Here is a 72,089-nt window from a genome sequence, read left to right as displayed (position 1 = left end):
CAAAACGGAGGATAATATCACCCCTAAAATACTCTCTCTCTTTCTCTTTCTCTCTGTCTTCCGGTATGTCAGTGTGTGTTTTCGTATGACACACATTCAAGACGTTGAAGATGCCATCCAAGCGAGCACCGAAAGCTCCTGTCACCTATGTTTGAAAATATATTAAATATTGGAGATACAGTTTCACTCCTACTCAGTTTTTATTTTGTTGTGGCGGCCGTAAGAAAGGCTGCGGAAGATACTTTCGTCTTTTGAATCCAATGAAGTTTGCAAATATCTAGCTGTGTTCCGAGAAACGACGTGGCTGTATCGTCTCAGACCAGGTGAACAAAGTGCTCGAAAGTATTGAAAACTCGAACAAGTGATTTGACGGAGCACAAAAGAAACTGTCGCTTGGGACATATCGACAAATCGGCAGTAGCGGAACATGTTTTTAAGGATGGAGATCACGAAATAAAATTTAATAAGACAAGCGTGCTAGCGAGGACGTCGCATTATTATACACGTATGTATAGAGAGGCAATTGAAATCCACAAACATCAATACAATTTTAATCGTAAAGAAGAAGGATTAAAATTGGATAGGATATGGCGGTCGACGTTGCATCAATCACGTCACAATCGATTGCTTGCAATCGAGAGAACAGACGATAGCCAGAGATAGCTGCACATCGATGCCACGTGACGTGCGGTGGCGCCCTCTACGATCTCCATATAAGCGGCGGCCCCAGCTCCTAGCAGCCAGTCGTTGACTCACCTCGGAAGATGTTCTCCATAGTCGAGAACGATACGTCAGGGAGAAGAAGTTTTACAGATCGACCACGGCAACTTAGCCCGGAAGTGTTTACTGATGATGTTGAACTGCATTTAGACGGTCAGGGAATGTTCTACATTGGCTCTTCATCCTATAGATCTTATCGCTCGAATATAACAGTGGCAATAGGAAGAGATCTTAATTCACTAAGTGGTTGACAACGCCTCGGAAGAGCATAGTGGGTTGCTACAGGTGCTGTAGGAGAGGATGCCCAACAGGCCTCGTACTTAAGTCGGCGTACATCACGTACTTTCGAGACAGCTTCGCAGGAAAGGTGCATGCACTCTTTTATGATGTTCTCTGACGCGCCAGCAAGAAATGGTCAGAGCTACTGCTCTTGTCAGAACGTACTACCGGATGTAAACATACAGTAAAGTGAGGATATTAACACCAATGACTGAGGGAACAACCGGGGAACGTAGTGTTATACGAATCTTGAGATTCAGTATATACCAGTGACCCTCTGAAATACTGTTCTGTAAAGGAAACAGTTGGTATCTTCAAAGAGAAATGTTCAGCACGTAAACTATGGCTGTCCATTCGTTATGTCAAACATCTGCCGGATACGAATTACACTTGTAAACTGCTCCCACATAACTCAGAAGTCATTCTGAACAGAGAACACATTTGCACGATTTTCCGTTCATGCTGGAGTATTTAAGGCGTTCCTGTTTCCACCTGAAACGCTTACGAACTGTTTATCTTCATTTTCTCTGTATCCCTCGGTAACAGTACCACTAAAATGAGCATCTGCTTTGTGTCAACTGGCTTCGAAAAGTCAAACTATTTGGCGTAAATTCTTTCAATTATAGTAAGTATATTGTCAGCATTAAGGGTCGGGTTACGCTAGCTTATAATAAGCTGAATAGTTTACTAGAACAGCGTCCATACTATAGACCCAAAAGGCGTGCAACGAGTTCATCACTATCTCTACTCTGCGACAGCGGCCTCCCCTTGCTGTTATATTCTTAACTGTTACCTGTAATGCATGAATAGAAGAATCATATATATGAAACCAGATTAAAGAAAAATTACATTATAATGTACATTGGAACATTGCAAATTTGGGAAACCGATGGTCTATACCAAAGCTCGTGAGGAAAACTATAATTTCTTTTCAGTTATATTTTCAGCTAAAGGTATGGATTAAGTTTTGATCCCCACTGAACGTAGATGCCACGAATAAATACAAAAGCGTGTGGAAAGTAGCTACCAAGGTATATTAATCAGATACAAGCTTGTTCGCTGAGCCGTGCGAACTGTGTCAGCTGAAGTAAAGTTATATAAAACGAGTGTTATTCTTGGAAGAACATAAACGAAGTGGTTATAGATTTGGCAAATACTTTTGCAGCTCATAGACTTGTAGGCAAGATAGTTGCAGCACAAAGCTTCGAAATCTGTACATGCTCACGAAGTTCTTAACAGCATTAACACCGAACGAGGTGACGCTATCGTTAACACAGTGGACTCGCATTCGGGAGGACGGCGGCTTAAGCCTGCGTCCAGAAATCTTGATTTAGGTTTTCCGACATTTCCCTAAATCGCTTCAGGCAAATGCCGGGATGGTTCCTTTGAATGGGCACGGCCAACTTCCTTCTCCATCCTTCCCTGATCCAATGGGACCGATGACCTCGCAGTTTGGTCTCCTCTCCCAAATCAACCAACCAACCAACCGAGTAACCGCGGAATATATCATGAATTATAACGCTCATAAAACTCACAAGTGCCTATGGGGGATAACTTCAGATCAAACTTCACTACCTTGGCGTAAAGTACAGCCTGAAATAATGCGTTACAGAAATTAACACACAGGAGGTGTACACTATCTGATCGAAGGTATCCGGATACTCTTACGTTATGCGGAATTAACCACTGGATTTCACAAGAGGCGGACCTGCAAGTGTAAGAGAAAGTAGGGAAGTAGTTTATCTGTGGGCAACATTGCCTAAAGTTCAAGTTTCTACCACTATTCAGCACTGCAATCGCGGCTCTCAGTCGTTAACAGTGCCAGAAAATTAAAAATCCAAGATTGCGCTAAGGGATATTTAAAAATGCAAAACATCGCTGGTGGTAAATTAAAAAAAAAGGACGATGGTGGGAATTTAAAAAATGAAAAAGATGCGAAATTTTAAAAAATCTGAAATTCAAAAATTCCTAGATGGAGGAACTAAGACAGTTGCAGATAGCAAGCCCTCCCCCCCCCCTCCCTCTTCACCAGTCAGAGGATAGTATTTTATCTGTCATTAAAATGAAACAGCGAGCCCCAGCCCAGTATTTTAGCAGTCATTAAAGTGAAACAGCCAATCACAATGTGGTCTTTAACAGTAGTCTTGGCTGTGCTCGAAAGTGTCCGAGCTATTGAATTTGCTGCACTATATTAAAAGGTATTTATACCACATATTATGTAAATGGTGTAACCATAGTATTTCCACATCTTAAATATGTCACCAAAACACACACACACACACACAATATGTTTATGTCAAGTGTTATAATGGTATCTCCATGAGTAAAGTATGTAAATGGTGTTGGCATTTTGATCTGAGGACATATTATTGGTACTTCATAGAACGAACTGTCCTCACCCAACGTTTACCAAGTTGTTCAGTAACGTTTCACGTCAGGAAGCACGAATTTACGGGAGGGGAAAATGGTAATGAATCATGTTCTACACTAAAGAAATATATTCGACTACATTAATCGGCAGTTATTGCTTCTTATCGTAAATGATTTAGGCCTGCCTGAGGTTATGTACAAAAACAGTCATCGAGGGAGGCTGTAATATTTACCGATCGTAACTATGATGTCAGGGCTCCCTAAAAAGGTGTACAGACGATATTTTCTATAATCAACTACTAAATAATACCAAATGTCTAATTGTAATGCATCAAAATACGATATGTAAAAAAAAAAAAAAAAAAAAATATATATATATATATATATATATATATCTACAGAGAAACGAATTGAGCAAGCACCACTATGAAATAGTAAAAGGTATTCTAACAAGATCTTTATTGCATACATCACTTAAACTACTTTCTCAATATTCAGGGAGGCCCCTCACAATACAAAATGTTTACATACAACATGGCCAAAGACTGTGGTGGATGGTTCAAATGGCTCTGAGCACTATGGGACTTAACATCTGAGGTTATCAGTCGCCTAGAACTTAGAACTACTTAAACCTAACTATCCTAAGGACATCACATACATCCATGCCCGAGGCAGGATTCGAACCTTCGACCGTAGTGGTCGCGCGGTTCCAGACTGAAGCGCCTAGAACCGCTTGGCCACAGCGGCCGGCGACTGTGGTGGAACAAGATACAGATGAAACATGGCGGCAATGGCGGAAGAATTATGAGACATCGATATCTCAACAATACAATCATTGCACCAAAATAAAATTATTTATGAAAATAAGCAGAAATTTAGGAAACAAAAATAGATGCGCGCACTCACGCACGCACGCACGCATGGCCCACAAACACATACGCACACACACACACACACACACACACACACACACACACACACACACATATATATATATATATATATATATATATATATATATATATATATAGTTTTCCTGTGGTAATGCCCAAATAAAGTTACAGGTATCTGACCACATACGAAAGTTCCAACTTTGCTCCAAAATAAAATTATATTATTTCTCAAAACATCTATTGTTTCATGCACAAAACATGTACGGCACCAGCTTCATAGCTTAAATGTTGTATGAGATTAAAAAAAGTGGCTTGCATTTTTGCACTACAGATAAAACTTCTACCATAAGCAGCACTTGCTGACGATCGAAGTTTGGTACATGCCACAGTCTGCAAGCTTAATGGACCCTCAAATTAAATACTTCCATATATAAATTGTCTGTATTATTTATCAAAATACACAACTTGCTTATTGACACTACTGAAATACATTACAGGTTAACTGATGAGCAAAAGTCGATCTTTATACCACATATTAAATATGCATAAAAATCCATTCTGTAACATCTTGTGTATTTGAATTTTCCACCAGAGTCATCTCGCATTTTTTAATTTCCGTCTAGCATCAACATGGATTTTTGAATTTCGTGCTATGCGCCACATTGTATTTTCTTAGTTTCTCACCGGCAGCAATGACTCAAGTGCCGTGACAGCAGCGCTGACATGTGGCAGAAAATTGAACTATGGGCCAGGTTGTCCAAAGATGTACTACACAAGGAGTATTGTTTTCTCCATGGAGGTAAGAATAAGGGGAGATGGCGCTACGTATCCCAGCCGTACTACGTTTTGAAGCCATGTGGGCATGGCTCACTGCCATGACACTCTGACCAAAACATTGCCAGTGTGCTATAGCGCTGCGTGTATTACAGTCGCTAATTGCACCATATACGCATGTAACGTCATCAGATTGGTTGTTTCAAAGTTTTTGTTTAAAATAAAATCTCGTAAAGGCGAAATTCCGCGTTTCTTCTGATTAAAAATAGTTTTTAATGTAATATTACGAATAGCTAGCCTTCAATGTAAACGATACAATTTTGTTAATTCAGTAATAAACGTGTATCACAAACTAAATAATAGAAACTGAAAACTAAGTTAGCTATACCCTCCCTCCAAAGCCCCATAAATACATCTTGTTTGTAATACGTACTGGGACATTTCAGTTACGTTACACTACTGGGAAACACTGTTCATTACCACCAATATTTACTGAAATACGGTATATAGAATGGCAAATCTACACAGTGTCCTGTTTAGGCCTATACTTTACGCCAGTTAATGTAGTGTTAGCTTTTAATTTGGTACGTGATGAAGACAAAGTGAGTTACTCAACACTTCGATTATCGACGATACGTACGTATTATGCTGAAACGTGAACTTAAAAACTAAGAATTTAATTCTTTGAATTAACATACCTTTTGCAAATGTTTTGGGTGTGTAGGGAAAACTGATGGTACAGCATTTCCTCGGAGTCTTACTGTTGAAAGGGTAGTTCGGTCTATGTCCTCTTCTCGGAAAGCTGAGAACATATAGTGCTCTATTTAGACGCACGCCAATTCTTCCTCCTCACGGCATTCTCCCACAGAGCTTTCCGACTTTTATTTTTAGGAAATCTAAAATCATACAGGAGAAAAACACGCTATAGTACAAGTACCGATGTAGCACACGTTCATTCACAATGAAGTTGTAAAATCACACTTAACGAGACAACTTACACATGAAATGTTATTCCCTTCGATTTCGCATCACAATCAGATCGATTCGTACATCCGAACACCACACAAGTCACCATAATAGCGCAAAATCCTTCCAAAAGCGAGCGACAAGCCTATGCACACAAGCTTACAACAGCAATGGTTTGGTCGGATTGAGATGGCTACCCTCGGCTTCACATAGCTTCACAGCGGTGACGTCACGGCGTCTCCCTCTATTCTTACCTCCATGGTTTTCTCAGTAGAGCTGCAGTAGCAGCAGAATGAGCCAATCAGGAAGATCGGTGACTTCGAGCGCGGACTAGTCATTGGATGTCACCTGAGTAACAAATCCATCAGGGAGCTTTCAATCCTTCTAAAGCTGCCCAAGTCGACTTTTGGTGATGTAAATTTGAAGTGGAAACTCGATGGAACAAACGTGCTTAAACTAAGAGCAGGCCGACCGCGTGTACTGATGAACAGGAACAGACTAACAGGGATGGTTGTAAAACGTCACGTGAAATCAACGCCCCCGACAGAGTTCAAGCTGTCATGGAGACACACGCCATACTAAGGTCCACAGTGCGGATACTTTGGATCATATAGTGCACATGACATAAAGTGGCATGAAACTGAAATACGTAAATTAGTCAGAAATCACGTCAAATGATTTCACTGTGACACCAGTACAAAATTAGATGATCTCTAAGAGTGTCGATAACCATTTGTCCGCCCATGTAGAGCTGACTGCTTGCTGCCTCTTTGCGATTGACTTGCTCGAAATTTCTCCACAAGTTAGGAGCCTGCGGGTTCTGTTCAAACCTCTATTAGGAGCGGAAGTCCCGTGACGTCATGTCACATGACTCACATAGAAAAATGTTTCTACCCTGTCGTTTGGTGTGTAAGGTGTCAGGCAAATCCAACACCTTCCATGAAAACCCTGACATGATAAGCAAATCCAGTAGTATGTCACATAGCTCCGAATAAATCGTGACATTAAATTAACCAAAGTAATACGAGTAACGAGTGAGCAAATGGAATACCACAGACTGACACAAGAATGCCTAAATGCATGTCATACCTTCCCACCGTGAGACAGACGCAGTTCCGAGGGGAGAAACGAGAACAGAAGCCGAGAGCAGAACCGTGTTAAGCTAGAAGGCCCACCGATAAGGGACGGACACCCACGAGCCAGCTAACCACCAGGACCACCCCTCCCCCCAGCCCATGTTAAAAGCTAGAGCCCTCCAGAAGATCAGTATAGATTTTACGATAACACTAAAAGGGCCACACCAGCCGCAAGTCTTAGCGTGAAACTTTTTCGCGTCTTTGTTATGTTGCAAACCTAAAAAACATCGCCCCACCACGAAAAGTAACCGCTAGGACCACCCCCCAGCCCATTTTAAAAGCTAGAGCCCTCCAGAAGAACAGTATAGATCTTACGATAACACAAATAGGGCCACACCAGTCGCAAGTTTTAGCGTGAGATTTTCTCGCGTCTCTGTTACGTTGCAAACGTTAAAAACATTGTCCCACCAAGAAAAGTAACCGCCAGGACTACCCCCCCCCCAGCCCATGTTAAAAGATAGAGCCCTCCAGAACAACAGTATAGATCTTACGATAACACTAAAAGGGCCACACCAGCTGCAAGTTTTAGCGTGAGACTTTTTCGCGTCTCCGTTACGTTGCAAACTTTAAAAACATTGCCCCACCACGAAAAGTATAACGTTTCTCATTGGATAGACAGAATTTTTGTAGGCGGAGCTTAAGGCTAATATTGAGATCCTGATTGGTCAGATGAAAACACAGCCAGACAGTTTTTTTTTAAACCAACTTTGGTAAATTGTAGTAAGGAGAAGTTAGGAGGGAGTTGCTTCGGAGACGGCAAGCTGTATGGAGCTGCGCTCGCCACCGCCCCCTGACGGACACCGACAAGGTAATGAACGCACTTGATGCCGCATTTTTAAGCACATAAGGCTTCACTCAGAACTGCAGAAGTCTCATCTGTTACATCCCCTTTTTACGTAATACTAGGGTCGATCGTCAATTGAAGCTCATGGTATTCACATTTGCTACGTAAGTTAAAATCTGAAACGCGATGATTTTTCTGTTATATATTTATTGAGAAGCTACATCAGCCACTGTAATTTACGACAAGTTAGATAAGTAATTAAAGATAATTGAGGGTCACTGTAGACCATTTTGATAGTTTTCTCTTTTGTGAGCAGGGAGTGCAGTGGAGCTGATGCTGAAATCATTAAGTATTAGGTTATATCATCGCTAGTCTCACTGAACTCTTCTGAACTGTACATGTAATGTGTGGTTTGGCGTCTCCTTACCAGCAACAGGTCCCAGGTTCAAACTAGTCAATTCCCTAAAAAAAAAAAAAAAAAAAAAAAAAAAACGCTCAGAGCGTCGTTGAGCGAAAGTGTTAGGGAGACACGACTTAGAACAAACAGAAACCACGCAAAATGTTAGAGAATGGCGACCCTGCCAGGATGGTAAAATACCATGATTGAAGGTCGACCACATGCCTAACTAGGTCAGAAAAATATCCGGTTGAAAAATTTTTGTAACAATGTTTTCTTCTTAAAGTTATACATAGTCGAAAACAGTAGCTGCAGCGATAGATAGTAAGAAGGTATTCAATAGAATGTGAGACATTCTAGCAGAGACAATAGCATAATTAAGTTATGAATTTTAATATTGTTAGAATTAAGTTTTCTCTCTAATGCAAGCGCACAGTTGGCGGATACATCGTTGTCATGTTGGTTCTGTCCCCAACAAGTAAGTGAATGGATTGCCAAGTCATGTGTGCAAAAAGTTTATGAAACGCGTGAGATCGTATGAGCGCATGTTCACGCGAAGTAGGGCGCGTGAATTGCTTTTAAAACAGAAAATAAGGGATTCGGAAAGATTAGCAATGGCACATCGAGACCTTGACCGAATTGAGGTAGAGACCCAACATGAAGATGGACAGAGAGTAGAGGACAGTACAACAGATGATGTAGTATCGCGAGAAATAGGACAGATAACGCACCATAACGAGGAAAATGTACGCGAAGGCACAGAAAACCTAGGTCAGCATACGACAGGAGCAGGAAAGTAGAGAGACAGCCGATGAGGATTCTAACTTGCGTCTTGAATACGTAGAACCCATAGTACAAGTAATCAGAGCTCCCTCACCACAGAGTACAAGGAATGCGAGCAGAAACGTATCACCGCACAGTTCAATGCAATCGGTTGCAAACCAACAACTGGGCGAAAACACAGAGCGTAGGACGTCGGAAGAAAACGCAATAGGACCCACCAATCTGGCAGAATTATTACAATTAATACGGAAACCATGACAAGACAAAATAAAGAAATTGCGAACCAAATTCAAATTCAGAATGCAGAAACGACGAAACAAATTGCAGAAACCACGAGACAAATGCGTGAGATTAAAGAACAAAACAAAAAAAAAACAAAAAATCAGTTACACCTAAGTCATATTGAAGACGAGGCAAAAGAATCACGAGAAGTGATAGGAAACTTAGTAACAGGTCACAATCAATTGAGAACAGACATTGACAAGGTACAAGCGGACGTACTAACATTGCGTTATGACACTCAGGACGAGATCAAAACATTTCGTAACAACACCCAGGGAGAAGTCAAGAAACTAGAGAAACAGATAAACGTAATTACTAGACAAGCAGCAGGTACAGCACGTGAAATTGTTGAAAACAGTTTGTTACACAAACGTATCACAAAAGCAGCGCTGAAAAGATATGATAACCGCATAGTCAAAATAGAAGCGCAAACGAAGCGAATATTTCAGAAATTGCGAACAGAGTTGTTGCAAACTATCGAAGAGCGTAGTGAACAGGATCGAACAAGCACTGAGTCTGCAACCACATCCGTATCTGTAACAGCACATGAAAAACAAGCAATTAACGAAGATATCATGCATTTTAGATTCCAATCACAGGCGGAAAATAACATACGTGAAATCAGACAGCCTGCACCGCAACAAACACGTTTCGAAATTCTTGATGAACAAACGGCACCACAAACACATGCGGAACCACAAATGTATGTTTCAAGACAGTTTGGATCATGCAATGAAGCAGCAAGGTTGGCCAGACAAGATACCGAACCAATACCTGACAATGGAAAGCCAGGTCGCGAAGAGTACAGTGCAATGCATTCAGCTACACGTTCACAAACGATGGAAGAAAATTATTGCGTACCGCTCCAACGATACTACGCAAGGGTAGGCGAAAGTTACAGTGGACAATATCCAATGGATCTACCACAACCGGAAAGAACGACGGGAGAAATGATCAGAAACAAAAGTGGCGAAGAATCGCGAATTACATATGGAACTATGACGAAGTACGACAACGATCATTTCCTCACAGTCAGAAAATTTCAGCACTTTCGAGAAGGAAATTCATTACGTCCACGAACTTTTATTGATCAATTCCGAGTAGGATTACCAGAACACTGGACGCTAGCACACAATTAGACTTTATATGTGCACACAGGTCAGGAACAGTCGCAGAAACCATGCAGAATGTTGCAGCGACATGCCGATCGTACGAAGATTTCAGAGAGAAGTTTCTCTCACGATATTGGTCCAGCGAAGCACAGAACAGAGTGAAGTACGAATTATTACAGAACCCATATTTTGAAAATTCAGGAGAGAAGAGTCCCGGTGAAATTTTTCGAATTAATGGCAAAGAAAAATCAATGCTTAGATGTACCATACAGTGACGGAGAGTTGATTAAATTATGCGCGATGAAGTTACCATTGAAATACCAGCAATCATTAGTAGATCGCGGAGGCAATGACGTTGAAGCATTTAAAGGTACTCTAAGGGAACTAGAGTTCATATTTTCGGAAGATGACGCAAGAAAAAGACGAAGCGCACGTGAAAACGAAAGCAAAAAGCAGTGGAATCCACAAGACACCGTACGAAGAAACAATCATTACGAACCACGTGATAACTTCGCACCAAGAAACGACAATAGATTTCAACAAAGAACCGGTTATGGATTTAGAAGAGAATATGGCAGTAACTATAATTCACCCAGGAACGGCAACAACTATTACAGAGGCAAAAATAACGACAACTGGAACGGGTACTGCAGAACCAATAGACCGACAAATTATCAACAAAGAAACCAATATCAACAAGCTTCTATCTAGAAGAGGTGGAGGTAAGACCACCAAACCCCGATAAACGTTCGAATTGACAGCTAAGCACCCACGCCAAAGAGAATGACGCACCAACCCAGGACAATTGCAGCACCTTAAAGAGAGAAGTAAATACCTTACCACGAGAAGAGAAGAAGGAAGAAACAAATCCGCAGGGACCAGATGAAAACGAAGACAGGAAAATAACAATATCGTGTTGGGACGAAATTAATTGGGAGAATACTGACGAGGAAGATGAATTACCAGAGGCATGCACAACGAATGTAGGAGGAAAGGACAAAGTAATGAGTATTGGAGAGCTATTTGAGATGGAAACCAGGGAAAGCGAATTCAATGAGGATAATGCGCAGTCGACAGAAGTTGAAAATAAGTTACCAGTGGGCACACAACCCAACTTATATAATGAAGGAAGTTATGAAGCGATAATTAGAGCATTTAGATGCGATTATGTGGAAGTAGCGACGAAGAAAGAGAAGATAGACGAGGATAAGGAAAAAGTAGAAGATGTTGAAGAAAGCGTAAATGAAGGAAGAAATAGAGAAGAGGAAATAAAAGAGAGAGAAGTAGCAGTCGAAGCTTATCCTACAGAAAGTTTGAATTCACAAGGGAAATTCCTGAAAAGACTCATGTGTGATTCAGTGGAGGATTCGTTGATGCAAGAAGAAGAAGAACAGAACCAACCCTTTTAAATTCAACCAATTGTGAAGGCCATGGTAAAGCATATCCCAGTCCATATTGTAATTGATAACGGAAGTGAACTGACTGCGATCTCAGAAAATTTATTCGTGCAGTGTAATGCCAATGAGGAATTGCCAGTTCTGAAAACAAGTCAGATTAAAGTAAGAGGTCCTATTAGAAACAATGCTGCGGAAGTTACGAGACAAACAAGGTTAACTCTTTCGTGTCAAGGTCAAAAGATCGAAGCCAACTTCGTGATTATACCTAAACTAACTGTAGATTTGATTATAGGTGCAGATTTTTTAAATGAGAGACGAACGATAATAGATGTGGGGAAAGGTAGCGTAACATTCGGGAATGTCACACTTCTCTTTGAGCAAAAGCTAAAATTAGAAGAAATACCAGTTATAAACAAACAATTAAGAATGATGCGAGATAAAGAGGATGAAAAATTAGAATGGAATGGACAAAAGGGGGAATCGCCTCAACTCATGTTAGAAGTCCATAAAGAAATCGACGAAAAATTGCAAGAAGTTCAAGGTATTTCGTAACTCAGTAAAAGAGAATTAGAGGGTATTTTACGAGATAAAGCAGAGGTATTTTTTTATCTAAGACTGACAGTATTAATCACTTTCAGTACAAGTTTGAAGTAGAACAGCAGAAACCATTTAGAGTGCCACCCTATACAATCCCATTAAGCTACAGGAATAAAGTATTCCAGGAGATATCTAAAATGTTAGATGATGATATTATTGAACCAGCTACCTCCACATATAACAGCCCGCTCCATATTGAACAAAAACGAGATGGGAGCATCAGGTTAGTGCTTGATTCCAGACAGATCAACACAATCATAATCACTGAGACAGATCGCCCAGAAAAATTAGAGGAATTGATACAAACTTCTACGGTGCTAAGATATTTTCATCAATTGATTTATGGAGTAGTTTCTGGCAAATAGAATTGGCCCCAGAATGTAGAAAATTTACAGCATTTATCGTATTCGGTAGATGTTACCAATTTAAACGATTGCCATTTGGTTTAAACATATCATCAGCAGCGTTTATTAGGGGATTTAATACTATACTCAGTCCTGAAATTTTACAAAAAATTACCTGTTATGTTGATAATGTGATTATAGCAGAACCCTTTTGGGAACATCACAACGACACATTAAATCAGTTTTTACAGATCATGAAAGAGCATGGGGTCACAGTAAATATAACAAAATCCAAAGTTGGAAGGCGAGAGGTCAAATTTCTAGGACACATATTTTCAGAGAAAGGGGTAATGCCCGACCCAGAAAAACTAACGGCAATCAAAGAATTCTGCACTCCATATAACAAGAAAACTCTCAGAGGACTTCTAGGTCTCACCGGATTCTATAAAAAAATTATTTGGATCGACTCTCTCGCAACACCACGCCTATGTGCATTGACTGGGGAAAACACGCCATGGGTATGGGATCAACAAGCCAATGAAGAATTTTTAAAAGTGAAAAACGCACTAACAACAGTACCGATTTTAGCAAATCCTTATCTAACACAAAATTTTTGTATGGCCACTGATAGCGCGAAAACAGGTTTAGGAGTTGTTTTATTCCAAGAATACGAACAGGCAGGGCTAAGATCATATAGAACAATTGCATTTGCCAGTCGTGTACTCACAAAAAGCGAGAAAAACTATTCAGTCACGGAGCTGGAAGCATTGGCCATTGTATGGGGCTTCCAACGTATTCGATACTTCATATTCGGAAGAAAAACAAAAGTATACACTGACCACAAAGCATTAGAATTTCTGTTATCCGCCAAACTAACTCATGGGAGGTTAGCCAGATGGATGTTAATACTACAAGAATTTGACTTCACTACTACACACATACCGGGACCAGCAAATGTATTAGCAGATGCTTTATCACGATGTCCACAGGGTGGATCCAATAACATAGGTTTGGAAGCAGCAGAAGACCAGTTTACAATGTACTATATGAAACAAGTACCTTTCGAAAACTACATTACGACAGCATTGAAAAACATAGGCAAAGAACGGAACAAGGATCCCGAAATACTAGGAATCAAACACAAGTGGAGAAGTAAAGATAATCCAGACATTCGACAGCACTATCTCGTAAAAAACAATGCTTTATTTTTTGGACGAAATGTTGCAACGAATGAATGGTTAATTTACATCCCAGATGAACTAATTAATAAGTACATATGGTATACACATTTAAGTAATGGCCAATTTGGACCAAAGAAATGCTTTTTAAAAGTAAAACAAACAAGCCATTTTCCTAATATGGACAGACGAATTAGAACAATATTAGTCAAATGCAAAAAATGTATGAGGGCTAAACACGTCACTTTCCAAACCAAACCACCTATGTTTCCAATAATCCCTAAAAAATTAAAACAAATAGCTGCAACAGATTTGATGGGGCCCCTCCCATGCACAAAAAATGGATATATTTTCATATTTGTCGTTTTGGAACTTACTTCTAAATATGTTACCTTGACACCATTAAAACGGGCAACAGGTCTTGCTATAAGTAAAGCATTTAGACAAGATTTTCTCAGACAAGTAGGTCGCGTGGAACGAATAATTTCGGATAATGGCCCACAATACAAATCAGTGCAATGGCAGAACACATTAAAACAACACAAAATGAAACCCATCTACATATCTAAGTACAAACCTAGCATAAATCTAGCAGAACGATCTATGAAGGACATAGGCACTTTATGCCGATTATATACAGGTGTAAGTAGGCTGTTTATGTTTTCTTTATGTAAGTAGACTGTTTATGTTTTCTTTATGTAAGTAGGCTGTTTATGTTTTCTTATTGCCAACGTTACGTAGCGCTCTATATGAAAATCACTGGCTGTGCTGTGTGCAGTCTGTGGCTAGTTTGCATTGTTGTCTGCCATTGTAGTGTTGGGCAGCGGCAGCTGGATGTGAACAGCACGTACCGTTGCGCAGTTGGAGGTGAGCCGCCAGCAGTGGTGGATGTGGGGAGAGAGATGGCGGAGTTTTGAAATTTGTCATGAACTGCTATATATATTATGACTATTAAGGTAAATACATTGTTTGTTCTCTATTAAAATCTTTCATTTGCTAACTATCCCTATCAGTAGTTAGTGCCTTCTGTAGTTTGAATCTTTTATTTAGCTGGCAATAGTAGTGCTCGCTGTATTGCAGTAGTTCGAGTAATGAAGATTTTTGTGAGGTAAGTGATTTGTGAAAGGTATAGTTCAATGTTAGTCAGGGCCATTCTTTTGTAGGGATTTTTGAAAGTCATATTGCGTTGCGCCTAAAATATTGTGTGTCAATTTAAGCACAGTCTTGTATAAATTTTTCAAAGGGGACGTTTTATATGTCGACCCTTAGCCTAGGATACCTCACTGGAATCTTCTGATTTTTTCTTGTAGTTTGTGTATTTAGTGTAGCTTTTGTTTATTGCTAGCGTGTAATTATAGAGAGAATTTTCTTGGTAGTTGTGGTTTTTCATTGTTGCACAGTAAAATAGTTGTGGCATGCATGTAGATTTGCACAAAGTATTTAGCAGCTGCAATTAACTAGATATTACTTTCAGTGCTATGTTAATGTGGTCTCTTATTTTTGCTCTTCAAATTGCGCTTTTCTGTGTTATCGTGTGAAATATTGTCACAATAATGGCGTGTGAAAAACGTAACACTAGGCTCCAAAGTAAACTGAGAAATAATAGTGACGACGAGCGTAGCTTATCAGCACCACTGTGTAGTGAATTAACAGACATTCCAAGTAGTAATTTGGTAATTGTGCATAGGGAAATGGAGCGGACGGCAAATAATGGTGTAGACAGTGAAACAGGTTGTGAACAGGGAAGCATTATCGATCGATCGGTCGGCAACAGCTCGCCTCAGGAATCCGAAATGACAGGACACAATTTTACAAATACTGTAGATTCAGGTTTTGCGTCCTCACCGTTTTCTCAAATAAGTCAAGACACATTTTCAGCTTGTCAAAATGTGAATGTTGCCGGTGCAAATGTACTGCCGAAAAGCGTAGAGGAACAGATTCCAGACACTAATGCATTGTTATTACAACAAATGGAACTAAATCAGAGACAAACACAGCAAAAGCTTCAAAAGTTAGACACAATGGAACAAAATCAGAGACAAACACAGAAAAAGCTCCAAAAGTTAGTTACAATGGAACAAAATCAGAGACAAACACAGTAAAAGCTTCAAAAGTTAGACACAATGGAACAAAATCTTCCGAAGTTAGACACCACACTTGAACAAACACGTGAAGATTTAACTACTGAGTTACATAACATTGAATCGAAATGTCAAAAAGTCTGTAATGACGTAAAAACACAAATTTGTGAGCATTTTCAACCTATTTTTTCGCGGCATGAAAATGCATTACAGAATCACGAACCAGCCATAAAAGAACTGCAAACCATTGTTCATGAAAATCATGAGACCTTGTGGGCTAAAACTGACTCAGTTGCATCTACCGAATCGGTTACGCAACTTGCAAAACTCAGGAAAACTTAAAGGACACAGTAGATTCGATTTCAACACAAATGGACACTCTGAAGCTTGGTTCAGAAAAACACACTGAGGAAATGTGTTCACTATCGGAGAAAGTAGCCGAACTTTCGGATCAGGTCACTAACTCATCTACGAAGGTAGATGATAATCTGAATGACACAAAACCGGTAGTCTTTAATGACACAGAAGAGTGCGAACAAATTAGGAAACTTAAACAAATTCTGAATCAAATTAATACGCAACACCAAAGAGAAATACGGGAAGTACAAGATCAACTGACACAGGTAATACAAGAATTATGTATTTCAGAGGACACTCGCGCTCCAATACGGGAAGAGGGACATAGAAATACGGAACAGCCACAAAATAATAACACAGGGCACTTCGGAAATTATGAAAGAAATTGACAAGGTACACCGAATTTTGAGATGGCACCGCCGAAACGACGTAACAATGACCGACATGCGACTCGCCGACATGATGATTTTGATTATAAGCTGTTCATTACTACACGTAAATTCAAAACGTTTAAGAATTCTGCCAACGACATTCATCCACAAGCGTGGCTCCATCAATTCTCTCATTGTTTCCCTCCCAACTGGTCATTGGAGCACAGGTTAGAATTTATGTGTGGCTACTTGGAGAATGAACCAGCTGTAAGAATGCGATCGGTCATTCACGATTGTCACAGTGAAGGAGAATTTTATCATGCCTTCCTCTCAGCGTATTGGTCTCAAGCTACACAATACCGAGTAAAACATAGCATCATAATGATGAAACATTTCGAACAATCTGAATTTTCCAGTCTTGTGAAATATTTTGAAGACATGTTGCACAAGAATCAGTACCTGTCAAACCCATACAGCCCTTCAGAACTCACCCGCATTTGCTTAATGAAATTGCCTGAACATTTAAGAAATATTATTTTGGCAGGGCGTTGCAAAGACGACATTGAAGCTTTTCAGGGACTCTTACAAGAATTAGAAACTGACACAGACAGTCGCGGGATGCGAAAACGGGAAAACAATCACTACAGAGCACATCCGTCACAATTCCGTGACGACAGAAACAATAACAGGACACAACAAGTCTATTCTTACAACGCAAATCGTGACCAAAACAGACACCACCCATATGACAACCACTGGCAGAGTAATAGTTACAGAGAAAAATCGCATTTCCGTAGTAATGAATATGACAGAGACAATCATAGAAACAGACAATATGGCAACCAGAACTATTATTATCACGGGAGACAGAATAACTTCAGACGTAACGGTCCACCATGCAGTGATAATTCAGGGAGAAATTCTCCACCACTTAACCGACAAGAAAGAAGCTACAGGAACTACCGACATGACGACAGACGATATAATTGTAACGACAGTCTTGAAGTGCATCAGAACTGGCGAGATTCAAACAGAGCAGGGTATTCTCGTCACGGTGAATTTGTAGAAATTAGGTCTCCAAATACCAATAACGACGCGCGCCAACAAAGGAACAGACAATGACTCGCACCGCAGGCTGCCGCGTGCGCCGGCTGGCTCAGAGAAAAATAACATAGACGCTAACCTTGAGAAATATTCCAGTATTCTTTACCGACGTATACCACATGATAATTGCGTTAAAGTTGAAACTCTGCATACTAGGAAGAGCAAAGGGCTACACCACATTTCACATGTAAAACCATTTATTGGGAGATAATCTGCTTTTTAACTTAGTCTTTGCTATAAATTTTTCACTTCTCGTTACTAGTACTCTTTTTCAATCTTAGAAACTGTTAACATGCAACTATGTTTTAAAGTTAACTATCCAGTCAAGAACCAAGAGAACTTATTTAAACAGAAATTACGAATGCATTGTTATTGTGAACAGACGACACAGTGTTATTTGTACATTCTTGCTTGTTAGTTGCACGATTACGCAACGACTATAAGGCTCACATACTTAGAACATTTACCAGTACTGCTAATGAGATTTTAATGCAACATTTTGGTGTACTTAAAAATACATTCTGAATTAAAGTACTTTCTGAGAGATACCAGATGACACAGTGGTTAGTTTATGTGACAGCTACACGATTATATCACGACGCTACTAATGTGTGACACAATTTACATTGTTGCTTTTGTGGAGTATCTGTTTTATATCTGCACAGTTTTTCTGTATTATTCTGGAAAGTAAAACATGTTTTAGTAGTAACTTTTGTGGTGTAGCTACAAGGAGACAGCCTTTTCTGTAGCACAACAATACCTTACTGTACAGTACTTTCTTCATCACGGCAATAAGCGTAATAAGTAAGATATCTATACGCAAAGCATTTCACTTTTGTTTATCATGAGGGAAGTACATTGACTTCTGCAGAACTTAGCTTTCGGAGGACGATAACTACGACACTTCCACAGAGATTATCTTACAACAAGACGCACAGTTCGACGCTACAGTACACGTATTTGAGTGATTAATTTTATACTTAAAACATTTATTTTTAAAGATTTTTGAATTACAAAGAAAGTTTTCCGTGATACATTTCATTCCACTGCTGTAATCTGTAACACCTGAGGGTATAATTACATTAATCCTCAGGGGGGTACACACTTACTTTGTGTACCATGTGTTTGGCAAGCACAAGGAGCTCTAGCTAATATGGTATTTGCTTATACAACTTTACACATCGGTACCATATTTCTCTAACACATAATTACACAGCTATCTTATCATTTAACTGAGAGAGACAAACTTTTTTACTACGGCAGTGACAGATGTTTATGTAATTACACGGTTGGATAACTTCACACTTATGAAATTGTATTTTGTCTGTACTTTGTGAACTGTTCATATTTTTTCAGAACCATTGTGATATTATGAGAGCTTTGAATGATATATTTGGTATGGGATCATGATTTTAAAGTACGTTTGAGGCAGATGACACTTTTGACATGAGCAGAGAATTTTTTTTAATTATTGGAGGAAGCTACGACGATTTTGAGATTTGACTGAGGTGTTATGATGTTATTTTTACGACGACGACGTGTATTATGCTGTTGAGGTATGTTTATGATCAATAAGCCGATGTTATATGAGTAATTTGATTATGCTACATATTTATTAAGATGAAATATTGAAGAAGTGTCGACGAATATGGATATGTGTAGTAAGGTAAGGAATAAGGAGTAGTGGTTAGGGACTCTGGTTTGTGAAAAAGGTTGTTGGAAACCGAAAATCGTACTTTAAGAGTTATGAAATGTATGTAAATGCGTGAATGTATCAGAATGCCGGCGAAAATTTTTTGGACACTGTTATATCAATAGGATTTGGTTTCTACAGATTTGCAACGCAAATTCTCGACCCGTGAAATTTTGTGTATGAGACTGTCACTGTAGTGGAAACTGCTGTCATAAATATTTCCGTAAGAAAGATAAGTGACCACCTGCACGTAATGCATCATGGGCACCCAGCTGAGAGGTAGTCGTCTGACAAAAGAAAGCCATTAGGTGGAGAAAAAAAAAGAGGCCATTAACCTCGCTGTTGACATTCCTTTGTAGAAAGCATCGCTAATACGACACACTCATTACTTGAAAACATATGATTACTCCTACTTTGTGCTACTTACTGAAATGCTTATGAATTGATGGGAAATATTTGTACGTCTGCACACCTGATTATGACAAGTGTTTTTCTGTGAGAATTGAGAGAATTTCTACTAACTTATGAAATACCTCATGACTACGGAATGATGTTCTTATGCTTTACTTTGTACATAGTTGCTTATTTCATTTGATATCTAGTTTCCAGCTGTGTTGCAGCATTGGTTTTATAAAATAAAATAAAATGCATTTGCTAATGTGAACACTTTCTGTCAACAGATCTATCAAATAATAATTTTGTGATCCACATTCTTCAAAAAAGGAGCACTTGGAAAGGAAAGAACAATAAAAAGGGACTAGTAACAGTAACTGCATACATAATTTTCTTTTCAAGTACATGGTAATATTTTTTTTTTATGATAAGTTGTTGTGGTGCACCACTTTAATTACATAGACATTAAGATGTGAATAGACATTTCCCTTTTCTCCATTGTTGTTTTTACTGTAATATTTTTTCTGCTTGAGCTATGTCATGTTTAGGTATAAGTTACTGCTGTTTGCCAGGCATAGTGTTACTGAATTTGACTTTGTGTTACTCTGCTAAGCCAGTTTACTACTGATTTATTTTTCTTGTTTGCTGCTCATTGCCTTATCTTAGTTGTAATATTGTTGCTTCACCAATTTCCATTTTTTTGTCATTGCTGTTTGTATTAATTGTTTTGTGCTGCTGCATTGCCTCGTCCCGTAGTTTATGCATCTGAGCTCAGTAGATTCAAGTTAGCTTAAGAGGGGGTAGACTATATAATGATGAATTGGAAGAAATGCATTGAGAAGCTATAAGAAAATGGTGTGGCCAAAAACAAGAATTTTGAAAGAGGATATGAATAAAAAAAAGTAGGGTTTAGGGACAACAGGTTTAGGTAGGATTTTCTTGGAAATAAATGATGAGGTAAGAAATATGTGAAATAAATACAGAAAGCATGCTTGGATAGGATTTTTTGGTGGAAACAAAGGATGAAATAAGAGGAAAGATGTATGGAATGAAGTTTTGGGGTGGACTGCAGTACCAAATGTTACACTGAAAACAAACCCTGTCCTTTCCTTTTGTGTTATCCCACTATGTGTTTGTGTATCCTTGTGTGTTTGTTTTCTTCCTGTCTCTGTGTAGTTTCATAGAATTTTTTCTTCTTCTAATACTAAGCTACATTCACTATGATGAGGAATACTGTTATCCTCAAATATAATCGGCATTAATAATATGTTATTTACCTTGTAAATATGCTTAGACATTATTTATTCTGTTTTGTTTTAATGCTCATGTGTAAAGTTGATGTTTCAAAAATTATTCTGATCTTTTATGTATGTACTTATGTCATAATTCCTGTAACACTGATGTATATGTCATTTTGATACTTTTGTAAAGCCTGTACTACAAATGTTATCTGTATTGTTATGCTTTTAATGATGTATTTTGTACCTTTGTTATTGTATTCTTATGTTATAAAATTGTAATTGACAGCAGTTCATCAAATTAAGTAACTTGTAAGTTCCATTTCACTGCACGCGTTTCTGTTGGTCAAACTATATGGACAATATGTGAGAAGTAGGGACTGTTAGTGTTTGCATGTGTGTTAATAAGGAATTTTTGAAAGTCAGATTGCGTTGCGCTAAAAATATTGTGTGTCAGTTTAAGCACAGTCTTGTATAATTTGTTCTAAGGGGACGTTTCACAGGCAAAAGACACAACACTTGGGATGTATACCTTAAAGATTTTCAAGAAGTAATAAATGAAATGCCACATAGCACTACACTACTACCTCCAGTTACTGTACTTAAACATATTGAACCCCAAAACATAACCAGAGAAATTGTTAGATTTCCTATTGTACCACACAGACAGCACAAACAAGTCATAGCAACAGCACTCTCCAACATCAGAAAGGCAGCTATTAAAAGAAAAGAAAGAGGAGATAGAACAGCAATTAAAAGAACATTCTCAGTATGCCAGAAAGTATTTGTAAAAACACATCATCTCTCCAGCAATCTGAAACACAAAATACATAAGTTTTACACTGCATAAAAGGACCTGTCATAATTAGCTGGATTACTCATGATAATGCTGAGAAACTAATGAACCCAAAAACAGGCAAAACCTTAGGACTTCACCATGTGAGCCATATCAAAAAGTTTGAAGATTAATTTTATTACTGGTAAATAATCAGCACAATATTTCAAGATTATGTTGCAGATAAGATCGTCAGGAGAAAGAAGAATGAAGAGAGAGGAAGGTGGGAAAAAGAAAGTAGTTTCAATAAAAACAAAAACAAAAATAACACAAATAGTACCATAGATTGAGGTGAAGGGATAAAACGTAGACAGTCTAACAGCATGAAATACTAAAATGCTATACACCACGACACTACACAAAAATAAAAAACGAATTTTAGGATTCTTGTAGAAGTTAAGACTCAAAATATCTTAGAACTGTAACATGGAATGGGTGCCGAAATTTGTAAAGCTTTTTAAGAAGGTGTTAGGCAATGTAGGTACTAGACATATGTTAGATGATTATAAGTAAAACTTTTTGTAAGAACCATTGTAAAAACTCCAGCAAATACCAGATGTAACGACCCACAAGTTGCAACGTGAGAAGTATCAAGAAAGAAAAGGACGTAATTAGCAAGACACGATTCCTACAAGGCAGAAGCGTCGAGAGAAGGGAAAGGACAGCGAGACCAACAGAGGGCCCTTGTATCTGATGTGGGCAGTAAATCTGCCCACTAAGCGGAACCCTGCTGTGACAGAACACAGAAGGTCAAGAGGGTCTTGGGACGCCCCAGCTCAGCGGAGCGAGCAAAAAATGGCCCGACGAGAAGACCGCTTGGGCAAGCCACCAATGGCAAAAAAAAAAAAAGTGTAAAAGTCACAATACTGCTATTAAACAGCACGCTGATGCACGAAACTGAAGAAAACTTCCACAAAGTAAAAATGACACGCCCAAACAATTTATCAATCTGTTACTAAGAGGAGAACTTCAAAGCGACTAGTTATCAATATATATTTCCATATCCTGCCCAGAGAAGAACCAAGAATCAAGAAAGAAGCAGAGAAAAAGCAGGAAGAACAGAAGTCGAAGATTCGCAAGATTGAGACCAAGAAAGAAGATGGGTGAAGAATAGCCAACATACCTTCCCAAATCCCTATCCTATTGTAAACTAGTCATACGCGAAGTATTACTACAAAAAACAACCGCTTTCAGTGACACATAACGATGACTTTCACGCATACAAAGCCAGTAAACAACGAGATTTTGCACTCACAGCTCCATTCCATTATGGAACCTCCACAACAGCAACACACACTTGCAAAGCCAACAAGGAACGATGAATGAAACTGTACATCAAATACTTGCCCACATCCATCTCGCTCAAATCCATCACCTTCATGCAAAAGCATTCACCAACCTCATGCTTAGGAACCGCATGACTGTTACAGTTGCAGGTTCGAATCCTGCCTCGGGATGGATGTGTGTGATGTCCTTAGGTTAGTCAGCTTTAAGTAGTTCTAAGTTCTAGGGGACTGATAACCTCAGCAGTTAAGTTCCATAGTACTCAGAGCCAACCTCATGCTTAAACATTCATAGGATTGTGTGAATGTGTGAAATCAAATTATGTGATGTAGGAATTGTGCAAAAGAAACGTGTGAAAAACTGAATAAGTTAAGCACACCAGACAGCTAATAAACTACAAAATAACAGTCATTGACTATGGACTTAAGTAAAAAATAGACTATCGATAAAAATAAGTCATTAGTTCTGAAATGGACAGTGTATAAAGAACAAAAGTAACGCATAATAAACACTAAAACTATATGCCACTTATTTTCTCATCATAAAAATAAAAGAATAACTATATTTTACTTATTTTCTCCTTATAAAAACAAAGAATAAAAAATTATATTGTTGGGTGTTTTCTCTTTTTTTTTAACATTTGTACCATTTCTTAGGATAATATCTCAATATTTGTGTATGTGTATTTCTTTGTCAAAGCAATTCTTGGAAATAATTCTTATTTGTTAGTGTAACAATGTTGAAATGAGTCTCTAGAAACAAAAACATTTTACTTGTACATGATATTTAGAAAATGTGTTAGGAATAGATTTTACTTAATTACTACATTTATAAAAAAAAATCTAAGAAAATCAATGTGAAAGACTCCTCACTTTCGATAACAAACTTCTTAAAAAACAAACTTCACACTTACATAAAGAAAGAAAATAATTAAAAAATAATAATTATAATGGAATAAAAATATTCTTCTCTTGTCAATATAAACATATTTTTGAGAATATTGTGGAAGAACATAAATATATAAATTAGTAATACAAACTAGCATAGAACCAGAATAATGTGGCTGAACAGTAGGCAACAAAATTGAGATAAAGGAATAATTTTTGACTGACTTAGACAACAATTCAATCATTGCCTAAATTCAGTGCAAAAATTAAGTTCGAAGGGTGGTGATATGTAAGGTGTCAGGCAAATCCAACACCTTCCATGAAAACCCTGACATGATAAGCAAATCCAGTAGTATGTCACATAGCTCCGAATAAATCGTGGCATTAAATTAACCAAAGTAATACGAGTCACAAGTGAGCAAATGGAATACCACAGACTAACACAAGAATGCCTAAATGCATGTCATACCTTCCCACAGTGAGACAGACGCAGTTCCGAGGGGAGAACAGAAGCCGAGAGCAGAACCGTGTTAAGCTAGAAGGCCTTACGATAAGGGACGAACACCCACGTCACCAGCTAACAACCAGGACCACCCCCCAGCCCATGTTAAAAGCTAGAGCCCTCCAGAAGAACAGTATAGATCTTACGATAACACTAAAAGGGTCACACCAGCTGCAAGTTTTAGTGTGAGACTTTTTCGCCTATTTGTTACGCTGCAAACCTAAAAAACACTGCTCCACCACGAAAAGTAACCGCTAGGACCACCCCCCAGTCCATGTTAAAAGCTAGAGCCCTCCTGAAGAACAGTATAGATCTTACGATAACACAAAAACGGCCACACCAGCCGCAAGTTTAAGCGTGAGACTTTTTCGCGTCTCTGTTACGTTGCAAACGTTAAAAACATTGCCCCACCACGAAAAGTATAACGTTTCTCATTGGATAGACAGAATTTTTGTAGGTGGAGCTTAAGGCTAATATTGAGATCCTGATTGGTCAGATGAAAACACAGCCAGACAGTTTTTTTTAAACCAACTTTGGTAAATTGTAGTAAGGAGAAGTTAGGAGGGAGTTGCTTCGGAGACGGCAAGCTGTATGGAGCTGCGCCCGCCACCGCCCCCTGACGAACACCGACAAGGTAATGAACGCACGTGATGTCACATTTTTGAGCACATAAGGCTTCACTCAGAACTGCAGAAGTCTCATCTGTTACATCCCCTTTTTACATAATACTAGTGTCGATCGTCAATTGAAGCTCATGGTATTCACATTTGCTACGTAAGTTAAAATCTGAAACGCGATGATTTTTCTGTTATATAATTATTGAGAAGCGACATCAGCCACTGTAATTTACGACAAGTTAGAGAAGTAATTAAAGATACTTGAGGGTCACTGTAGACCATTTTGATAGTTTTCTCTTTTGTGAAACTTAATTTAAACCTAGATTATAGATGTGATATGGCATAGGTCATCCTTTGATCCATTTTAGAACTTGGAATCCCATTCAGGGAATATTCGATCACATTTTTGTTGAACGCAGTTGGTTTTTATCATCCTGTATTAAAACATTTCCTTTTATCAATAGTGCAATTTATAAACAATGTTTTGTGAGTAGAATAAAATTTCCAATGGTAAAGTTAACAGCTTTTTCGATGTTATTTTACCAGCTAATTAAAAATAGGAAAGCCTTGAACCCCTTCCACTAAATTTAGTTAGTATTAATATTCTTTTACAGGGAGTGCAGTGGAGCTGATGCTGAAATCATTAAGTATTTGGTTATATCATCGCTAGTCTCACTGAACTCTTCTGAACTGTACATGTCATGTGTGGTCTGGCGTCTCCTTACCAGCAACAGGTCCCAGGTTCAAACTAGTCAATCCCCTAAAAAACACGCTCAGAGCGTCGTTGCGCGAAAGTGGTAGGGAGACACGACTTAGAACAAACAGAAACCACGCAGAATGTTAGAGGTGATGTGATACAAATCTTTTGTGTGTGTGTGTGATTATGAATATTGATGAGTGATATCATTATGACACCTGTCCCTGTGTGAGACTGAGTACTGCCTGGTGATATTGCGGGAACGTGACCAAGTAAGAAAAGTAACAGTGTAAGCAGAGCAGAGACGAAAGGGTAATCAGTCCAGCGACGATACGGGCTCCAATGTTGACCTCCACTGACATCACTTTGACAAAGACCAGATTTTTATACCCCTGCACATCGGAACGAACGTCTCGGAAATAACGAGTCTTGTCGGCTGTTGGCACAATCGTGGCAGGCGTTAATGACGCCCTCTTGTGGTGTTTTTACATCATTAATGTGGATTGCACACACCAAAGATTTCAGGTTTCGCCACAAACCAAAATCCAGTGGATTAAGACCGAAGGAGTGACCTGGTCACTGTACTGGACCTCTCAGACAATAGACCAGGCTCTGGACGTACGCTGGCCGGCGTGGCCGAGCGGTTGTAGGCGCTTCAGTCTGGAACCGTGAGACCACTACAGTCGCAGGTTCGAATCCTGCCTCGGGCATGGATGTGTGTGATGTCCGTAGGTTAGTTAGGTTTAAGTAGTTCTAAGTTCTAGGGGACTGATGACCTCAGATGTTAAGCCCCATAGTGCTCAGAGCCATTTGAACCAATCTGGACGTACGCGTATTACAGACGCAGATCAAGATCGACGCATTTTGTGAGCAGCAGTAGTCAACTAAATATCATCCAGATACGGAATCCGGGCACTTGTTGCTCATCAGAGACATTGGGAACCGTTTGTTTGTAGCAAGGTTGAGATCACGTGTTGATTCTGTCCTGGCAGCCATCAAGGTGGGGCTACTCTGGCGTCGTTAAGGCGGCGACTAGAGGATAAATTTAGTGGTGAGAGTAGATTCTGTCGGTATGAGAACAATGGACACAGTGTAGACCTGGTAACCCATCAGTTACAAATCGCGGTGACATTTGGTGCTTCTGCGGGGTCAAGTAACCAGTTCCCGCTCCCCCCAAGTACAACAAAGAGTGTAAATCGGGAATACCACTAAGTTAAGCTAATACTATCGCCCAAAAAGTATATACTTTTCTGAAGCCCACCATCTCAGTCTGAGATGGAACGAAAGATTAAAATAACAGAAATAGTTGTTATTCCCATGCTACAGCCGGCCGGTGTGTTTGAGCGGTTCTAGGCGCTTCAGTCTGGAACAACGCGACCGCTACGGTCGCAGGTTCTAATCCTGCTTCGGGCATGGATGTGTGTGATGTCCTTAGGTTAGTTAGGTTTAAGTAGTTCTAAGTTCTAGGGGACTGATGACCTAAGATGTTAAGTCCCACAGTGCTCAGAGCCATTTGAACCATTTGAACCCATGCTACAATTTCTTCGACAGGAAAGTGATCTGCTTCTTCTGCAGGACAGTGTACGCCCACATACCACTGAAGCTATGCAACGTATTCTTCGTGGTGTACAACAGCTGCCTTGGGAAGCAAGATCAGCAGATTTCTCGCCAATTTACACTTATCGTACGTACATGATGACGTGGGGACTTACTCGTCCTCCAGAGCCTGCAAGAACAACTGCCAAATTGCAACAAATAGTACGCAATGTTTGGAACAATCTACTGTAGGATCTTATATGTCACCTTTGTGATGGTTGCATGCGAGAAGACGCGCCTGCGTTGTAGCCAGATAGGGGACACTGTGCTCTGATACGACTGTTTTAGTACCATTTACTATAGCGTGTTTGTTTCATTTGGTGTGAATTAGTTATCCTATACAGCTACATTAAAGAACTACTGGTCACTGGGGGCCGAACCGCAAAATAACCCTGGGTTCGGTGTGGATCGGAGGTGAAGTGGGTGTGCTGCAGTGGCCTGTTGTGGGGTTGTGAACCACTGAGGGCTACGGCGGGGACGAGGCCACTCCGTCGTTTTTAGGTCCCCGGTTCAATACATACGTACATACACAGACACACACACACACACACACAAGGTTTTCCATGGGTTTCAAGTCCGGGCTACGTGCAAGCCGGGGCAAGACATCGACATCTTTATCTTCAAACCAGTTTCTGGTTCTAGCAGACACACACACTGATACATTATCGTGTTCAAACATTAGCTTTCGTCCCATAGGTATTCATACATTCTAACCAGTTCTGTCTCTAGTATCCCAGTGGCCATTTTACAGTTCCTTCTAGTATTCAGCCAAACAATGCGTGACTTATCTTTAGCACAGAACGCTGCTCAAATAATAACACTTCCACCATCAGAGTTTCTGCTCATTTTTACCTGCTGCTCTCTTCTGTGATCATGCCAATAATATTGAAATCCACCCTGCCCATCTAGATTAAACTTCTTCTCGCCACTGAAGAGTATCCCATTCTGCAGTCCATGACATATTGTTTCAGCAAACTCTAAACCAGCCAGTTCATGTTTGGGTGTTACAGCAGGATTCTGCAGTCGTTTCTTGTATGCAGCTGTAAATAAGCAACAACATCTGAAGAAAAATAGTTTGTGGCCCTCGCTTTGGGCAGAAATAGCCCTTTCTACGCCTCAGATAATTTCCTACTTTTCCCGTATTTTCCCTTCTGTCGACATGTCGTGCGCTCAGAATACGAAGTTATCAATCACTATACTTGAATAGTTCAACTTCCTGTCTGTTTGAAGATTAGTGAGTCCCATTTCCTTGTCATTACCAATTCTTGCTTTTTGATCACATGATAACTGTTTTCCGTGTGGCGTTTCACGATTGTAATTTATATACCCAACACGCACGGTCACTAATGGTGTCTGTTTTCTGTCTTCAGGAAAGGCATGTAGGCACGCACTAACACCGCAGCGAGCCGACTGCCTTCATACTGAGTTCCACCTTTTACCACCTGAATCGTTGATGTCTTGTTTATACTGTACTACTGGCATCAAATGCGACACCATTTGACAGCATTTGTCGGTCTACTGTATTTAATACTATTGCACATACACTGTGCCCAAGTATTCCAACCAAAAATGTTAATTTTCTCGCAAATAGCCATGACTTTACTGTTTTTTCCACTACTGTATATACCTTGGATTACGTTTATTGTACTCGAAATACTGTCGTCAATTATATACAACATCTTACTTTTAAAGTAATTTAAATAAGTGGCCTAAAATACATTTGCTTCCTCATTTATCGATACTAGGAGATTGTCTGACAAAAATCACTATAGCAGCTACAAATGTTTTTCAACCCAGGCAATATTAGTAAAGTGCACCGAAGCCCCAAAGAAACTGGTATAGGCATGTGTATTCAAATACAGAGATATGTAAACAGGCAGAATACGGCGCTGCGGTCGGCAATGCCTATATAAGGCAACAAGTGTGTGGCGCAGTTGTTACATCGGTTACAGCTGCTGCAATTGCAGGTTATCAAACTTTAAGTGAGCTTGAAAGTGGCGTTATTGTCGGCGCACAAGCGGTGGGACACAGTATCTCCGAGGTAGCGATGAAGTGGGGATTTTCCCGTACGCCCATTTCACGAGTGTACCGTGAATATCAGGAATCCGGTGTAACATCAAATCTCCGTCATCGCTGCAGCCGAAAAAAGATCCTGCAAGAACGGGAGCAACGCGACTGAAGAGAATTGTTCAGCGTGACAGAAGTGCAACCCTTCCAAAAATTGGTGCAAATTTCAATGCTGAGCTATCAACAACTCTAAACGTGCGAACCATTCAACGAAACATCATCGATATGGGCTTTCGGAGGCGAAGGCCAACTTGTGTACCCTTGATGAGTGCTCGACATAAAGCTTTACGCCTCGCCTGCGCTCATCAACAAAAAATGGCTCTGAGCACTATGGGACTTAACTTCTGAGGTCATCAGTCCCCTAGAACTTAGAACTACTTAAACCTAACTAACCTAAGGACATCACACACATCCATGCCCGAGGCAGGATTCGAACCTGCGACCGTAGCGGTCACGCGGTTCCAGACTGTAGCGCCTAGAACCGATCGGCCACCCCGGCCGACGTGCTGATCAATACCGTCATTGGACTGTTAATGACTGGAAACATGTTACATGGTCGGACGAGTCTCGTTTCAAATTTTATAGAGCGGATGGACGTGTACGGGTATGGATACAACACATGAATGCATGGACCCTGCATGTCAGCAGAGGACTCTTCAGGCTGGTGGAGACTGTGTAATGGTGTGGGGCGTGTGCAGTTGGAGTGAAATGGGACCCCAGACACGTCTAGATACGACTCTGACACGTGACACGTAAATATGCATCCTGTCTCATCACCTGCATCCATTTATGTCCATTGTGCATTCCGTCGGACTTGGGCAATTCCAGAAGGACAATACGACCCCCCCTCCCCCCCACCACCACCACTTACACACACACACACACACACACACACACACACACACACACACACACAGACGTCCAGAATTGCTACAGAGTGGCTCCAGGAGTACTCTTCTGAGTTTAAGCACTTCCGCTGGCAACCAAACTCCACAGACAAGAACATTATTGAGCACATGTGGGATGCCTTGCAACATTTTCTTCAGAAGAGATCTCCACTCCTCGTACTCTGACGGATTTATGGACAGCTCTATAGGATTTATGGTGTCAGCTTCCTCTAGCGGCTCTTCAGACATTAGTTGAGTCCATGCCACGTCGTGTTGTGGCATTTCTGCGTGCTCGCGGGGGTCCTACAAGGTATTAGGCGGGTATATCAGATTTTTTGGCTCTGCAGTGTAAATGAAAATTCGCCTTTATCCTGTGAAACAAGGTTATAGAATGTTTTTTTCTTTCTCCTGAATAATTTATCAAACGTGAGTTGTGCTCTTTTAGGAGTACGCGATTCTGTCGTGAGCTGCCACCTTGCAGAGTGAGCAGCAGCGCAGATGAGGGGGGCGCGCGCTATGTGTGCCGGTGGCGGCGGCGGTGGGCGCCCGCTGCCCGCTGCCCGCTGCCCGCTGCCCGCTGGCTGCCGGGCCGGCTGATTTATCTGCTGCTCCACTGCTCTGCTCCACATCCCGCGGGCCCACGCAGCGCAGCGCCGGCGCAGCCGCGGCCCGCAAGCCTTCCGCCGGCCCCGGCACATCCAGCTGCAACTGCTCGCTGCGGCTGGACTCTACCGCTCTCCAAAGGTCCCACGCCGCTCCCGCACTATCCTGTTAGAATCGCTCGTACCGTGTCATAAACACTATTGGATAGAGCCCACGCAGCATACAGTGGCCGATGCGCAGTGACCAAGTTTCGTCCAAACTGCTGGGCGAGTTCATTCGTTTGTCCAGAAGGGGCGGTCGACAGTATTTGTCGCCTTTCGGCCGGACGGTGGTGACAGACTCGATACGCACGCCCTGCAATATTTCTCAAACGATTTTACGGAAACTACTCGGTAAAAAAATTCACTTTTGCGTTTCTTATAACTTTATATGTCAGATTCATCATGATTTGACCATCATTTCGTTAATGGTCATACTTTTGTGATATTTACAACGAAGTAAGACACTACGAGAAATTCGAAAAAGTATGGCCGGCCGTTGTGAATGTGCCGATCTAGGCGCTTCAGCCCAGAACCGCGCTGCTGCTACGGTCGCAGGTCCGAATCCTGCCTCGGGCATGGATGTGTGTGGTGTGATGTCTGTAGGTTAGTTAGGTTTAAGTAGTTCTAAGTTCTAGGGGACTGACGACCTCAGATGTTAAGTCCCATAGCGGTTGGAGCCATTTGAAAAAGTATGTAATGAAAAACAGGGGCCGCTATGAGTTTGCATTTGGTACATATTACAAAATATGTTGCTACGTATGACACTTAGCTAAGATATCGACGATTCTTTTTTTTTTTTTTTTTTTTTTTTTTATAAGACTGAGGTGGACGTCGCAATCTGTTACCAATCTCGAGAAAACTCATTTGATGTAGCACACTCAATTGCGATCGCACCTCGCCAACGATTAATACCAGAGTCAAATATTCACAACATTCCCCACATTTCATAATCTATTTGAGATATCGAATAGAGATTATGGCAAATGATACCACACAGAGAGGAGAGGACTGTGCCATGTGTTTATCATACAAAAATTCATTATTTTTCGTGTTATTCCACTAACTACAGACCTTGTTAATGAAAGAATTTAATTTTTAAGGGCCATCGATAGCTGGCGAAAGAAGAAATATTATGGGTTTGAGAACAACACGTTTATTTTATACCGAGGAAGTGGCTTTTCATAAGCTACTGACCTTACATTTCCTCAGTTCCTCAATTAATAAACTCAAAATACCAATGTTTCAGAATTCTCTCGCAGTTGGGTCTGGACGACACGTTAATGAGGCGACATTTTGTAAACTCCGCTGTGTTTTGGGAAAAGAAGCAAATTTAACATGGCAACCCGAAATTCGCCATTCATGATGCTTCTCTGAAAGTTACAAATGCTTAACAAGCCAAGCGAGAATAAAGCACTGCTTTTTTAGCGGAATTCTATTTAGAAACTATCCAAAGCAGAGGTGACAGATCTTTTTGATTGGTCGCCATGCAAGTACAGGCGTGGAGAGGCTCTTCTTAATGTTCATAAAAAGTATGAGCTTCAGTTTAGAACGGCACCTTCCCTCCAGCACTTCGGCATTACTCGTACCCCCCCCCCCCCGCCCAGCACTACCGCTCCGCTGACTGTGCATCTACCCGCCGGTATTTTGTACAGACTCTTAACTACACAACTTGAAAAATTAGTAATCAAAAGGATGAGCGACGCACCACAAAGGAATTAATTGAATTGGACGGAAATCCCAAGATGTTATATGCACGTACAGAGAAAAAACATTACAATTGTAGAAAAATTGTACTATTCATTCAAGAAAAAGAGCTTCACAAATTGAGGCAGTCAGTAATGCGTAGGGCCATCTCTGGTCCTTATTCAAGTAGTTATTCGGGTTGACATTGATTGACAGAGTTTTACGTTATCCTTCTGACCGATATCGCACCAAATTCTGTCCAATTGGCGCGTTATACTGTCAAAATCCCGAGCTAGTTGGAGAACCCTGCCTATAATTCTTCAAATGTTCTCAGCTGGGGAGACAATCGGCAACCTTGCTGGCCAAAGTAGGGTTTGGCAAGCATCAAGACAAGCAGCAGAAACTCTCACCGTGTGTGAGCAGGCATGTAATGTAATATAAGCCCAAGATGGCTTGCCTTGTAGGGCAACAAAATGGGACGTAGAATATTGTCGACGTATCGCTGTAGTGTGAGGCTGGTGCGGATGACGACCAAAAGGGCTACTGGTGAGAAATGATGTGGCACCCCAGACCATCACTTTCGCATAGCGGACAACAGTCAGATTGGTATCCCACCGCTGTCCGTGAAGTCTGCAAACTCGTCTTCGACCTGAAATCTTATTGACTGGAGTAGAACCCTCTGCAGTGATGAATCCTGCTTCTAAATGCGACCTAATGACCAGCGAAGACGTTCTCCAGACGCCCTGGACAGCAGTGGGATACCAACCTTCTTGTCGCCCGCCACAAGGCCTAACAACCAATAATGGTTTGCGGTGCTATTCCTTTTTATAACAGGACTACTGTGGTCGTCATCCGTGGCACCCTTACACCACAGCGGTAGCTCGACGGTGTTTTGCGCTCCGTATTGTTGCCCTTCATGGCGACCTACGCTGCACTTACATTTCACCAAGATAATGCACGTTCGCTCACAGCAAAATTTTGTATTGCATGACTTTGCGCTTGGCCAGAAAGGTCACCGGATTCTTCCCCAACTGAGAATATCTGGAGCATCATGGACAGTGCCCTCCAACCACTTCTGGATTTTGAGGCTCTATCTCGCCGACTGCAGAGCATTTGGCAAGATATCTCTCAGGAGGTATCCAACAATTCTATCAATCAATGCCAACCCGAATAAGTGCTTGCATAGGAACCAGAGGTAAACCATCGCGTTACTGATTGCTGTGTTTGTGAATCTCCTTCTTTTGAATAAATCTTTCAGTTTTTTCTGAAACTAATAATTTTTTTTTCTGTATATGCACATCACATTTATTGATTTCCGTCGCATTCGAATAATTCCTTCGCGGTGCGCCTTTTCTTCTCCTTACAGTTTACTTATATAATGGCTTTAAGATAAGAAGGGAAGCATTAGCAAATCATCAAGCATAATAATAGACCACAAGAGCACCCAATGACAAATCCAAAATAACGGGGCTGAAACGTATGTTAACCAAAGCACGGTAACCAGCTCGAGCTCGGGCCCATAATCCGGATGGTTGGCCGATTCAGTACAGATTCTAAAACATGTACCCAGAAAATACATTAGATTTACGTAACCAAAATAGCACACGTGTTTGGCGGCAGACAACTGGGTCCGTTTGACCGACAAATACTTGTTAACAGAGTAGAATTTAATAACTACAGAAGTTACAAAACACATATGGGCCTTTTAGTCTTAAGCGACAACAAAAAATATTAACGGCAACTGGACGTAGGAAATACTAGCACCAGTCATGCAGGTAAAGATCAATGTAATCAGACAATAAAAAAATTTTAAAATTCTGAAACCTAGAAAACGCATGTACCAGTAGCGCAAATAAGTATCAAGATTAAGAAAGAGTAAAAAAAAATTATAGGTACCTAATACAGAACACATGCAGCAGCAGCGCAGGGAAAAATAAGTCTTTCACAAACAGAACAAGACAAAATTGAATCGAATAAATGTTTAACGCAGCCACGTCCTTCTTAACTCGCTGCTGACCCACGGTAAGAGCTTAGGCCAAAACAACGGCCTGTAGTAGAATCCAAATCGGTTTACGGCAAGAACATCAAACGAAGTTCAATAGCAATCCACATAGGTCTTTATTAACTGCAGCAGGCACTTAACCACACACAAGAAAGTGCTCACCGTCATTCTTGTGATAGGCGTAGGAGAATTAACGACGATGTATGTAGCCACGTCCACCAGCCAAGGTAGCAGAAAACAAGCCTAATCAAACTCTATAATATGGCCTATTACCATAAAAGCAAAAAGAGGGGGGGGGGAGGGGGTGGGCGACTCTCCACTGGAGTAAACATCCACTGGAGTAAACATCCACCATCCAAACGCGGCAAGCGGACCTACACAGCTAGCGAGCTCTGACCACAGTCCAGAATTACCCTTTCCCAGACAGTCAATACCAGCAGACAGAGCTGCTCGTGCTCGTAACACCCGCTCGAAGCGCCCCGAGCGCGTCATCTCAAGAGAAGCCAGAGAAACGATAGCTACGTAACGAAACCCAAAGACGTTCCACAACCGAAGATATGTATCAATATCAAAGAGGACACGGCTCATTCATAAGTACGACGAGAAAGAGAGTCCACGAGTTTCTTCAGGTGCACCATGTCCACCTCAAGTCACTTACTGATACTGCATTCCATCATGCTACCAGGATCCAGGAATGTTGGTATCTACATTTAACTGGTTGCTCCAAATAATCTCAGATATTTTCTGTGGAATTAAGAACGGGTGATTGGGGAAGGGGGGGGGGGGCAATCAAAGTGGGAGAACATACTGATGAGCCGAAATATTATGGCCACTGTCCACCCCGAGGTTGAATGCCTCCTGGTGCTGTTGCAGGCACGTGACGCAGCAAGGAAAGAATATAAGAGGAAAAGAGGCGAATGGGCAGTCATTATAGAGAAGATGCGGGTAGCAAATGCGGAAATCCACTAATGTAGGCGGTTTTGGCAAACGGCACATTGATCTGGTGCTGCGACTGCAAACGAGTATCTCCGAAACGGCGAAGCTGGTCGCCTGTTGGGTACTATTTTCGTGAGCACCTACAAAAAGTGGCTGAAGGATGGTGAAGTAATGAGGAGGCCGTATGGTACTGGACGTCTCAAAAAAAAAAAAAAAAACGTAGTGGTCGGAGGATCCCCCGCTGTGTAATCCAGCATAGGCAGCGATCTGTGGCAGATGTGACGATAGCATACAATGCTGGTGCAGGCACAAGTGTTTCAGAGCACTCCGTTCAAAGGCCGTTGTTGAACATAAGGAGCTCCACATCACACGACCCCTACGTGTTCCCGTGTTGCACCAACGATATAGTTAGTTATGATTGTAGCATCACTGAGTTTTCACTGTGTATCAATAGAAATGAATCCCACTTCTTGTTACAGCAGGTCGACGGTTGCGTCCTCATACGCTGTCATCCAGGCGAGTGGCTGCACGAAACATGCACTGAACCACAGATGCAGGCCGATGACGGCAGAATTATGCTGTCGTGTGCACTGAGTTGGGCTTCCATGGGATGTGTGCCGGTAATCGAAGGCAACACGGTAGCAGTGGACTACGTGAACATTATTGCGGACCACCTGCACTGTTTCACGCTCGAAGTCTCCCCTTACGGCGATGACATCTTCCAGCAGAATAACTGTCCGTGTTGCAAGTTCAGAATCGTGCTACAGTGGTTTGAGGGGCATTATAGTGAACTCGCACTGCTGTCTGGCCAGCAGATGCGCCTGATCAGTACCCACTGGAACACACATCGGTCGTCAGCTGAACGCCCGTAATCCACAATTCCACAATTTGCGAGAATTTCTTGCCTGTGCTTAGACATCTGGTGTCACATACTTACGGAATACTGTCAAAGACTTGTAGAATCATGCCAAACAGAATCTTTGTTACACTGTGTTTGAAAAGTAGAACGACACGTTATTGACTAGGTGGTCATAATGTTTTGGTTCTTCAGTGTATGTGTAGAGACCTGCGAATACGGTTGTTCTGGTCTTCGAAGACGTGAGTTTCCACAGCGTATTCATCATGAATATGTGGAAGAAAGGGCTGCTTTTGATCATCGGGAACGTAAATACGCTCATTCATTCCTGTTCACGGCAACTAGAATAAGGTCCCCAAGTCATGGTAGAAAAATACCCCCAAAACATCACAGAACAGCTTGAACTACATTCTCCAAGCACTGGGGAATAAACGCGTCATTGGACCGACGGTGCACTCAACTCCTTGAAACATTTGCGGGCAGCCAGAATCGTGATTCGTCGCATCACACTACACCCCTTCAGTCAACTACTGTCCAGTTGACTATTTGATCCATAAGGAAACGCATTATGAGGGCTGAAACTGTTGATAAAAACAAATAAAACAGTTTCTGCGCCAGTCATTTTTTTATTTTGTCACTACGCATTTCGATGGTTCACACCATCATCTTCTGGCGGAGAATTGTTTAGTTATACAGCTGGTGTTGGTGAAGAGTAGAGACGTCTTTTCACAGTAGCAGACCAAGGATGGTGTAGGTTATATTGCGTGTTTTGAGAGGCGGTAGAGTCGTAAAAAGTACGCACACTGCTGCCTGATGTGCGCTCTCTCCATTGTACACGCTGTCCTCGGCCTGCTATTGTGAAAATACGTCTTTACTGTTCATCAGCACCAGCTATGTAAATAAACAATTCTCCACCTGAAGATGGAGTGAATCACAGAAATGCGTAGTGGCAAAATAAGCAAGTGACGGACGCAGAAACTGTTTTATTTGTACTGTCCAATTTCTGTCTTGTCTGGCCCACTGACAATATGCAAGGTGCCCCATTCCAAATGCTCATTAGATGTACTTCCCTTCGCCACGTTCACACGGAAACTGGTGGAGATGGGCGTGAATTGGTGAAAGGGGCAATTTCTGTCGAGTTTGAAACCGAATGTTACTGTCTAGGCGTGACACTCGTCTCCTGTCCTCCTCGAATTGGATATTTTTACGTCCTATTACATAGCTGGGATTGATGCATCAAATCTTGTAGACATGTTGGGCACCACTTGTTGATGCACCAACAAATCGGGCAACTTCATTCACGGTATAGTCATAGGCATGTCTGAACACGAGTGCTCCTCGCTGCCATTCTGTGACGTCTCCACGCACCTCCCTATGTTGATTCTAAACACTGTACTTCACTGCCATTACTTATCTCATAGGTGGAAGGTCGTATGGCGGCCTGGTAAGATAACGGTGAAGAAACATTCTGTGTTAGTTCTCTAGGATTTCATATCGTGAGAGTGGTAGTCCAGCAGGGTGCAGCTACTAACAAGCAAATGGAACAACAAAAAATACTGCAAAACTCGGCTGAAGAATTGAAGCATTAAAAAGTACCACTGGATTTAGGAAAACTCGTACAAGGCAGCCAGTCAAAGGATTAGATCTAGCAGGATCTCGCCACAAAAGGGAGTGAGAGGCCACGAGGTATCGACGACTTTGAAGCTGGCCGTGATATTCCCAACCGGATGGTACTCGAGAAAACAGAAAGACCCGTTGGAATAAAACTTCGAGCGAAGAACAAGGGCCAAACGTTACTGCTCCCTGTGATGAAAAAGTAGTGCCCTCCTTATGGGCACGACTGTGATTCTTCCACAACTTGTTTCCAGCACATGTAACAGGGGAAAGATAATTAAACTACTTATTCCACTGGAAAAAATAATTAGCGCTCCCAGACAACCAGTGTGTCCTTCTAAGGACTGACTACTAATATTTAGACCGGAGAGCTTATGTTCTCTGAAGTGACTCATGACATATTTTCTTTTTCTATTCCACATGACGATTCGTTATTTATACACACGTTTTAGGTGATTAACGTAGCTTTCTAAGTACTGCAGTTTCAGTTATGTCACTACCAACTGAGTGGCAAAATGGAGACATCTGGGCTTACTTTTAATATTGCAGGAAAGTTCTGGTAAAATTTAAATACTTTAGGATTAAAGGAGGCCTCTCACCGAAAAGAAAAAGATTGACTCGTCAATGAGCACACACAAAAAGAGAGAAAACTTGCTAGCTTTCAAAGTAACCCCTTTTCAAAATAGAGTAAAATACACGCACGCACGCCTACATGGTGTCAGCTGGGCGAACAGGGCACATTCGTCCAGCCAGAACCATGTAGGGGCATAGGCGTATGTGTGTGTGTGTGTGTGTGTGTGTGTGTGTGTGTGTGTGTGTGTGTTATTCTACCTCGAAGAAGGGCTTCTCCGAAAGTTAGCAAGTTCTCCCTGTTTGTGTGACTACCGACGACTCAGTGATCCTGCTGTTTGGTGAGCAATCTCCTGTTATCCTATATTATTTGTAGGCTTACTCTCAGTTCCGTTTTGGAAGGAGCACCTCTGATTCACCTCTGTGGGAGTCATCATAAACAGGATACCAAACACCAAACTTCCTCTTTTTCTAAAACAATATTTGTCACCACCATTGCGTAAGATAACATTATCTCCAGGTGTTTCAAATATTTACCTTCTCTAACAACGCCAACAGTTCGACAGACTACTAGAATCAGTGCTTTTCTTTTTACGTGGCCTACATTTGCACTCAGTTTCATTAACTTTGCCACATAACTTTGAGTTACCGTTATGTCTGTAATTTTTTCTTGATTTGTAAAAATCTTCGTAACTTTCTGCAACAACCTCGAAAGACTTAGTTAACTAACGAAACGATAAACTCGGAAATCGCTCCTTCGGACGTTGCCAAATTCTTGAAAATTATTTAGACATTTCTCCAAATCGTCTCAATAAACAAGGAACATCTATGCTCTCCTTTTCTCTGCACATCGCTATTGCCTCTTGGGTGTATTCAAAATAAGTCTGACAGTGCTCGATAACATGGAAAAAGAGACCTAAACGATCCAAAGACGAATTACTGAGATTCCAACAGTTGAATTAAAATAATACTAAACTATTACAGGGAAGATAACTAGGAATTGTTACAAGAAAGATTACATGTCTCTCGTGAAAAGATGTTCGGTAATTCTACAGAATCAATATTTCACATTGGCATCGAATAAACCCTTCTGGTACAATCGTACATTCTCCTTACGGAACATTAGGACAAGATAAGATACATTACGAGGCATGCAGATGCAGTGCGCACAATGTAGCCTTTCTCATCGCTCTGTCTGAATGAAACAGAAGCGAGTGATTAATAATGATGCAGCTAGATTGACTAACATGGTACGAATCTTTTGCAAGCCCTTTTCTCCAATGCATCCGCGGTTTTCCAGCATTTTATAAAGCGTCCATGCATACTGCTTGCATAATTGAATACAATTTTTTTTTCATTATCACGTTCCATATTGTCTCGCATTGTCACTCTGGTACATCTATGTGTAGACTTGCTCCAATTTTGAAGCGCCAGTCTTAATGCTTTCTTTGATCTGTTTATTGAGATCCAGCTCCATGTATTATAAAAATGAAGATGGAAGTTATTCCACCAGCATCGTATAATAATTTCCTTCTTCCAGTTGATGGAATCTGTGGTATCCACCCACAAGAATATATTATAATATTATTCAGATAAAAACTTTTTAATACAAGAGGGACGATAAAGTAAAAAATAATTTCTATAAAGTAAAAAATAGTTTCCTCTAGATTCCTAACCCCCATACACATAATCCTGAAAACCTGTGCCAGTGAATTTTTAATAGCTACGACAATACTTGTAATATTTAAAACGAAAAACGTGGGGCACATGCAATCGATAATTGATGCATCGATAGTTCATGTGAATCATTAACAATTTTATTTCACTGTAAATGATATGAACTGTTGTGTTATTTTTCTCAACGAAAGCTACTCACTACATTTCGTACTATTATCTATCTATTAGCTTATCGGGAAGTTGGTTTAAGATCAGCTGCAAAATTCATGCTGAACAGGCGGACTGAAAAAGTACCCTCAGACATACGTAGGCAGGAAAGCGATTCAATATTGCATTGTCACCCAGTTCTGACCTTTGTTGAAAGTTTCAAGTTTCTAGCTGATCGGGAAGTTAGTTTAAAATTAATTGCAAAATTTGAACCGAACAGACAGACAGACAGACAAGAAAGCGATCTAATAAAAACGTGTTAATAATGTAAGCTACGTATGAAAGTATGTTCAACATTTCCTCCTAATCTCCTTCATTGACTTCCTCCGATCTAAGTACAAGTATCAATTTCTATCTGACAAAAAGAACTGTGGGATTAAGAACCATCTGCATGTCGTAGGGGTGGGGATTGAAAAGGGGTGTCATTGGAACATCATACCTCTGTACTCGTATCTACAAATTAAAAATTAATTTTATAACAAATCTCGCAAATTAATCTTGTGCGTCTGTTTGCGTGATGTGGTAGGCCACAAAGAACAAATAAAACCAGAGATTCAATTATTCATAAAATGAAGATTGTGATAAAAAATACTTTAATAATTCTCAGTAGTTAACTTCTTGTCTTCATCTCTGCATTTCGACCTCCTTTTTTGGCTCAACAGCTAGTGGTGTACTTCTGATTGCAGGAGGATATTCAAGTTTTGGTTTGAAATATGTACGTTAAAATAACTTTTTGAAGCACTTTATCTGTCACATAATGCACTTAATTCTCTTCGGTGTGAGACGTAACAACTCCAACATTCACATGTGTCTGAAACTCACATACGACATGTCAGAGACAGTACAACATCTTCACTCGACAGCTAACCTTTTAAGCACTCGTCAGGAAAAACGGAGATTATATACTGCACGTGTCAAAGAAATTCTTTTATTTAACAAATGAGTTACTTATCGACGATCGGAAAGTTTATAATTCATGATTTTCATGTCAAATCCCTCAAACGGAAATAAATTGACTAAGTAAATTTCGAAATAAATCCAATATATTAAAAATAATTAAGTTTTTTGAAAAATAGCAAAATTAATATTATTTATGTTTTATTCACGTTTGAACACACATTCTGTTTGCAGGTGTACAAAACTGTTTTATAACAGCCTTAAAACTAAAGAGAATGCAAAATTAAAATTTCCAACTTACCTGTATCGTATAGCAAATCAATGGAGTGTATCGAATGACCCGTTTCTTTTAATATATTGACAAGTACTATACGTAAAGAAAGATGAGATATTTAGCAGTTCCATTACAAGCATAAGTGAGGAACACCTGAAGCAGTTTCCTTCAAATTTGTTGGGTACGTGACTTATTGTTTGTATAAAAATAATGTCGGAGTAAACTTCCCCACTACCACTAAGTGCGGGTGTGTGGATGAGAAGGGGTGGCGTACGAATGTTGTAAGACGAACTATTGGTATTTGTTTCCTATATTTAGTTGATTTGGAATGCTTATGAAGTACGAAGTGCAATTTGCTTCTTCTTTGAGTTGTTCACTGTATCAACCAGCTAGCGAGAATGAGCTCTGCTGCGAGCCAATAACTTTGTCAACGAGGCTAAGATCGAGCGATACGGCTGAATACCGCAGATAAATTTTTCATACTCTCTGCGGTCGTTTGGTGGAAAACAGCAGAGAATCAGACATATGCAGTGGTCGGGCAAAAATATAGAAACACCGTGAGAAATATCTGATTGATCCTAAATTCAAATACTGGCCACGCCTGCAGATAAAGTTGTAATTTATCGCAAACTGCACCTGTGCTATGTCATCAATAAGTTGCAAGTGTCAGCCGTGGTTGGATTGCGTTATGTCGGACCTAAGTGAATACGAACGTGGGCAGATTGTTGGTGCTCTATGATGGGTGCTTCCGTAACCAAGATAACCGAAGTATTTGGTGTTTGCTGTGGGACCGAATCGAAGATTTATAATGTATACGGGAAAGGAGGAAAAACACCATCCTCTAAGTCACAACGCGGAGGAAAGTGTGTGTTGAGTGTTTATGACGGGCCGTCATTGAAGAGGATTGTGACGAGAAATAAGGGGATATCCGCTGCGAAAGTCATCGGAAAACTGTATCTTGCATTCGTGAACCCTGGCAGCACCAAAACAACATGAAGGTAGCGCCAGAAAAAGCGAATTGCAGGGCGATCCAGAATTCCAAAAGCACAAATCAGTGATGCAAATGCCTGTTACAGGGAAACGTAGTGGCGAATGCATAAAACGTGGACAACGGGGCGATCTTTTTGAACCTTTGTGGTACACTTTGGAGAAGGGAGTGCACGATCGCTATCCACCTCCATCATCGTCACAAGAACATGCCACTGCTTTGCAGAAAGTATTGCGTAAGATTCCCTTGAAAATAATACAAGACCTGTATTTATTCATTCCGAGACGAGTAGAAGCTCTTTTAAATTTCAACGGTTTTCCTACACCATAGTAGGAATAGCAATGTCAGTGTTTTGGTGTTTCCATATCTTTCTCCATCCCGCCTATGTGTGTGATATATGTCAGATACGCAAACGTAGAACATCTCCAAAACGGCGGATCGATTACAACCGAGCTATGTACACGTATACTTATTATCTGTAAACAAATACTGTGGGGATAAAAACCACCAGCGTCCCATTGGGAGGCGGGTGGGGGTGGGGGGAGGACGATAACGGTATGATGAACAGAGAAGGTGGGAGGTGGAGATGGATAGACAGAGAGGGCGAGGATGCGGACAGGGAAAGAGCCGGAGGAGGAGATCAGAGTGAGGGAGAAGAAGGAGAGAGAGAGGGGGGAGGAGGAGACGGGCAAAGGGAGAGGTGAGGAGAGGATTGGCAGAGAGAGGGGGGAGGGAGGACGAGTTGGATTAAAAAAGGGAGGGGAGCAGCAGATGGGCAGAAAAAGGTGGGGTGGGTAGAGAGAGGCGTCCGCTTGCGTAAATCGGAAAATCCAGTTTGGAGACCCGACCGGCACAAATTTTCATTTGTCAATAACAAATTGTACAGCAACAGTCCAATCGTATTCGCAATTCCGAATACTTTCTTATTTCCATGACGGCTGGCGTTTTTCAACACTCTTACAGAAAAATTTCTAAAAGTCTTGCCAAAAAGCACGCCTTACGGAAGCTCTCTTAGAGACAGGAGGAAATGGGGAATTAAAATGCCTGCACTAAACTCTTGATTCTGATCGGCTGAAGGGCCTAAATGTTAAATAATTTGGCGGAGTGGTTCGGAGCGGCGGAAGTTGTTAATAGTAAGTTGGAGGCGCTGTACTTAAATGTTTACGGTGAACATATTTTAGTCCTGTTTTATGAAGGTGGTGTTGTACAGCTTTAATGAAGGTTAGAAACTGCATTACGCAATACACAGCTGTATCAGTGTAGGTCAGTTTTAAATGAACTGTATATTGTGGCATGAGTTATTGAAATGTTTTGAGCCTTTGGTGATTTTATGACTATGGAAGAGATACACAAAGACCCTACTACTAATATAAAAAACTTTATTGAACGTTTATTCAAAAATGTTCAAATGTGTGTGAAATGCTATGGGACTGAACTGCTAAGGTCATCGCTTCCTAAGTTTACACACTACTTAACCTAAATTATCCTAAGGTCAAACATACACACCCATGCCCGAAGGAGGACTCGAACATCCACCGGGATCAGCCGCACAGTCCATGACTGCAGCGCCTAAGACCGCTCGGCTAATCCCGCGCGGCGAACGTGTATTCTATATCAGAATTTTTATTGGGTCTTTTTGATGACAAGTTGTATGACTATGGATGGTTATTATATCAGGTATTCAGTGTACTAGAATTATGGGCTTGATAGAGGTAACCAAAAGGAATAAATATCTACACCATAAAAATTTTGGGACTATGCCTTTAGGTGCCATAGACTGTTTCTTTTCTTTCATGTTTATATCCTTTTTACCTATGATAACAAGACGTTATTTAGAAACCCCATTGATGTAACATTAATTAATCGTAGGGCCTCAAATGCAGGTTGTAGGATCTGTGAGTCAAGACAACTCCCAATATTCTGATTAATGTTACAGGAACAAATCAGGCATTGCCATGTAACAGAGCTGAATACTTTGAGGTAATACGTAGATTATGGTTCCAGCTAAGAACTTCTAAGATAATTATTGGTGTGACATAAATTGGTGAAATACTTGGCACTATGCAGGTTTACTATCAAAAGTGATGATTCTGAAATGCTTTATAAAAAATTTGCTAACTGAAAGCTATAGCAGAATGTAAATACCTTATGATTAAAGGAGACCACTCACTGAAAAACAGAAACGTTGAGTTGTTGATAGGCACATACAAAAGAAGAAAAACATACTAGCTTTTGGAGTTATCCTTTGACGAACTAGAGTACAAACACACACACACACACACACACACATACACACACACACACACACACACACACACACACACACACACAGCGCGCGCGCTCACCTCTGCCCCTACACGGTGCAGTCTACTTTTCGATGCTAGCAGATTGACATCCATTTTAGCAATACACTACAATGAGGTGCCAGAAGTCAAGGGACAGCGACATGTACATACACAGATGGCGGCAGTATCGCATACACAAGGTGTAAAAGGATAGTGTATGGGAGGAGCTGCCATTTGTACTCAGGCGATTCAGGTGAAAAAGTTTCCGACGTGATCATGGCTGCACGAGAGGAATTAACAGAGTTTGGACGCGGAATGCTAAATTGGAGTTAGACGCATGGGACATTCCATTTCTGAAATAAGAAATTCAGTATTCTGAGATGCACAGTGTCAAGAGTGTACCGGAAATACTGAATTCCAATCATTATCTCTCACCACGAACAGCGCAGTGGCCGACGTCCTTTACTTAACGACCGAGAGCAACGGCGTTTGAATAGAATTGTCAGTGCTAACAGACAAGCAGCACTGCGTGAAATAAGCGCATAAATCAATGTGGGACGTACGACGAAAGTATCCGTTAGACCAGTGTGGCAAACAGACGCGAGAGCCTTTGTTAGCAGCACGACATCAACTGCACAGCCTCTAATGGGCTCGTGGCTACGTCGGTTGTACCCTAGACGACTGGAAAACCGTGGCCTGGTCAGATGATTACCTTTTGAGCTAGTAAGAGCTGATGGTAGGGTTCGCGTGTGGCGCAGACCCCACGAAGCCACTGACCCAAGCTGACATTGTTGTGTCTACTACTTGTGGCTTCATTATGGTGTGGGCTGTGACATGGAGTAGACTGAGTCCTCTGGTCCACCTGAACCGATCATTGACTCGACACAGTTATTGGCAGTCATTCATGGACTTCATGCTCCCAAACAACGACGGAAATTTTGTGGACGGCAATGCACCTTGTCACCGAGCCACAATTGCTCGCGATTGGTTTGAAGAACGTTGTGGAACATTCAAGGAGGAGGAGGGGATTAGTGTTAATGTCGTCTCGACCAAGCTAGGATTAGAGAAGGATGGGGAAGGAAATCATCCGTCCCCTTTCAAAGGGAACATGCCGACATTTGCCCAAAGCGATTTAGGGAAATCACGGAAAACTAAAGCTGGATGGCCGGACGCGGGTTTGAACCATCGTCCTCTGGAATGCGAGTCCTGCGTCCTAGCCACTGCGCCACCTCGCTCGGTAGGACAAACCGAGCGACTGACCTGGCTGCCCGATTGCGTGGCATTAACCCCATCGAAAATTTATAGGACATAATCGAGAGATCAGTTCGTGCACACATCCCGCACCGGCAGTACTTTCGCAATTAGAAGCAGCATGGCTCAGTATTTCTGCAAGGGGCTTCGAACGACTTGTTGAGTCCATCGCCACGTCGACCTGCTGCACTACGCCGGACAAAAGAAAGTCCGACACGACATTGGGAGGAATCCCATGATTTCTGTCACTTCAGTGTATGAGACTGTGCTTTGGTAATAAGTTAACAGTCAAGGTAGTAGAAATGTAGACCTAATGATGGTAATCAATAATAACGATTATTAAACTAAGTATTATATGTATTAATTAATTTAGGTTTCAGATGACATTTCATGTCATGACGATGTTTTCTGTATGGCTACTACATGCATTACTGTATCAATTAATTTAGGTTTTAGACGATACTGCATGTCATGACGATGTTATGTGTATGACTAGTACATGCATTACACTGAAGAGTATCTGTCCTTGTTTCCATTAACGTTATACCGTAACCATAGAATGTAAACGGTTTGTAATTGAATTATTAATATTGTAAACGTAACAGGTGCATTCAGTGCTTGTAATATGCTTTATGTTATCATCTATATCGTGCGGACTATCTAATCAGTAGTAGATATAACTTTGCAAAGACTCCATGATCTTTGATCTGCTCTGTTCAGTGCGTGATAACACCACATTCAGACATCTGTGTGGTTAAATTGACACATATGTTGCGTATATACAACTACTATTAGTGATAGAACAGTATACATGGTGCAGTACAGATAGAACAGTATGCAGTATAGATGTTATTCCAATCACATTAGTCACTTACATGTTCCATACATCATTTGCACGATTATTTTCTCCGAAAAGCAGTGTCAGTTTATAGTTGAAAGTTTCCTTTACTAATTCTTTTTATTCTTTTCATTTGATATGAGATTTCGTAATGACTTCGTTGGTTCTACCTTTGCTGTTGTTTAGCTTTGGGTGACTTTGTGCATTTCCAACTGCGAGAGAAACGAAATATATCTGTCTGCGAAAATACAACATGACTCGGGCACTGTTTTATAGTCTTTCTAAAACATGCAGAAATTGATTAAATCCTAAACTTTACTATTAATCTCTTCAATCAAACAAAGTGATACCTGTGCGTTAATGATCTGCCTACTTATGCTGTTCATGAAATGGTCCCTGTACGTTGACAATTTCCATAGCAAACTAATTCTAAAATGAAAATATCTTACCTAGTAATGAATTGCTTGGGAACGTGTAGCTCTCTGTGCGCCAGCTGCAAATTTCTAAGTACAGTTGCTGAGAGCTTAGTGCAATGTTCCAGACAACAAGTAAACTATTTTACACATCACTGAGTGACACACATATTAAATAAAATTGACTTGGCTCGAGGATGTGGTCAATGCCTAGATGTAAGCATTCGTTAACAAACTGTTTTTAAATTGTCTGATATATTAAATATATTACACATACACTCCTGGAAATTGAAATAAGAACACCGTGAATTCATTGTCCCAGGAAGGGGAAACTTTATTGACACATTCCTGGGGTCAGATACATCACATGATCACACTGACAGAACCACAGGCACATAGACACAGGCAACAGAGCATGCACAATGTCGGCACTAGTACGGTGTATATCCACCTTTCGCAGCAATGCAGGCTGCTATTCTCCCATGGAGACGATCGTAGAGATGCTGGATGTAGTCCTGTGGAACGGCTTGCCATGCCATTTCCACCTGGCGCCTCAGTTGACCAGCGTTCGTGCTGGACTTGCAGACCGCGTGAGACGACGCTTCATCCAGTCCCAAACATGCTCAATGGGGGACAGATCCGGAGATCTTGCTGGCCAGGGTAGTTGACTTACACCTTCTAGAGCACGTTGGGTGGCACGGGATACATGCGGACGTGCATTGTCCTGTTGGAACAGCAAGTTCCCTTGCCAGTCTAGGAATGGTAGAACGATGGGTTCGATGACGGTTTGGATGTACCGTGCACTATTCAGTGTCCCCTCGACGATCACCAGTGGTGTACGGCCAGTGTAGGAGATCGCTCCCCACACCATGATGCCGGGTGTTGGCCCTGTGTGCCTCGGTCGTATGCAGTCCTGATTGTGGCGCTCACCTGCACGGCGCCAAACACGCATACGACCATCATTGGCACCAAGGCAGAAGCGACTCTCATCGCTGAAGACGACACGTCTCCATTCGTCCCTCCATTCACGCCTGTCGCGACACCACTGGAGGCGGGCTGCACGATGTTGGGGCGCGAGCGGAAGACGGCCTAACGCTGTGCGGGACCGTAGCCCAGCTTCATGGAGACGGTTGCGAATGGTCCTCGCCGATACCCCAGGAGCAACAGTGTCCCTAATTTGCTGGGAAGTGGCGGTGCGGTCCCCTACGGCACTGCGTAGGATCCTACGGTCTTGGCGTGCATCCGTGCGACGCTGCGGTCCGGTCCCAGGTCGACGGGCATGTGCACCTTACGCCGACCACTGGCGACAACATCGATGTACTGTGGAGACCTCACGCCCCACGTGTTGAGCAATTCGGCGGTACGTCCACCCGGCCTCCCGCATGCCCACTATACGCCCTCGCTCAAAGTCCGTCAACTGCACATACGGTTCACGTCCACGCTGTCGCGGCATGCTACCAGTGTTAAAGACTGCGATGGCGCTCCATATGCCACGGCAAACTGGCTGACACTGACGGCGGCGGTGCACAAATGCTGCGCAGCTAGCGCCATTCGACGGCCAACACCGCGGTTCCTGGTGTGTCCGCTGTGCCGTGCGTGTGATCATTGCTTGTACAGCCCTCTCGCAGTGTCCGGAGCAAGTATGGTGGGTCTGACACACCGGTGTCAATGTGTTCTTTTTTCCATTTCCAGGAGTGTATATTAGATGAAGAAGCTTGCACAGGATAGAGTAGCATGGAGAGCTGCATCAAACCAGTCTCAGGACTGAAGACCACAACAACAACAACATTATTACTTGTAGGAAATTCATGTTACAGCACTGATTAACACTGACAAAGAGTAACATTGATACCAAATTCTTACTCTCACAAACGTTAGACAGATCATTAATAAACATGACAAACACCTTACAGTGAAAATTACTCAATATTTAAAGTGAAAATTACTCAATCTGTAAGTAGGCTGTTTAGATTTTTATATTGGTAATGCCACGTAGCGCTCTGTATGAAAATCACTGGCTGTGCTGTGTGCAGTCTGTGGATAGTTTGCATTGTTGTCTGCCATTGTAGTGTTGGGCAGCGGCAGCTGGATGTGAACAGCGCGTAGCGTTGCGCAGTTGGAGCTGAGCCGCCAGCAGTGGTGGATGTGGGGAGAGAGATGGCGGAGTTTTTAAATTGAACTGCTATATATATCATGATTATTAAGGTAAATACAGTGTTTGTTCTCTATTAAAATCTTTCATTTGCTAACTATCCCTATCAGTAGTTAGTGCCTTCCGTAGTTTGAATCTTTTATTTAGCTGGCAGTAGTGGCGCTCGCTGTATTGCAGTAGTTCGAGTAACGAAGATTTTTGGTGAGGTAAGTGATTTGTGAAACGTATAGGTTAATGTTAGTCAGGGCCATTTCTTTGTAGGGATTTCTGAAAGTCAGATTGCGTTGCGCAAAAAAAAAAAAAAAAAATATTGTGTGTCAGTTTAAGCACAGTCGTGTATAAATGTTCTAAGGGGACGTTTCAAATCTTTAAAGTGAAAATTACTCAATGTTTATTGAAAAATCCAAACGTCCCTGATATGGATGTCTCATCCAACAATGTATCTAATTCCTCGTATGTGCAGTACCAATAAAAAAAATTTTATCTTTATTCCTCTTCATATTCTTTTAATTCTAAATCAGTAATCGAATCCTTCTCTTCTATTTCACATATCACTTTACTTAAACACAGATGCACTTTACTTTACGCCTACATTGCCACGAGTCCTCTGCTCGGCGTCTGTCTCACTACTACACTAAAGATAGAACTCCCATCCTCCTTGCGGCCAAGCACCGATGACAAAACAAACACATCTTCCAGCGGCACAGCTACGCTGACCAAACAGGGCGCGCGAATAATAAGCGTTGCAAAATTGTCGCTTAGCGTTTGACACATCTCAAGTATGTAAAAAGTCCAGAAATGCAAGTAACAAACTCCCAATAGACCTGTTTCACAGTATTTCAGTACCTGTCAGACATTTTATGTTATTAGGCAGATGATCAAAAAATTTTGTTGCTGCATATTGAACTCCTTTCTGAGCATTTCCTCTTGTGTTGTAGGTACTGACATCACTGTCATTCTCAAATTGTGATGGATTATTTATGACGAATTTCATTAGGCAATATATATATATATTGTGACGGCGCAGTTAAAATGGCTGCTTCTTTGCAGAGTTACCTGCATGACGTACGTGACTGAGCACCACATATTATTCTTACTGCTCGCTTTTGTGCGGTCAGTTCTTTCTTTCTAAAGGTTGAGTTACCCCAGAAATTTATTTCTTAAGACATTATTGTGTGGGAATATTCAAATGCAAGATTAGAAATTATACAGAGAACAAAAGTAGCCTAACTCAATTGTTTGAGAAGCTCGGTAATATGTTTCTTCCAGTTTTAGTTGAGATGTTTTTGTAAGTACTTTTTTACATTAATTTGAGATGTGATTCATTTAGTGTCTCTTCACGTAACAGCAATCTTACTGACGTGTTTTTGTTCGTCTATGGTGCAGTGGACCCAGTGTTGGTCTGATCCTGGACCGAAATCAATCATCTGTAATAACATATACTGATACAGCTGTGTATTCCATTTCGTAGTTTTCAGCTTCAATATTTCAGTCCAGTGGTCGGATTTCGGAATGTTTCCTGAAAGAAGTTAGATATTACAGGACTTTAAATTATAGTCTTTGGAGATTTTAACCTTGTCCCATGGCTCAAAGCGAGGCTGGCGGCTCTTGTTTAGAATAACTGGTAGTGCGGCAGAGCAGAGAATTAATCCTGTAGCAAGGAAGGAAGACTGGGTTTAATGTCCCGTCGACATCCAGGTCATTAGAGACCGAGCACAAGCTTGGATTCTGTCAAGGATGGGGATGGAAACCGGTCGTGCTGTTTTAAAGAAACCATCCCAGCCTTTGCCTAGAACAATTTAAGAAAATCACGGAAAAAGCTAAATCCGTATAGTTGGACGCGGATTTGGAACGTCGTCAAAAATATTCAGATCTTTGTGAGTGCCTAAGGGACCAAACTGCTAAGGTAATTTGTCCCTAGACTTACACACTACTTAAACTACACTACTGGCCATTAAAATTGCTACACCAAGAAGAAATGCAGATGATAAACGGATATTCATTGGACAAATATATTATACTAGAACTGACATTTGATTACATTTTTACGCAATTTGGGTGCATAGACTCTGAGAAATCAGTACCCAGAACAACCACCTCTGGCCGTAATAACGGCCTTCATACGCCTGGGCATTCAGTCAAACAGAGCTTGGATAGCGTGTACAGGTACAGCTGCCCATGCAGCTTCAACACGATACCACACTTCATCAAGAGTAGTGACTGGCGTATTGTGACGAGCCAGTTGCTCGGCCAGACGTTTTCAGTTGGTGAGAGATCTGGAGAATGTGCTGGCCAGGGCAGCAGTCGAACATTTTCTGTATCCAGAAAGGCCCGTACAGAACCTGCAACATGCATTATCCTGCAGAAATGTAGGTTTCGCCGGGATCGAATGAAGGGTAGGGCCACGGGTCGTAACACATCTGAAATGTAACGTCCACTGTTCAAAGTGCCGTCAATGCGAAAAAGAGGTGACCAAGACGTGTAACCAATGGCACCCCATACCATTACGCCGGGTGATACGCCAGTATGGCGATGACGAATACACGCTTCCAATGTGCGTTCACCGCGATGTCGCCAAACACGGATGCGACCATCATGATGCTGTAAACAGAACCTGGATTCATCCAAAAAAATGACGTTTTGCCATTCGTGCGCCCAGCTTCGTCGTTCAGTACACCATGGCAGGCGCTCCTATCTGTGATGCAGCGTCAAGGGTAACTACAGCGATGGACTCCGAGCTGACAGTCCATGCTGCTGCAAACGTCGTCGAACTGTTCGTGCAGATGGTTGTTGTCTTGCAAACGTCCCCATCTATTGACTCAGGGATCGCGACGTGGCTGCACGATCCGTTACAGCCATGCGGATAAGATGCCTGTCATCTCGACTGCTAGTGATACGAGGCCGTTGGGCCGGCCTGTGTGGCCGTGCGGTTTTAGGCGCTTCAGTCTGGAACCGCGTGACCGCTACGGTCGCAGGTTCGAATCCTGCCTCGGGCATGGATGTGTGTGATGTCCTTAGGTTAGTTAGGTTTAAGTAGTTCTAAGTTCTAGGGGACTGATGACCTTAGATGTTAAATCCCATAGTGCTCAGAGCCATTTGAACCATTTTTTTGAGGCCGTTGGGATCCAGCACGGCGTTTCGTATTACCCTCCTTAACACACCGATTCCATATTTATCTAACAGTCATTGGATCTCGACCAACGCGAGCACCATGTCGCGATACGATAAACCGCAATCGCGATAGGCTACAATCCGAGCTTTATCAAAGTCGGAAACGTGATGGTACGCATTCCTCCTCCTTACACGAGGCATCACAACAACGTTTCAGCAGGCAACGACGGTCAATTGCCGTTTGTGTATGAGAAATCGGTTGGAAACTTTCCTCACGTCAGCACGTTGTAGGTTTCGCCACCGGCGCCAACCTTGTGTGAATACTCTGAAAAGCTAATCATTTGCATATCACAGCATCTTATTCCTGTCGGTTAAATTTCGCGTCTGAAGCACCGTCATCTTCGTGGTGTAGCAATTTTAATGGCCAGTAGTGTAACTTATTCTGAGAACAACACACGTATCCATGCCCGAGGTGGACTCGAACCTCCGGTGGGAGGGGCCGCGCAATCCGTGACATGGCGCCTCAGACCACACGGCGAACCGTCGGCCTGACGTATGCTAGCCACTGCGCCATCTCACTCGGTAGAATTAATCTGGGCCGGTAGTAAATATTTTCGTTTCAATTTGCTGAACAGAAATTCGGGAATTCGCCTCGAGTGCTGCACCTTGATGAGTACGCTTAGAATGCGGCAGCGACCGCGAGGATGATTTTTCATCTCACCACGAAAACTCCGAGGCACGGATGAAAGGGAAGTTTCAGTATCTGAATAAACTTGTCGACTCTCTTCCTCGTCGAACTGAGGCAGTTTGAAGGCCAGAGGCGGTGTTACTCGCTGCCATAATTCGCCCAGGGCGTGACAAATTTTTTGTGCGGCGCGCTTACGTAAACAGCCGCCTTTTAGAACCGGAGCAGTGAAACGAGAGCGCCAGTGTTTGCAGTTTACAGATGAGAGTGCCTGGACCGGCCGGACAGCAGCTTTTGTAGACACTCTCGCTTTTGCGAGACAAAGACAGCGGCCTCGGCCCGGTGCCCCAGTAAGGGGGCGGGCAGGCTGTGGCACGAGACGCCGCAAAGCGCGCCGCGGCTGCGGGGTGCCGCGCTGCAAAGGCGCCGCCGCGGCGCGCCGTGGGACAGCCGGAGCCGCGGAGCTGGACCGCTGTTTGGGTGGCCGGGCGGCCCACGCGTCGGTGCGGCCGCGTTCTTTGCGGACTGCGCCCCCGGGACCTGCCGCCGCCCTCGAGTGTCACGCGTCCCACCACCATCCATTACCGTCCACGGGGCTTTGTTATGCTTCGCGGCACACTGGGTGGAATGTTACTGTGGAAAACGCAGCACTCGTTCTGGAGATCTTCACCACCTAATGGTACGGCTGATGAGAGGGAAACAGAGATTCAAACTACGACATCTATACTCCCATCAGAATAACAAAGTGATTGACAGTAGAGCACGGCAGAGGGCGAGACTGTCGATTAATGTTTGTCTGCGGTAGAAAGATCTGTGCGTTTTCCTTCTGGATGCCTTCACACTTGCCGTATTGGGTTTGCTTAGCTTAGTGATAACCGTCGCATCACTTGCATGCGCACTTTTTTAATTAGTTTAGGACATTTTGTCGTGTAAAATAAACACGCCACAATAAAACCAACTTAAACAACGAAAATGAATCACGAATGTTTACATGACCGGTCGCAAACGTGGTCTGCAACTGACTGTGGCAACTGGCACCTGAGTTAGCAGAGCGTTATGACAACAAAGAACAGAAGCGACTGATTGGTTGTTGCTTCGGTAGCTGTCGCGCAAACAATTAGCTGTCAATCACTATGCAGTTCTGATCCAGGTACACGAGAGGAATACAGGGGCATAATTTCTCACAGCTCCTTAAAACTTCTGAAATGCAAAAAAAAAAAAAAAGGTTCAAATGGCTCTGAACACTATGGGACTTAACATCTGAGGTAATCAGTCACCTAGAACTTAGAACTACTTAAACCTAACTAACCTAAGGACATCACACACATCCATACCCGAGGCAGGATTCGAACCGGCGACCGTAGTGGTCGCGCGGTTCCAGACTGTAGCGCCTAGAACCGCGCGACCACTACGGTCGCCGGTTCGAATACAGGGGCATAATTTCTCACAGGGGCATAATTTCTCCAGACTGTAGCGCCTAGAACCGCTCGGCCACTCTGGCAGGCGAAATGCACAGTTGTTCATTTCTATAAATGAGAAATGTAGTACATATAAATCTGTATATACAAGCCTGCTGTCCTGTTCACACATAACTGCCTGGCAGAGGGTTCATCGTATCACTTTAACACTGTTTCTCTACCATTTCACTCTCCCACAGCGCGCGGCATAACCAACTCTTAAATCTTTCTGCACGAGCCCTGATTTCTCTTATTTTACTACGTTGGTCATTTTTCCCTATGTAGGTGGGCGTTAACAAATTATTCTCGCTTTCGGAGGAGAAAGTTGCAGATACAGATTTCGTGAAAACATTTCGCAGCTATGAAAAACGTCTTTGTCTTAATGATTGCCGCCCCATCTCACGTATCATACCCGTGACACTCTCTCCCCTATTTTCCAATAGTACAAAACGAGCTTCCCTTCCCTCAACTTTTTCGATGTCGTCTGTCAGTTCTATCTCATGACGGACGGCGTCACTCTAGCAGATGACGGACAAGCGTAGTATAGGTAGTCTCTTTATTGGTTTTGCTGCATCTTCTGAGTATTCTGCCAATAAACAGCAGTCTTTCCTTGCCTTTCCCCACAACACTATCTATGTCATAGTTACAAGTTCAGTTATTCGTAAGTGTTACGCAAATGACTACAATGTCAACGAGTCATAACTGAAATCTCTCGACGCATACAAATACCTGCGCATATCAATTTGCATGGAAGTGATTACGTAGGCTTAGTCGCAGGTAAAGCACTGGCGTCTTAGATACTGGCAAAATACAATCAGTGTACGCCTGCCGTAGTGGCCGTGCGGTTCTAGGCGCTACAGTCTGGAACCGCGCGACCGCTACGGTCGCAGGTTCGAATCCTGCCTCGGGCGTGGATGTATGTGATGTCCTTAGGTTAGTTAGGTTTAACTAGGACTAAGTTCTAGGGGACTGATGACCTTACAAAACACTGCTGTGACTCATCCTGGAATATTGTTCCAGTATTTCTTTTTATTACTTTTTTAACATCTCAGTTGCAGATGGTCACAAATGATTATTAGTTTCGATCACTTAATCTTCAGAACTGATTAATCGTGGTTTTGTGAAAAGTCACAAATGTCTGTAGAAGAGCTACAGAACAGTAGCAATAGCTCTATACCAGACTTGTAACAGCATTCAGCATTATGTAACATATTACTAATCCCATTCTGTGTCGTACGGATCCATATGTCATAGCAAGGATGACGGGAAAAAGGGGGGGGGGGGGGCGGGTGGTGGATGTATGAGGGGTGAGTGATAGGTAACTAATATTGTGCAGTATTAAAATGAAATGAAGGTATCCTGTAAAACAAACACAATAATTCATTTGAACATGCTAAACTATTTGGATGAATGCCCTTACTATTCATAAGGGACATATTGTTGAAAATTAATCATTACTAAATAAATTAAAACATTGTTCTTTCGTATACGCTGCGCGTAATTTTTCCCCTTTATTGCAATCGCTCGTCTACTAGGACGTGGCTGATAAGTTGCCGATTTTCAGCTGAGAGCATTTATGAAATACACGAACATAGCTTCCAAAAAACTTTAAAAAGTAAAATGTACATGCTCTTGAAATTAATTGCATCAGGTGGTTATATATGGAAGATTTTAAGTAAAATAAGTATATCTTTTTTCTAAAATACAGTCAATTGACGATAGTTTTTATAAAAACGTAACAATTCGCTTTACCGGAATGACACGAAAATAAGCTATAGGTGGGTTATTGCAGGGACAGTGTTTTGGAAATGATGTGGGATGGAGGCATGAGAGGAGCAGGAGGAGATGATGATGATGTTTGGTTTGTGGGGCGCTCAACTGCGTGGTTATCAGCGCCCGTACAATTACTCAATCTTTGCTCAGTCCAATTTCGCCACTTTCCTGGATGATGATGAAATGATGAGGACAAGACAAACACCCAGTCATCTCGAGGCAGGTGAAAATCCCTGACCCCGCCGGGAATCGAACCCGGGAACCCGGGCGTGGGAAGCGAGAACGCTACCGCACGACCACGAGCTGCGGACAATGAGGAGGAGGAGGACGAGCCCGGACCAAGAGTTTAGAAAGGGAGAGGAATGTAGGGCGGGGGGGGGGGGGGCTTGCGAGCGAAGAGGATCCCTGACAATTTGGGAAATAACAACATGCTGTTTAGCCGGAAAGATTGGTAGCTCTCTGAAGGGATTTCGTCCTCAGGTACGGAATGACTGCAGCAAGTGCGGAGGCGGCTAAGCAAATATTCTTCCCGCGTTCCATGTTGTTGTTGTTGTTGTTGTGGTCTTCAGTCCTGAGACTGGTTTGATGCAGCTCTCCATGCTACTCTATCCTGTGGCAACCTACATCCTTCTGAATCTGCTTAATGTATTCATCCCTTGGTCTCCCTCTACGATTTTTACCCTCCACGCTGCCCTCCAGTACTAAATTAGTGATCCCTTGATGCCTCAGAACATGTCCTACCAACGGATCCCTTCTTCTAGTCAAGTTGTGCCACAAACTTATCTTCTCCCCAATCCTATTCAACAATTCCTCATTAGTTATCTGATCTACCCATCTAATCTTCAGCAGTCTTCTGTAGCACCACATTTCGAAAGATTCTATTCTCTTCTTATCTAAACTATTTATCGTCCATATTTCACTTCCATACATGGCTACACTCCATACAAATACTTTAGAAACGACTTCCTGAAATTTAAATCTATACATGATGTTAACAAATTTCTCTTCTTCAGAAATGCTTTCCTTGCCATTGCCAGTCTACATTTTATATCCTCTCTACTTCGACCATCATCAGTTATTTTGCTCCCTAAATAGCAAAACTCCTTTACTACTATAAATCTCTCATTTCCTAATCTAATTCCCTCTGCATCACCCAACTTAATTCGATTACATTCAGTTATCCTCGTTTTGCTTTTGTTGATGTTCATCTTATATCCTCCTTTCAAGACACTGTCCATTTCGTTCAACTGCTCTTCCAAGTCCTTTGCTGTCTCTGACAGAATTACAATGTCATCGGCGAACTTCAAAGTTTTTATTTCTTCTCCATGGATTTTAATACCTACTCCGAATTTTTCTTTTGTTTCCTTTACTGCTTGCTCAATATAGAGGTTGAATAACATCGGAGAGAGGCTACAACCCTGTCTCACTCCCTTCCCAACCACTGCTTCCCTTTCATGTCCTTCGACTCTTATAACTGCCATCTGGTTTCTGTACAAATTGTAAATAGCTTTTCGCTCCCTGTATTTTACCCCTGCCACCTTCAGAATTTGAAAGAGTGTATTCCAGTCAAAATTGTCAAAAGCTTTCTCTAAGTCTACAATTGCTAGAAACGTAGGTTTGCCTTTCCTTAATCTAGCTTCTAAGATAAGTCGTAGGGTCAGTATTGCCTCACGTGTTCCAATATTTCTACGTAATCCAAACTGATCTTCCCCGAGGTCTGCTTCTACTAGCTTTTCCATTCGTCTGTAAAGAATTCGCGTTAGTATTTTGCAGCTGTGACTTATTAAACTCATAGTTCAGTAATTTTCACATCTGTCAACACCTGATGCAAATGTAATAGGTAGAAGCTCTGATAAACGGTACAATACAAATTACCATCCGCCCTGGACTTCACAATAATCTGCATAGTTCTAGGTGTAGTAATTCTATACGGACAAATTAAGCAGAAGACGACTAACAGCAGAATGTAAATGGAGGAAAAAACACTCCAACACTTTTTGTTGTATCCACATCGATGCGCAGAGCAGCAGCATGCAGCCACCAGGATGTAGCAGTAGCAGATACGACGTTCAGTGAACGTGGCAAGCGCTTCGTGTTATGCAAGAACGATTCGAGCAGAATTCTAGAAGAAAACACTTGTGTTCAACAGTATCAAGACGTAGCTCAGTATGCGAAATTTAGTAAGTCAGCCGAGTGCCACGTCCAGTTCCAAATGACGAAACGTGTAGAGAAGGTTTCCAGTGTAGCACCGAGAAGTCCACCACAGGAGCAAATTTTGAGAGCGGCATATCGCAGACGTCCTCATGGAGAAACTAAAATGAGCCGTACAGAATTCAGCTTCATCAAAACTGTAATACCAAGGAAAGACGGATATGACATCTTTCTCTGTCTGGTTACGTTGTTTTCATAGCAGTACTTCTGCCCTTTCTCCTCCAAACATTGTCACTCTTTTATTTCCTTCTTGAAACTGGTGGTATAAATGAGCCACTATGATTATTGGTAGTCACCTTCGATCTCGTTATAAGTATGTACATTCAGAATAGAGCTTCCTGTTGTGGAATACACAGTTAGCTCCACACGTATTTAAGAGAGAACCTAATGGTCACTGCCGTCATTGCTGAATGACTGTAAACAATGTTTCCTACTTCATGTACATCTACCCTCCGCAAACCACATTACGGAGTATGGCGGAGGATACTTGTGGTACCATTATCTTCACTCCACTCTCATGTGCTGCTGACAAATGGCGCGTGGGAAGAACGCCTTCCGATAAACTTCCGTATGATACCTAATTTCTCTAATTTTGTCGTTGTGATCATTTTGCTACATGTATGTGGGAGAAAGTAATACGTTTCTCGACTCTTTTTGGAATATAAATTCTCTATATTTCAGCAGTAAACCTCTCTTATAACATCTACCACTGGAATTTGATGAGCATCTTCGTAACACTCTCCTGCCGAGTAAATGATCCCGTGACAAAATACGTCAATTCTCATTGAATCTTCTCTATCTCTTCCATTAAATCTACGTAGTAATCTTAGCTTATTATCTTTAAGGCAAAAAAACATAAATAAGCATTAACTACTTCTGCTAGAAGTGACGACACCACTGTAATGAAATAAATATATGAGAATTGGTCTACTTACAGTCAGTTTTGATTACGATTCCAAAATGATTCATGAAGTAGTTTCGTTAGTTCGATACTCGCGACGATTGATAAGTGGAAGTATTCATTATAATGGGATGAGCTCAGATGACGGAAGCCAGCGTTTACGTTACTTGGAATAACGTTTCTGTCAGAGTGCGTCTTACTGCTCAACGGTTCTCGTAGCTTCTACGTGTCCCGTGCGAGGTGGCGCAGTGATCTGCACACTGGGCTCGCATTCGGGTGGACGACGGTTCAAACCAGCTGCCGGTCATCCAGATTTAGGCTTTTTGTGATTTCCCTAAATCGCTTAAGGCAATTGCCGAAATGCCGGGATCTTTCCCTTGAAATGGTAAGGCCTATTTCCTTCCCTGTGCTTCCTTAATCCGAGGTTTACTCTGTCTCTAATGACCTCGTTGTCGACGGGACGTTAGACACTAATCTCCTCCTCCTCCTCCTCCAGCTTTTACGTAACCCTCAAAAATACAAACATGTAAATCTGTCATTAACCCAAAGATTTATTTGATCACCGCAGTGTTTAACTAGGCATGGTTCTATTGGTATGGTTTTCTCCGATCTTTGAACTAACTTACACAGCAAGTAGCAGGGGAACCTACCGTTTAATGTGAACTTGAACCACGGTTTAACTCTGCATTTCTCACATCAACAAATGTGACTAGAGGCGAGAGAAGTGATAAGTGACAGAGAAAAGCTTTAGGTATACTTGGTATCAAGTCGCAAACTTCTGGATCCCTAGTCTGGCACTTAATCACTAAGGCCCGTGCAATACTCCGAAAAATTATAAAGCATAAATACACAGAGTACATTTTAGAATCACATACTTAATAAAATGAGCTCTTAATACATTGCTCATGTTATTACGTTATTATGTTTTTTCTTCATTTTTCCTTTAATCACACTTTCTCTAAACACGAGAAATGTAAGCGTTTGGTAGAGTCTCCCATATTTTTCGGTATTAGCTTAGTTGTCTCCGTAATTTCTTCCTTACACTGTTCCTTTTTTAACCATATATTTATCATTATATTCATGATCTTAATGGTTCCCCGTACTGTTTAATTCATTTTGCCTTCGTATAACGTCTCTTGTTACACACAATATCAGCACCAAACAGTCTGTTAGTTACCATGCCACCGTAATTTTTGTACAGCGTTGTTACAGTTCGTAACCAGAAAGGATGATTTCTTTTTTCACATCAAGTCACAAAATTTATATTATCAAGACATAAAAACTGATACGAATTTACCAAATGGTTTTGCTCTCGCAGTCGCATTACATTGCGTCGAATTACTGCGTACTCTAGTAGCCATCCAAGGTAGCAAACGAGACTTACCTTAGGGAATTCTTCAACTCGATTTGAGGATTTACTTACATTTATTCGAAAAGTGGCTAATTCTGTAGTTAAATGAGGGTAGAAAGAGCTACCATAACTTCTGCACTACCATCTAGTTGTTCTAGGATACTTGCGCAGCGTTCTCTAGTTATTACGTAGATGTTAGCTGCTGTCAGCGTTTAGGAGGCACTTATAAGTACGGAAGATTCGTGTGACATCCGAGGAAACTCTGAGTATCACCCTTCCATCAGACGAAATCGACTTTCCATACAAAGGGTTGGATCACTACTTTTGATCCATTGCTTAGATTGCTGTTTCGTTCCTGAGTTCAAGTAATGATGCCACGTCTCACCCAAAGTAATAAATTCTCACCCGCAGTAATAAATCAGACTACAAAATGAGTTGAATTTTTTTAAAGCTGACGAACTATTTCCTTTCACATTTGCTTTTGCCGTACATTGAAGAAATGCGCACCCATACTTGACAAAACTTTCCCATAGTTAATTCTTCGTGTAGTATGTTAGGTGCTCTTCTTCTGATTTTTATGTTATTTCAGTAATTCCATACAGTTGGATTTGCTACACTTAAGATATCATCTCGATGTTTTCATCTGTAGTTTAAGATTTAGGAAACCTTTTATGTCAGCCAACTTTGAGGGAATTACTGCTACATTTCTGTTCATTTGCCCATTTGTTAACTTTTGAAAGTAACGGAGCCAGTATTGTTAACTCTCTATTCACGAGAAATTGTCGAAAACAATGTTATGATCACATAATTTTCCATTTCACCTACTTCAAAAGAACACGCACGAAACTACTGTATTAAAACGCTGTACCAACAAAACCTTTTCACAGATCAAGTTAACTTATGTTTGTGTGCAACAAGTACTAAAATAACAAAACGTATTTTAATTGCTATCAACACCGCTTTTAAACAGATTTAGAAATTTTGTTGTTGTCACTTCATTTTCCCTCGTCTGTTCAGTGAAGTACGATCGTTATTCTCGTGACTCTTGTAGACACTTACCAAGTAGCGTGTAAAATCCAGTTTCATTCTGATGACGGAGACGCTTCGTGCCGTGATGCTCAACGAGACACACAGGCTCCAGGACGCCATCCTGGGCAGTGATCGCTTAGCGGCGGCCACATACCACGCAGACTGGAGACTCCTCGGAGCTGAGAATCAGGTGCGCACACTTCACTCAATAGCACGATAGCATTCAAGACGTACTCACTGCGATTCAGGTGCGGCGACATGGGAGATCACTAAAGCGCCATCGTGTCTGCGGAGCCGCGGAGTGCTCCTCGGACCACTCTGATACCCGACAGGGTGCAGTGTTCGACTGTTCGACGGCGGATTCCTGCGTCATTCTCCGATGACTTAAGATGGCAGATAGATTGGAACCTCCCTTCACAAAAAAAAGTTAATGTAAGATGGAGGGCGGGAAACTTATGAGGCTGTTACCAACTTGGTAGCGATTTGGAAGCCAGAATCTATGATTTAACTCTTAATTTTCAAATGGGAGTATACTGTACAGAACAAGGCAAATGCTGGTGACAACACGTAAGGTCTACAGGATGTTATGAATTTCTAGCACGTTGTAAGGTCGTTGTTATTCACTTCTCCCATTCTTCATGTACTTTAACCGTAATATGTACCGGAATGCGAGCATAAGCATCAACAATACACTACATTGCGCCGCTTTTCGGCACGATTGTGTTCCGGCCTCGCCATATATACTGGGTCGCCGAGATGGCGGCGAGTGGCTCTCTGGCGACGAGGACTGGAGGGTTAGAGAGTACCGAACGAGAACGACACAGCGGCAGAGTGTTGGGGTCCGGATGGTCCGAATGGTGCATTAATAATTTTGGCACTTTGAGATAATGAACTGATGGTGAAACCGAGACTCTTGGGAATTCAATGCTGTTGTGGAACGATAAGCCGTGGGCTCTGCAATTGTATGGACGCAATTTACGGCGAGCTGTGGACGATGTCGTTTGTGGGTGTTTTGTCACGGCAGATAAACAAGGTAGCGTGGGTCCAACGTGAATTTTTAAAGTAATTATTCTTGAGGCTGTATTTCAGATGTGCTGACAAATGCCGGCCGGTGTGGCCGAGCGGTTCTAGGCGCTTCAGTCTGGAACGTCGCGGCTGCTACGGTCACAGGTTCGAATCCTGCCTCGGGCATGGATGTGTGTGATGTCCTTAGGTTAGTTAGGTTTAAATAGTTTTGAGTTCTATGTGACTGATGACCTCAGATGTTAAGTCACATAGCGCTCAGAGCCATTGGAACCATTGCTGACAAATTTGAATAGAAGATGATCGAATAAAATTGGCTCTCTTGAAATGCATGGTGACAGCCATGTGCAACAGTTAGCACAGGGAATGCAGAGACCATGAGCAGGAACCTTCCCATTTAGTAACTGCAGAGCAACGGAACAAGCTAAATCGTGCTTTCGCCATTAAAGTGTTTTAAACAACAATGATAGTTTGCAAATGACGTGAAGCTTTCTTCAACATCTGCTCGTTAGAGGCTCATGGCCCGATGGCCTTGCAAAAGATAATTGCGATGAAAGAAATTTGTGACACAAAAGAATAGGCCAGTTGGTTGTTGTTGTTGTGGTCTTCAGTCCTGAGACTGGTTTGATGCAGCTCTCCATGCGACTCTATCCTGTGCAAGCTTCTTCATCACCCAGTACCTACTGCAATCTACATCCTTCTGAATCTGTTTAGTGTATTCATCTCTTGGTCTCCCTCTACGATTTTTACCCTCCACGCTGCCCTCCAATACTAAATTAGTGATCCCTTGATGCCTCAGAACATGTCCTACCAACGGATCCCTTCTTCTAGTCAACTTGTGCCACAAACTTCTCTTATCCCCAATTCTATTCAATACCTCCTCATTAGTTATATGATCTACCCATCTAATCCTCAGCATTCTTCTGTAGCACCACATTTCGAAAGCTTCTATTCTCTTCTTGTCCAAAATATTTATCGTCCATGTTTCACTTCCATACATGGCTACGCTCCACACAAATACTTTCAGAAACGACTTCCTGACACTTAAACTTATACTCGATGTTAACAAATTTCTATTCTTCAGAAACGCTTTCATTGCCATTGCCAGCCTATATTTTATATCCTCTCTACTTCGACCATCATCAGTTATTTTGATTCCCAAATAGCAAAACTACTTTACTACTTTAAGTTTCTCATCTCCTAATCTAATTCCCTCTGCATCATCCGACTTAATTCGACTACATTCAATTATCCTCGTTTTGCTTTTGTTGATGTTCATCTTATATCCTCCTTTGAAGACACTATCCATTCCGTTCAACTGCTCTTCCAAGTCCTTTGCTGTCTCTGACAGAATTACAATGTCATCGGCGAACTTCAAAGTTTTTACGTCTTCTCCATGGATTTTAATACCTACTCCGAACTTTTCTTTTGTTTCCTTAACTGCTTGTTCAATATACAGATCGATTAGCATCGGGAAGAGGCTACAACCCTGTCTAACTCCCTTCCCAACTACTGCTTCCCTTTCATGTCCCTCGTCTGTTATAACTGCCATCTGGTTTCTGTACAAATTGTAAATACCTTTTCGCTCCCTGTATTTTACCCCTGCCATCTTCAGAATTTGAAAGAGAGTATTCCTGTCAACATTATCAAAAGCTTTCTCTTAGTCTACAAATGCTACAAACATAGGTTTGCCTTTCCTTAATCTAGCTTCTAAGGTAAGTCGTAGGGCCAGTATTGCCTCACGTGTTCCCATATTTCTACGGAATCCAAACTGATCTTCCCCGAGGTCAGCTTCTACCAGTTTTTCCATTCGTCTGTAAACAATTCGCGTTAGTATTTTGCATCCGTGACTTATTAAACTGATTGTTCGTTAATTTTCACATCTGTCAGCACCTGCTTTCTTTGGGATTGGAATTATTATATTCTTCTTGAAGTCTGAGGGTATTTCGCCTGTCTCATATATCTTGCTCACCAGATGGTGGAGTTTTGTCAGGACTGGCTCTCCCAAGGCCGTCAGTAGTTCTAATGGAATGTTGTCTACTGCCGGGGCCTTGTTTCGACTCAGGTCTTTCAGTGCTCTGTCAAACTCTTTACGCAGTATCGTATCTCCCATTTCATCTTCATCTTCATCTACATCCTCTTCCAATTCCATAATATTATCCTCAAGTACATCGCCCTTGTATAGACCCTCTATATACTCCTTCCACCTTTCTGCTTTCCCTTCTTTGCTTAGAACTGGGTTTCCATCTGAGCTCTTGATATTCATACAAGTGGTTCTCTTTTCTGCAAAGGTCTCTTTAATTTTCCTGTAGGCAGTATCTATCTTACCCCTAGTGAGATAAGCCTCTACATCCTTACATTTGTCCTCTAGCCATGCCTGCTTAGCCATTTTGCACTTCCTGTCGATCGTATTTTTGAGACGTTTGTATTTCTTTTTGCCTGCCTCATTTACTGCATTTGTATATTTTCTCCTTTCATCAATTAAATTCAATATTTCTTCTGTTACCCAAGGACTTCTACTTGCCCTTGTCTTTTTACCTACTTGATCCTCTGCTGTCTTCACTACTTCATCCCTCAGAGCTACCCATTCTTCTTCTACTGTATTTCTTTCCCCATTCCTGTCAATTGTTCCCTTATGCTCTCCCTGAAACTCTGTACAACCTCTAGTTCTTTCAGTTTGTCCAGGTCCCATCTCCTTAAGTTCCTACCATTTTGCAGTTTCTTCAGTTTTAATCTACAGTTCATAACCAGTAGATTGTGGTCAGAGTCCACATCTGCCCCTGGAAATGTCTTACAATTTAAAATCTGGTTCCTAAATCTCTCTCTTACCATCATATAATCTATCTGAAACCTGTCAGTATCTCCAGGCTTCTTCCACGTATACAACCTTCTTTTAAGATTCTTGAACCAAGTGTTAGCTATGATTAAGTTATGCTCTGTGCAAAATTCTACCAGGCGGCTTCCTCTTTCATTTCTTAGCCCCAATCCATATTCACCTAGTACGTTTCCTTCTCTCCCTTTTCCTACTACCGAATTCCAATCACCCATGACTATTAAATTTTCGTCTCCCTTCACTATCTGAATAATTTATTTTGTTTCATCATACATTTCTTCAATTTCTTCGTCATCTGCAGAGCTAGTTGGCATATAAACTTGTACTACTGTAGTAGGCGTGGGCTTCGTGTCTATCTTGGCCACAATAATGCGTTCACTATGCTGTTTGTAGTAGCTTACCCGCACTCCTATTTTTTTATTCATTATTAAACCTAATCCTGCATTACCCCTACTTGATTTTGTATTTATAACCCTGTATTCGCCTGTCCAAAAGTCTTGTTCCTCCTGCCAGCGAACTTCACTAATTCCGACTATATATCACTTTAACCTATCCATTTCCATTTTTAAATTTTCTAACCTACCTGCTCGATTAAGGGATCTGACATTCCACGCTCCGATCCGTAGAACGTCAGTTTTCTTTCTGCTGATAACGACATCCTCCTGAGTAGTCCCCGCTCGGAGATCCGAATGGTGGACTATTTTACCTCCGGAATATTTTATCCAAGAGGACGCCATCATCATTTAACGATACAGTAAAGCTGCATGCCCTCGGGAAAAATTACGGCTGTAGTTTTCCCTTGTTTTCAGCCGTTCGCAGTACCAGCACAGCAAGGCCGTTTTGGTTAGCGTTACAAGGCCAGATCAGTCAATCATCCAGACTGTTGCCCCTGCAACTGCCCCTCTGCCCCTCTTCAGGAACCACACGTTTGTCTGGCTTCTCAACAGATACCCCTCCGTTGTGGTTGCACCTACGGTACAGCTATCTGTATCGCTGAGGCACGCAAGCCTCCCCACCAACGGCAAGGTCCATGGTTCTTGGGATGGGGGGGGGGGGGGGGGGGCGGGGGGGGGTGGAAGATCAGCTGCTGGTAGAAGACATTTATGTTTCACAATGAATAGTCAGTTTGGTTACGGAGGGTCTTGTGGAGGGTAAATATTGTATAGGGAGACCAAAGCTTGACTACAAGAAGCACGTTCAAGGGGACGTAGGTTGCGGCAGTTAGGCACATATGCGGCTTGCGCAGGATGGACTGAAAGGGGGAGCTGCATAAAACGTCTACGGAGAGTAGACCACAACGATAGATACATCTTACGAGATTAAGACATGGTAATGTAATATCAGTGAGTGAATTTCCAAAAGCTTAACGATTTATCGAGTGAACACAACACTGTGATGCAAGCTTAGACGCTTCTAACTCTTCGGTAAAATTACCTGCACAATCTTTGCGTCTATTGACTTATTTACATACTTCCATCTACATAAGACCATCATCATTAGAAGAAGTTCCTTCAAAGTATTCACTAATGTTTGTGTAAACGGCTACAACCAGAAAGCGTTGCCCCCAATGTTTCCAAGCTGGTGTGAAAAAAATTGTGCCGGCAACGTGATTAAGACTGCAGGGATATGGTGTAGATGTAGATCCACATCACTCACTGTTTTGTGACTAGAACGGTTAGATTAAACCAGACTCGTGCAGTGAAGATCCATGAAAAAATTTGTAAACGTAAAAGGTGACAAATATATCTCGTAGATGCAAAGGAAGCAATAAAAGCAGTACAACATGTTCCAACGGGCAGCAAGATTGGTGTTTGAATAATGGGTTTGTCATTCAGTGACGTTTTGTTTCTTTCGGGATGTGCAGCTGAGCAGGAGACCCCGTGAGAAGAGCGCCATAGTCAGCGGCGAGCGGTACTGGACAGCAAGATGTGACCGCAACAGGGGATCCGCGCTGTCTTGTCAGTGATGTCGAAACAAGGCGTACAGCATCGTTCGCAGAGCTGCCTCAATGCTGGACCAATGCAGCGGGCGTGGACCCGCTCACGCCAACAGTTACACTGTCCACTGCGGGCTCTGTTGGTGATTAGTATAGCGTTGCATCGGCTTTCATCGTACAGAAACTACAAACTGTAACACAGCTTCCTGGTCGCGACCATCGGCTCGTCCTCTGGCAACAGAGTCAGTTCCCATTACCTTGCGAAAAGGGGTTTGTCCAGTTGGAAGCTGATAGGTTGCTTTTTCCATAATCCTTCTAAATGGATTGTGGTCTGGGCTTGTTGGGCTCGTTTAAAAGGTGAAGTTCTTTGAGTTACTGTTCAAAATAATTGTTGAGAAGACCAGGCAGCAAACAACTCTTCACCGACGAATTCTGTTAGTGGGAGCAGGAAATGGCGAATGGGAATTGAGACTGAGTGACGGAAAGGGCTAAATGAAAAAACGAACTTCATGAAGGTGCTCGGAGCAACAAAATAAAAAAAAAAATTAAAAAATATAAGAGCCGGCCGAAAAGCCTCGCAGGATGTCGGAAACATATCTTGTGTCCGCTGGGGTGGAGATGGTGTTTCGAATTGTATTTCTGAAATCGGTAGTTAGTGACCCTTAGTGGAACGCGAAGTAAGTTTTTCGATATGGAGAGGTTAAAACAGTTTTTAAGTGCGTTTCTCGTACGTGGTCGTTGGATTTTCATTTGTCTAGGCGAATGTAGGCAGAGGCCTGATCACGGGTCCAGTAGCTACCTATGGTGGTGTTCAATGAACAAGACGGACTGGGTGGGGTTTGATATGAGACAGTAAAATTAATCTGTTTCTGTGGAAACTTGAAATGTGGTGTTTTTGTGCATCTACTGAACAGTTGAGTTTCAACTGTATACATCTCTTTTTTTTATTATTTTCCTGAAAGTAGTTAGGTTGCGATAATTAATTTATTAATAGCATAGAAGCGAAGTCTACTTCAGCACCAGTCTTGCGTGTCAAAGCGCAGCAATAGACACTTATTTGAACTAATTTGATAGTGTAGTTGTACAGAGGACTAATTCGTGTCGTCCAACGGACGTTTACGAGTAAATTTTCGTAATTTGTCTCGCGTGCCGCACACCGCTAACAGTACACCGACTGCGACCCCGCGTCGGACTTGCACGACGGCACTGGAGCTCCACTAACCGGAGAAGTTTATGGAATTCGACGTTAGCATTCAACCACAATATTGGCTGCTAATAGCAACAAGGGGCGGGACTGAAGGTATCGAGTCGTGAGCACAGCATGAGGTACGGAGCGTGCTTAACAACTGAAAGTACTATTGAAACAGGTGTCGAGCTTGTAGTTCTTATGTGTTGCTCAGGGAGCCACAAACTCCGTCTCCACTGAAACATAGTACAGGACAACCGTTCTCGGAGGAGCGGAATACTAAACATATTTACGTACATGCATCATCCGCAGCGTAGTAAAAAAACAAGTATGAACAGATTTAAAATAAACCGCAGCAATATGGCAGTGTAGTACATAAGAAAAACTACAGATTTTCAATGGAGAACAAGGCGCACTTGTGGCAAAAACTTGTTCTTGCGCGTTCCAAGGATTCTGGATACAATTTACAAGATGTGCATGTTAGTGATATAATACGTTATGTACATCAAATTGCGCGGGACGTAGATTACAGTGATTTATAGTGAAGCAGTCGGTGGTTGCATAAGTTCAAACAGTGCTACAGAATAGGAAGACGTAAGATAACGTAGTTTCAAACAAAGCGTCATCTTGACAATGCACAGCAAACTGCGGTTCGGCCTGAAAATTTGTAGATGAGAAAAATAAACTTATCGCATCGTTCAGAAAAGAATTTGTTTTCAGCTCCGAGAAGTCGGTGTTTGAAGAGGAAATGCATACGAAAGGAACCATGGAAATTAGCCGTACCAAGAGAGTTGTATCAAGTTCGACTAACACCAGTGTCTTCTCGCATTCGTATGGAATTATGCCTATTGTTAACCTCGACGGTAAATTGGCTGGAAAGCTATTTGGTTGGAAGTGCTCTGTCTCCTACGATTCATTTCTCGTGTGCGTGATCTTGCAAGGGCAGTAGAAAAAATTTACCTTACAGCAAGTAAGAGTAAGATAATGGGCGCAACAGAACCACAACTATCGTATGAGCACTGCTTTTGGCCAATAACTGGTAAAAATAACTTGCTTCTGCGTGTTTCCTGGTCTGCTTATAAAAATAATTCTCCTTTAAAGCAGGCTATCCTTCCTGGAAAGTGAGTGACATTGCAGTTCACACCACCTGGAACCACTGGACAAATTAAGCCTCTGGATGTTTGTTTTTCCCGTGACTATAAAATATATTATCGCACTATCTGCAGTTACGCCTTAAACCATATCCAGTTTCATGATAAGCTCAACGACAGACTGTTTCACATTCGGTTGCAAGCCATCACATGCCATCAGTTCTAATCATCTAGTTACACATATCATTATATTTGCATTCTTTAAGAGTGTACCTAGATGAACGTCCTACACGGTTCGTAGCTTCGAAGGAGATCGCCTTCGATTTTGATGGTGCGAATCTTTGTAACCACTGTAGAGCCATTTTTGATTCGGTGTTCATGGCGCTAGGTTATGGTTTGTTTTCAACATTTCTTGTATATCGATTATGTCCGTTTTTGTTATATACCGGCCGCGCGGAGTGGCCGCGTGGTATGAGACGTCATGTCACGGACTGCGCGGCCCCTCCCACCGGAGGTTCGAGTCCTCCCTCGGGCATGGGTATGTGCGTTGTTCTTAGTATAAGTTAGTTTACGTAGCGTGTAAGTCTAGGGACCGATGACGTAAGCAGTTTGATCCCTTAGAATTCACACACATTTGAACATTTGTTATATCCCATAGAAGGCTGATCTCTGCACCTCCCAAATACTCATTTCCTGTCGCTCTCCCGATGCACATGGTGAGTCATTAGCAGCTAACATTTTTCCTGCCATAGCTGTTAATACAACACTTTCAAATAAGCTTTGCTAAAGACTGAACTTGTCAGACTAGGATGGCCACGTGGACGCCATCCCTGTCGTTCTACGTTGGAAAATATGGTGTTTTCAGTCTACTCGCTGTCCAACCTGTCCTACAGTCCCTGTTCCTTACATGTTAAACAGGGCAGCGTTATTGCAATCTGACAGGATACGTTCTAGAACTGAATGTTGGGCAGTGTTTAATTCCGCATGCCTTTTTTCTGAACACAATGCCCAACCGCATGCGCTGAAGAATGTGGAAGATTTCTTCCGAGCCCGTCGGTAACCACTGATACCTGGATCCGCTCTTTCCCTAGCATTTCGCTCATACTAGCTACAGGGGTGAACTAAAAAAAGGAAACACCATATACACAACAGATTACCATACTAAATACGGTGTAGGAAAACCGCTGGCATTTAAAACAGTGTCCAGTTGCCTCGGAATGGATAAATACAGGTTCTGTATGCTTTTTAAGGGAATTTTGTAGCATTCTTCCTGCAAAATAGTGGCAAGTTCAGGTAACGATGTTGGAGGTGGATACCAATCATTCTCCTTCCTGTCCAAAGTAGACCACAAAGCTCAATACTATTGATATCTGGAGATCGCGATGGCCATACGAGATGCGACAATTCACCGTTATGGTGACAAAACCAGTCCTGGGTGACGCGCGCTGTGTGAAAAGGGGCCCTGTCGTCTTCGAACACAGCACCACCATTGGGAAACAAACATTGTACTGTGTGACTTGATGAGCCAAAATGGTCACATAATACTTGGCAGTAATGCAACCTTGTAGAGTAATCATGCGAGCCTGGACCACAG

The sequence above is a fragment of the Schistocerca cancellata genome, chromosome 2, assembly GCF_023864275.1.
Source record: "Schistocerca cancellata isolate TAMUIC-IGC-003103 chromosome 2, iqSchCanc2.1, whole genome shotgun sequence".
Taxonomy (NCBI): Eukaryota; Metazoa; Arthropoda; class Insecta; order Orthoptera; family Acrididae; genus Schistocerca; species Schistocerca cancellata.
Note: the sequence above shows the minus strand (reverse complement) of the source record.